The 72,089-nt window shown below is 45.9% G+C and overlaps 1 protein-coding gene and 1 pseudogene across 2 annotated transcripts; one reads left to right on the top strand and one right to left on the bottom strand.

Moving 5' to 3' along the window:
* Positions 1-37,322: 37,322 nt before the first annotated feature.
* LOC125556292 (putative sarcosine oxidase) lies at positions 37,323-38,816 on the top strand (annotated as a pseudogene). Its single transcript, XR_015603366.1, has 2 exons — positions 37,323-37,899; positions 37,970-38,816. The product of XR_015603366.1 is annotated as a putative sarcosine oxidase (transcript).
* A 1,037-nt stretch (positions 38,817-39,853) lies between these two features.
* On the bottom strand, positions 39,854-42,149 carry LOC147972046 (protein FAR1-RELATED SEQUENCE 5-like). The gene is made up of 2 exons (XM_087522917.1): positions 39,959-42,149; positions 39,854-39,887 (listed from the first exon to the last, which is right to left on the bottom strand). Exons 1-2 carry the CDS (start codon positions 41,578-41,580, stop codon positions 39,854-39,856), a joined length of 1,656 nt encoding a protein of 551 aa, XP_087379043.1. The 5' UTR covers positions 41,581-42,149.
* Positions 42,150-72,089: the final 29,940 nt, after the last annotated feature.

The raw sequence follows: 72,089 nt of genomic DNA, 5'->3' as shown, positions 1-72,089 counted from the left end.
TATTTTTGGGACTAACCTATTAACCGGAGGCCCAACCCGGAATTGCTATTTTTTGCCTTTTTTAGGGTTTCGAAGAAAAGGAATATCAAATGGAGTCCAAACGGAATGAAACCTTCGGGAACGTGATTTTCTCAACGAACAAGACCCGAGAGACTTGGACCCTACGTCAAGAAATAAAATAGGAGGCCACGAGGTAGGGGGGCACGCCCACCCCCACCAGGCGCGCCCTCCACCCTCGTGGGCCCCCTGTTGCTCCACCGACGTACTCCTTCCTCCTATATATATCCTCGTACCCCCAAACGATCAGAACATAAGCCAAAACCCTAATTCCACCGTCGTAACTTTCTGTATCCACGAGATCCCATCTTGGGGCCTGTTCCGGAGCTCCGCCGGAGGGGGCATCGATCATGGAGGGCTTCTACATCAACACCATAGCCCCTCCGATGAAGTGTGAGTAGTTCACCTCAGACCTACGGGTCCATAGTTAGTAGCTAGATGGCTTCTTCTCTCTTTTTGGATCTCAATACAATGTTCTCCCCCTCTCTTGTGGAGATCTATTCGATGTAATCTTCTTTTTGCGTGTGTTTGTTGAGACCGATGAATTGTGGGTTTATGATCAAGTCTATCTATGAATAATATTTGAATCTTCTCTGAATTCTTTTATGTATGATTGGTTATCTTTGAAAATCTCTTCGAATTATCTGTTTGGTTTGGCCTACTAGATTGATCTTTCTTGCAATTGGAGAAGTGCTTAGCTTTGGGTTCAATTTTTCGGTGTCCTTTCCCGGTGACAGTAAGGGCAGCAAGGCACGTGATGCCTATATACATGATCATACCTAGATATTCTCATAACTATGCTCAATTCTGTCAATTGCTCAACAGTAATTTGTTCACCCATCGTAGAATACTTATGCTCTTGAGAGAAGCCACTGGTGAAATCTATGGCCCCCGGGTCTATCTTCATCATATTAATCTCCTACTACTTAGTTATATCCTTTGCTATTTACTTTGCCTTTATTTTACTTTGCATCTTTTATCATAAAAATACCAAAAATATTATCGTATCATATCTATCAGATCTCACTCTCGTAAGTGGCCCTATAGGGTTTGACAACCCCTATTTGCGTTGGTTGCGAGGATTTATTTGTTTTGTGCAGGTGCGAGGGACTCGCGCGTAGCCTCCTACTAGAATGATACCTTGGTTCTCAAAACTGAGGGAAATACTTACGCTACTTTGCTGCATCATCCCTTCCTCTTCGGGGAAAACCAACGCAGTGCTCAAGAGGTACCAGCGCTCCACGACCTCGCCGAAGTCAACCAAGTAGCCGCAATAAATCCTTGGAACGACATGGTGATAACCTTCAACGCTACCATCGAACCACGGGTCTGATCAGTCTGAGCACCAGCCGCTTTAGTTCTAAACCCAATTATGGACGGCTTTCGGCTCACTAAAGTGCTCATGGACGGTGGCAGCGGATTGAACCTCATCTATGAGGACACGCTCGACAAAATGCAAATGGACAAGAGCCGCATCGAGCAGAGCAATACAACCTTTCGAGGCATTATCCCTAGTCGAGAACCGCGATGTTCGGGAAAAATTAAACTTGATGTAGTATTTGGCACGCCTAAGAACTACATGTCCTAAGAGTTAATCTTCCAGGTGGCACCTTTCAACAGGGGATATCACTCCCTGTTGGGGCGAGATGCAGTCACACGCTTTCAAGCCATACCTCATTACGGGTACATGAAGCTCAAAATGCCCGAGCCCAATGGAGTTATCACTATCACCAGTGATCCAAACATAGCACTCCGCGCCAAAAACAAAACCGCATCCCTGGCCCTTGAGGCACTATCCGAGCCCTTGCGGCCGAGGAGCTCACCGCTCTGCGTTTCACAGTGGATAGAGACGATGTAATCCTCGATAAAAGGCCTAAGTCCACTTCTTTCAAGCCAGCAGACGAAATAGTCAAATTCCAAGTCCACCCGATGGACCCTAATAAAACAGCAGCCATTGGAGCACAGCTGGATCCGACGATCGACGCCGCTCTAAGAGCATTCCTGCGCGATAATTGAGGCATCTTTACCTGGCACCCTTTGGATATGCCAGGAATCCCACGCAGGCTGGTCGAACACAACCTCAACATAATAAAGGGGTTCAAGCCAGTTAAGCAAACGCTACGGCGATTTTCCGAACCCAAGCAACAAGCTTTGATGGATGGGCTAGCCAAACTACTTGAAGCCAGGTTTATTCAAGAGATAAAACACCCGGATTGGCTAGCAAACCTGGTCATGGTGCCAAAGAAGGACTAATCCTGGCGCCTTTGTGTCGATTTCAAATACCTTAATAAAGCTTTGCCCTAAGGACCCCTTCCCACTGCCCCGCGTTGACCAAATCATTGATGCAACTATAGGACACGATTCACTGTGTTTCCTTGATGCATACTTCGGATACCATCTGATTAAGATGAAGGAATCCGATCAGGCCGCAACGGCATTCATTACTCCGTATGGGCCTTTCTGCTTCAACACTATGCCTTTCGGACTCAAAAACGCCGGCGCCACTTATCAACGCATGATTCAAACATGCCTGGAAAAACAAATTGGCAAGGTGGTGGAGGCATATGTGGATGATGTGGTCATCAAAAACAAACATGCCGAATCATTGGTAGACGACTTACGCCTTACATTCGACAACCTCCGAACATATGACATACGGCTCAATCCGGAAAAATGCGTTTTCGGCGTTCCGGCCGGAAAACTACTCGGGTTCATTGTTTCCAATAGAGGAATCGAAGCAAATCCGGCCAAAATCCAGGCCCTGTCACAATTGGAAACACCAACAGACCTAAAGCAGGTCCAAAAACAAGTTGGGTGTGTGGCATCCTTGAGTCGCTTTATCTCCAGATTGGGAGAGAAGGCGCTGCCGCTATATCACCTGCTCCAACGCACCGACCACTTAGAGTGGACGGACGCAACAATAGCCAGGTTGGAGGAAACCAAAACTTTGTTGGCAAACAACCCAATCCTTGCCGCACCCAACGTCGGCGAACCTATTCTACTGTATATATCTGCAACTCACCAGGTGGTGAGCGCTGTGCTCGTTGTTGAACGAGAAGAAGAGGGACATAAATTCCCACTCCAAAAACCAGTATACTATGTATCGGCGGTTCTCACACCATGCAAATCCCGATACCCGCACTACCAAAAGATAGCATATGCGGTTTTCATGGCATCTCGGAAGCTGCGGCACTACTTTCAAGAGTGCTCGATCACGGTGGCCTCCGAGGTACCCCTCAATGACATCATAAAAAATCGAGACGCCACCGGCCGCATTGCAAAATGGGCTATCGAGCTCTTGCCATTTTAAATAACATACAAGCCACGACGAGCTATTAAATCTCAGGTGTTGGCCGACTTTGTCGCCGAGTGAACAGAAGCTGAACTCCCTAAAGAGTACGACACATACTCCAACTGGGTGATGTATTTCGACGGCTCTAAAATGTTGGCCGGACTGGGGGCTGGTGTCATCCTAACATCCCCCATAGGAGACATAGTCTGTTACGTATTACAAATCATGTGTACATACTCCAATAACGCAGCCAAATACGAGGCACTACTGCATGGCCTCAGGATGGCTGTTTCTATGGGCATACAGCGCCTTGAGGTGCGCGGGGACTCGAACCTTGCAATATCCCAAATAAATAGAGAATTTGATGCAAAATATCCAAAGATGGCGGCCTACTGCAACGTTGTACACAAAATATCAGCTCGGTTTGAGGGGCTCGAGTTTCATCATGTGGCCCGAGACAGGAATCAAGCAGCGGACATCCTTGCTCGAATGGGCGCTAAACGCGACCCCGTCCCGCCTAACACCTTCGTGGAAAGGTTTTTCAAGCCATCCGTGGTATGGCAGGACGAGAGCGGAAATACTAGTCCGGCGCCGACCACACCCTCAGATGCCGAACACGATTCAGATATCATCGGGGGCTCGGGAACCGAACCAATGCCTTCCGCCCACGCAATCATGGCGGTGATCGCCCCATGGACTGAACCCTTCTTAGCCTACCTCAATAGGCAGAAGCTCCCCGATGACCAGAACGAGGCCCGTCGCATAGTTCGACGCTCCAAAGCCTACAAAGTCCATGAAGTAGAACTCTACAAGAAAAGTACTACCGGAGTCCTTCAAAGATGTATCTCCGAAGAAGAGGGACGACAGCTCTTAGCCGAAATACATGTTGGTCTTGGCGGCCATCACGCCGCAGCTCGGGCCCTTGTAAGTAAGGCCTTCCGTACAGGTTTCTTTTGGCCCATGACCTGAGCAGATGCACAGGACCTCATACAACATTGTGTCAGATGCCAGCTTTTTGCCAACCAAAGCCATATGCCGCCCACTGCCCTACGAACAATCCCCATTACCTGGCCTTTTGCGGTCTAGGGGCTGGACATGGTCGGACCCTTAAAGGGGGAAGCCATAAGAAAAAAAATACTTGCTGGTTATGGTAGATAAATTCACTAAATGAATAGAAGCCAAACCAGTTAAAACGGCTGAAGCCGGATCGGTGATAGACTTTATATCCGGTGTCGTAAACCTCTATGGTGTCCCACACATCATTCTTACTAACAGCGGCTCTAACTTTACAGCCGACGAGGTGAAAACTTGGTGTGCTAACCTGGGCATTAAGCTCGATTACGCCTCCATATATCACCCCCAAACAAATGGTCAAGTTGAACAGGCCAATGGCCTGATAATGAGCGGCATCAAACCCAGACTAGAGCGATCCCTAAAGGAGTCGAACAAACACTGGGTCGAGGAGCTTGACTCCGTACTCTGGGGGCTGCGGACCACGCCCAATCGACGACCGGATACACACTGTTCTTCATGGTATACAGCACAGAGGTTGTCTTACCCTACGATATTAATGATGACTCACCTCGAGTGCGCATGTATGAGGAGAGAGAGGCCGAGCTCAATCGGCAGGACGACTTAGATGGCCTGGAGGAGGAGTATGACGTCGTAAGAGCCCGTTCCGCATTCTACCAACAACAAGCTCAAAGATACCAAAGCAGAGAAGTGCGGTCAAAGACTTATAATGTTGGTGAACTCGTTCTACGCCTACCAGAGAAGAAAAAGGACAAGCTCAAGCCCAAATGAGAGGGTCCCTTCATTATAGATGAAGTTCTCACTGGAGGAGCCTACCGCCTTCGCAATGCATCGGGTAATCGCTTAGAGCCGAACCCATGGAATGCTACTCGACTCCGAAGATTCTACGCCTGAGCCCGGACACATACCTTTGTTCGTTCCCTCTTTTCTCCTTTTTTACTTTTCCTCTTTTTTCATTTTTTTCTTTACGATTTCTAGCGTGTGTTCGGGTAAGCCGCACACTTGAGGGGTACACATCCTTAAATGTACACACCCCATCATAACTGGGGGCTTCTCTCAATAGAAGCTTATTATTTTGAGCGTAAAGCTCACTATATATATGTTGTTTTCTCATATACTTCCTGTCTTCGCCATTATATGCACCTCTATGACTTATGTTTTTGCCAAGCTGGGTTACCTGGCTCCTGTGCTTATGCCCTACGTTCCCGCTTGTCGGCTAGGGCATAAAGGGAGAACCTCTGCGATTGTTACAACCGGGTCATCCGGACATGTACCTCAGACGGGTGAAGCCGAAAGCTAGCGTTCTTAAGGAAATAATTGGTCAGCGGGCAAACGACGAACTACCTTTGTGGCAATATAAACTACCAAAATGCAAAGACTCTGGCGGTTCTTTCGCACCACGGCTTAAGGCATGTTGACCCAGGGAGAGGAACCTTTAACGGAATTATTCTCTTTGGAAGACGTTTCTTACGTTAAAAAGTAATATAACATAGCTCCCCGAATACAGTTTGTCTGTTCACGCACTATGATCGGATTGCCTGGTTTTCAAACATACTTGTTGTTTCCCACAGGTATAGTATTTGGAAAGACTCCAACCCTTGGGTTTCGGAGGTTGAAGCGGAAGGTCTGCTATGACAATCTTTTACAATTCGGCCTGAGATAAATTTGATGATAAAAGTATGGCTACATGAAATAACATGCCTGCTCTTTATCTATGCCATCTATCAGGCTGTCTAGTTTACAATCCTGCTGTGAGAATTTGGCGGCTATCTTTACTTTATCATACACCAAGCTAACCGGAATTTCTTGTCCGTCTGGTCCCCGAGGTCCGACCCGGGCCATATGATTCGGATCAAGTCCCGTATACCGTGTTTCCACCATGGCCCAGGCCTCTCATGCACCTTCTCGACATGTTGATGCCTTCCACAGCTCAAAACAAAGACGAGCTCCCTTGAATAACTCCGCGAGCTCCCCCATCATTCCTGGAGGAGAATCGGCTGGCCATAAAGCCTTATCCATGTTCCTCATTGCTTTATGAGCTTGCTCGTGCACTTTGGATAGCTCTTGCAGCAAGTCGCCTTGAAATCCGGACACTTCTCCTTCGGGTCGCCCAGTTAACAAACCTAGAGGAACAAATCTCGTAAAAAAATTCCATCAGAGGATCTTATGAAAAATGGGGTTTGATACGTCTCCAACGTATCTATAATTTTTGATTGCTCCATGCTATATTATCTTATGTTTTGGACATTATTGGGCTTTATTATCCACATTTATATTATTTTTGGGACTAACCTATTGACCCAGAGCCCAGTGCCAGTTCCTGTTTTTCCCTTGTTTCAGTGTTCCGAAGAAAAGGAATATCAAACGGAGTCGAAACGGAATGAAACATTCTGGAGAAGTTATTTTTGGAAGGAAAGCAACCCGGGAGACTTGGAGTCCACGTCAAGAAAGCAACGAGGAAGCCACGAGGTAGGGGCACGTCCACCCCCTAGGGCGCGCCCTCCACCCTCGTGGGCCCCTCGTGGCTCGCCTGACGTATTTCTTCCGCCTATATATATATATCCATATACCCTAAAACGATCGGGGAGCACAATAGATCGGGAGTTCCGCCGCCAGAAGTCTCTGTAGCCACCGAAAACCAATCTAGACCCGTTCCGGCACCCTGTCGGAGGGGGCAATCCCTCTCCGGTGGTCATCTTCATCATCCCGGTGCTCTCCATGATGAAGAGGGAGTAGTTCTCCCTCGGGGCTGAGGGTATGTACCAGTAGCTATGTGTTTGATCTCTCTCTCTCTCTTGTTCTTGATTTGGCACGATCTTGATGTATCGCGAGCTTTTCTATTATAGTTGGATCTTATGTTTCTCCCCCCCTCTACTCTCTTGTAATGGATTGAGTTTCCCCTTTGAAGTTATCTTATCGGATTGAGTCTTTAAAGATTTGAGAACACTTGATGTATGTCTTGCCGTGCGTATCTGTGGTGACAATGGGATATCACGTGATTCACTTGATGTATGTTTTGGTGATCAACTTGCGGGTTCCGCCCATGAACCTATGCATAGGGTTTGGCACACGTATTCATCATGATTCTCCGGTAGAAACTTTGGGGCACTCTTTGAGGTTCTATGTGCTGGTTGAATAGATGAATCTGAGATTGTGTGATGCATATCGTATAATCATACCCACGAATACTTGTGGTGACATTGGAGTATCTAGGTGACATTAGGGTTTTGGTTGATTTGTGTCTTAAGGTGTTATTCTAGTATGAACTCTAGGGCTGTTTGTGACACTTATAGGAATAGCCCAACGGATTGATTGGAAAGAATAACTTTGAGGTGGTTTCGTACCCTACCATAATCTCTTCGTTTATTCTCCGCTATTAGTGACTTTGGAGTGACTCTTTGTTGCATGTTGAGGAATAGTTATATGATCCAATTATGTTATTATTGTTGAGAGGACTTGCACTAGTGAAAGTATGAACCCTAGGCCTTGTTTCCTAGCATTGCAATACCGTTTAGGCTCACTTTTATCATTAGTTACCTTGCTGTTTTTATATTTTCAGATTACAAAAACCATTATCTACTATCCATATTGCACGTGTATCACCATCTCTTCGCCGAACTAGTGCACCTATACAATTTACCATGGTATTGGGTGTGTTGGGGACACAAGAGACTCTTTGTTATTTGGTTGCAGGGTTGCTTGAGAGAGACCATCTTCATCCTACGCCTCCTACGGATTGATAAACCTTAGGTCATCCAATTGAGGGAAATTTGCTACTGTCCTACAAACCTCTGCACTTGGAGGCCGAACAACGTCTACAAGAAGAAGGTTGTGTAGTAGACATCAAGCTCTTTTCTGGCGCCATTGCCGGGGAGGCTAGGTAAGCGGCACTAACACCACGTCAACTAAGCTCTTTTCTGGCGCCGTTACCGGGGAGGTTAGCGCTTGAAGGTATATCTTCAGATCTTGCAATCGAATCTTTTTGTTTCTTGTTTTAGCACTAGTTTAGTTTATAAAAGAAAACTACAAAAAAATATGGAATTGAGTTTGCCTCATACGCTTCATCTTTTTAATATCTTTCGTGAGTATGATGGAAAGGAAAAGTGTGCCAAAGTGTTAGAAGTAGAATGCATTAAAATGTTTGGCACTAAATATTTGAATGATGAGCATGATTGCAATGTTGTTAGTATGAATTCCTTGAATATCCATGATGCTAATGATATGCAAAGCCACAAGCTTGGGGAAGCTATATTTGATGAAGATGATATTTTTTGTCCCCCAAGTTTTGATGAGCAAATTTATTATGAAGAAGGCATGCCTCCTATTTATGATGATTATATTGATGAAAGTGGATTTGGAGAGGTCACGACTTTATTTTGTGATGAATCCACCATTCCGGAAGAGGTTCCAATTGATTATGAGAACAAAGTTGCTATCTATGATGATTATTGTGATGACTTGTATTCCATAAAGAATAATGATATCCATGAAACTTGTCATCATTATTTTAGTTTTCAATTGGATTATGCCTCACATGATAATTATTTTGTTGAGTTTGCTCCCACTATTATTCATGGGAAGAATTTTGCTTGTGTTGAGAGTAATAAAATTTCTATGCTTGTAGATCATGAAAAGAATGCTTTAGGTGCTGGTTATATTGTTGAATTAATTCATGATGCTGCTGAAAATTATTATGAGGGAGGAATATATGCCTGTAGGAGTTGCAATAATATCAGGTTTCCTCTCTATGTGCTTAAAATCTTGAAGTTATGCTTGTTTTACCTTCCTATGCAAGTTGATTCTTGTTCCCACAAGTTGTTTGCTCACAAAATCCCTATGCATAGGAAGTGGGTTAGACTTAAATGTTTTAGTCATATTCTTCATGATGCTCTCTTTATGTCTCAATCCTTATCTTTTATGTGAGCATCATTGAAATCATCATGCCTAGCTAGGGGCGTTAAACGATAGCGCTTGTTGGGAGGCAACCCAATTTTATTTTTGTTCCTTGCTTTTTGCTCCTGTTTAGAAATAAATAATTCATCTAGCCTATGTTTAGATGTGGTTTTATACTTTTAATTAGTGTTTGTGCCAAGTAGAACCATTGGGAAGACTTGGGGAAAGTCTTTGCGATCATGCTGTAAAAAACAGAAGCTTTAGCGCTCACGAGACTTGCTGCCATTTTTTATTGGAGAGTGCTATTTAGTTAATTATTTTTGCAGATGATTAATATATAAATTCCTCAGGTCCACCAATTTATTCGAAACCTACAGATTACTACAGACTGTTCTGTTTTTGACATATTCTGTTTTCATTGTGTTGTTTGATTATTTTGATGAATCTATGAGTAGTATCGGAGGGTATGAACCATAGAGAAGTTGGAATACAGTAGATATTACACCAATATGAATTTATAATGAGTTCATTACAGTACCTTATGATGGTGATTTTCTTTCTTATACTAACGGAGCTTACGAGTTTTCTGTTAAGTTTTGTGTTGTGAAGTTTTCAAGTTTTGGGTTAAGTTTTGATGGACTATGGAATAAGGAGTGGCAAGAGCCTAAGCTTGGGGATGCCCAAGGCACCCCAAGGTAATATTCAAGACAACCAAGAGTCTAAGCTTGGGGATGCCCCGGAAGGCATCCCCTCTTTCGTCTTCGTTCATCGGTAACTTTACTTGGAGCTATATTTTTATTCACCACATGATATGTGTTTTGCTTCGAGCGTCATTTTATTTTATTTAGTTTTGCTTGCTGTTTGAATAAAATACCAAGATCTGAAATTCTTAAATGTTAGAGAGTCTTCACATAGTTGCATAATTATTCCACCACTCATTGATCTTCACTTATATCTTTCAGAGTAGTTTGTCGTTGCTCTAGTGCTTCACTTATATCCTTTTAGAGCACGGTGGTGGTTTTATTTTAGAAATAATTGATCTCTCATGCTTCACTTATATTGTTTTGAGAGTCCTTTAGAACAGCATGGTGGTTTGCTTTGGTTATGAAACTAGTCCTAATATGATGGACATCCAAGATGGATATAATAAAAACTTTCATATAAAGTGCATTGAATACTATGAGAAGTTTGATACTTGATGATTGTTTTGAGATATGAAGATGGTGATATTAGAGTCATGCTAGTTGAGTAGTTGTGAATTTGAGAAATACTTGTGTTGAAGTTTGTGATTCCCGTAGCATGCACGTATGGTGAACCGTTATGTGATGAAGTCGGAGCATGATTTATTTATTGATTGTCTTCCTTATGAGTGGCGGTCGAGGACGAGCGATGGTCTTTTCCTACCAATCTATCCCCCTAGGAGCATGCGCGTAGTACTTTGTTTCGATAACTAATAAATTTTTGCAATAAGTATGTGAGTTCTTTATGACTAATGTTGAGTCCATGGAGTATACACACTTTTCTTCCTTCCACAATTGCTAGCCTCTCTAATACCGCGCACCTTTCGCCGGTATCATACACCCACCATATACCTTCCTCAAAATAGCCACCATACCTACCTATTATGGCACTTCCATAGCCATTCTGAGATATATTGGCATGCAACTTTCCACCGTTCCGTTTATTATGACACACTCCATCATTGTCATATTGCTTAGCATGATCATGTAGTTGACATCGTATTTGTGGCAAAGCCACCATTCATAATTCTTTCATACATGTCACTCTTGATTCATTGCATATCCCGGTACACCGCCGGAGGCATTCATGTAGAGTCATATTTTGTTCTAAGTATCGATTTGTAATTGTTGAGTTGTAAGAAAATAAAAGTGTGATGATCATCATTATTAGAGCATTGTCCCAGTGAGGAAAGGATGATGGAGACTATGATTCCCCCACAAGTCGGGATGAGACTCCGGACGAAAAAAAGAAGAAAGAAAAGAGGCCATTAAAAAAAGAGAAAAGGCCCAAAAAATGAGAGAAAAAGAGAGAAGGGACAATGTTACTATCCTTTTACCACACTTGTGCTTCAAAGTAGCACCATGATATTCATGATAGAGAGTCTCCTATGTTATCACTTTCATATACTAGCGGGAATTTTTCATTATAGAACTTGGCTTGTATATTCCAATTATGGACTTCCTCAAAATGCCCTAGGTCTTCATGAACAAGCAAGTCGGATGCACACCCACTTAGTTTCTTTTGTTGAGCTTTCATATACTTATAGCTCTAGTGCATCCGTTGCATGGCAATCCCTACTCACTCACATTGATATCTATTGATGGGCATCTCCATAGCCTGTTGATACGCCTATTTGATGCGAGACTATCTTCTTCCTTTTTGTCTTATCCTCAACCACCATTCTATTCCACTTATAGTGCTATATCCATGGCTCACGCTCATGTATTGCGTGAAGATTGAAAAAGTTTGAGAATGTCAAAAGTATGAAACAATTGCTTGGCTTGTCATCGGGGTTGTGCATTATTTAAATACTTTGTGTGATGAAGATAGAGCATAGCCAGACTATATGATTTTGTAGGGATAACTTTCTTTGGCCATGTTATTTTGAGAAGACATGATTGCTTTGTTAGTATGCTTGAAGTATTATTATTTTTATGGTAATATTAAACTTTTATCTTGAATCTTTTGGATCTGAATATTCATACCACAATTAAGAAGAATTACATTGAAATTATGCCGAGTAGCACTCCGCATCAACAATTCTGTTTTTATTATTTACCTACTCGAGGACGAGCAGGAATTAAGCTTGGGGATGCTGATACGTCTCCAACGTATCTATAATTTTTGATTGCTCCATGCTATATTATCTTCTGTTTTGGACATTATTGGGCTTTATTATCCACATTTATATTATTTTTGGGACTAACCTATTGACCCAGAGCCCAGTGTCAGTTCCTGTTTTTCCCTTGTTTCAGTATTTCGAAGAAAAGGAATGTCAAACAGAGTCGAAACGGAATGAAACCTTCTGGAGAAGTTATTTTTGGAAGGAAAACAACCCGGGAGACTTGGAGTCCACGTCAAGAAAGCAACAAGGAAGCCACGAGGTAGGGGGGGCGCGCCCACCCCCCTAGGGCGCGCCCTCCACCCTCGTGGGCCCCTCGTGGCTCCCCTGACGTATTTCTTCCGCCTATATATATATCCATATACCCTAAAACGACCGGGGAGCACAATAGATTGGAAGTTCCGCCGCCAGAAGCCTCTGTAGCCACCAAAAACCGATCTAGACCCATTCTGGCACCCTGCCGAAGGGGGCAATCCCTCTCCGGTGGCCATCTTCATCATCCCAGTGCCCTCCATGACGAGGAGGGAGTAGTTCTCCCTCGGGGCTGAGGGTATGTACCAGTAGCTATGTGTTTGATCTCTCTCTCTCTCTCTCGTGTTCTTGATTTGGCACGATCTTGATGTATCGCGAGCTTTGCTATTATAGTTGAATCTTATGTTTCTTCTCCCCCTCTACTCTCTTGTAATGGATTGAGTTTCCCCTTCGAAGTTATCTTATCGGATTGAGTCTTTAAATATTTGAGAACACTTGATGTATGTCTTGTCGTGCGTATCTGTGGTGACAATGGGATATCACGTGATTCACTTGATGTATGTTTTGGTGATCAACTTGCGGGTTCCTCCCATGAACCTATGCATAGGGGTTGGCACACGTTTTCGTCATGATTCTCTAGTAGAAACTTTGGGGCACTCTTTGAGGTTCTATGTGTTGGTTGAATAGATGAATCTGAGATTGTGTTATGCATATCGTATAATCATACCCATGGATACTTGAGGTGACATTGGAGTTTCTAGGTGACATTAGGGTTTTGGTTGATTTGTGTCTTAAGGTGTTATTCTAGTACGAACTCTAGGGATGTTTGTGACACTTATAGGAATAGCCCAATGGATTGATTGGAAAGAATAACTTTGAGGTGGTTTCGTACCCTACCATAATCTCTTCGTTCGTTCTCCGCTATTAGTGACTTTGTACTGACTCTTTCTTGCATGATGAGGGATAGTTATATGATCCAATTATGTTATTATTGTTGAGAGGACTTGCACTAGTGAAAGTATGAACCCTAGGCCTTGTTTCCTAGCATTGCAATACCGTTTACGCTCACTTTTATCATTAGTTACCTTGCTGTTTTTATATTTTCAGATTACAAAAACCATTATCTACTATACATATTGCACTTGTATCACCATCTCTTCGCCGAACTAGTGCACCTATACAATTTACCATTGTATTGGGTGTGTTGGGGACACAAGAGACTCTTTATTATTTGGTTGCAGGGTTGCTTGAGAGAGATGATACATCTCCATCGTATCTATAATTTTTTATTGTTCCATGCCAATATTATTCAACTTTCATATACTTTTTGGCAACTTTTTATATTATTTTTGGGACTAACATATTGATCCAGTGCCCAGTGCCAGTTCCTGTCTGTTGCATATTTTTGGTTTCGCAGAATATCCATATCAAACGGAGTACAAACGGGATAAAAACGGACGGAGCTTTTTTTGGAAAATATGGAAAATTCGGAAGGAAAATCAACGCGAACCAGTGCCCGAGGTGGTCACGAGGCAGGGGGGCGCCCCCCCCCTTAGGGCGCGCCCCTACCCTCGTGAGCCCACCGTAAGGCGGTTGATGCTCTTCTTTTTCCGCAAGAAAGCTAATATTCAGAAATAAAATCACGGCGAAGGTTTCAGGCCAATCGGAGTTACGGATCTCCATATATATACGAAACGGTGAAACAGAGCCAGGAGAGAACGCAGAAACAGAGAGAGACAGAGAGACAGATCCAATCTCGGAGGGGCTCTCGCCCCTCCCGTGCCATGGAGGCCATGGACCAGAGGGGAAACCCTTCTCCCATCTAGGGAGGAGGTCAAGGAAGAAGAAGAAGGAGGAGGGCTCTCTCCCCCTCGCTTCCGGTGGCACCGGAGTACCACCGGGGGCCATCATCATCACCGCGATCTACACCAACACCTCTGCCATCTTCACCAACATCGCCATCACCTTCCCCCCTCTATCTACAGCAGTCCACTCTCCCGCAACCCGTTGTACCCTCTACTTGAACATGGTGCTTTATGCTTCATATTATTATCCAATGATGTGTTGCCATCCTATGATGTCTGGGTAGATTTTCGTTGTCCTATCGGTAGTTGATGAATTGCTATGATTGACTTAATTTGCTTGTGGTTATGTTGCTGTACTTTGGTGCCCATCATATGAGCGCGCGCGTGGATCACACCATAGGGTTAGTTGTATGTTGATAGGACTATGTATTGGAGGGCAAGAGTGACAGAAGCTTCAACCTAGCATAGAAATTGATGCATACGGGATTGAAGGGGGACCAATATATCTTAATGCTATGGTTGGGTTTTACCTTAATGAACATTAGTAGTTGCGGATGCTTGCTAATAGTTCTAATCATAAGTGCATAGAATTCCAAGTCAGGGATGACATGCTAGCAGTGGCCTCTCCCACATAATACTTGCTATCGGTCTAGTAAAGTAGTCAATTGCTTAAGGGAAAATTTCGCAACTCCTACCACCACTTTTCCACACTCGCTATATTTACTTTAGTTGCTTCTTTACCTTAACAGCCCCTAGTTTTATTTCCATGCTCTTTATTATCTTGCAAACCTATCCAACAACACCTACAAAGTACTTCTAGTTTCATACTTGTTCTAGGTAAAGCGAACGTCAAGCGTGCGTAGAGTTGTATCAGTGGTCGATAGAACTTGAGGGAATATTTGTTCTACCTTTAGCTCCTCGTTGGGTTCGACACTCTTACTTATCGAAAACTGTTGTGATCCCCTATACTTGTGGGTTATCAAGACCTTTTTCTGGCGTCTTTGCCGGGGAGCAATAGTGTGGGGTGAATATTCTCGTGTGTGCTTGTTTGCTTTATCACTAAGTAATTTTTATTTTCTGTTCTTAGTTGTTTTCTATCTTTAGTTATGGGTAGGAAACGCAAAATACCAAAAAAATTAGTTGTAACTACTAAACCAATGGTTGAAGAACCACTCAAAATCTATCACACTATTGAAGCTTATTACTTGGATCATCTTCGATCCCTATGTGCTCGTGCTGAAACCCCAACTAGCTTAGTTGAGGGCAAATCTTTAGATGAGCATGCTTGTTATGTGCGGCACCGAATATCTGAAAAAGGGAAAACTTTACTGGATCAAATTCATCATTTGCAATGCTATGCTTGGAATTTATGTGAAATTTATGATTTTACTTGTTGCTCTGAAAACCCTAAGAAACACCTTCCCTACCAATGATAGTTTATTGATAATGGAATCTTATCTTCATATGCTAAGGGTGTTTATAATTACTATGATGTCCAACAAATTGAAGAATTTGTTGCTTTTAAGGGTGCTTTTGAAATTGCTTCTTTGATTGAAAAGTATGATGCTACTCTTTACAAATCTGAAAAATTTGCCATATTTAAATATTGCTATGATAATTATGCTTCTAATGCTTATGTTAAACCATATATTGAGAACTACTCCGCTGTACAAGAAGAGAATAATATTTTGCAAGAGTCTTGGAAGAAGAAATTGATGAAACTGTGAGCTCATTGGATGAAAAAGATGAGGAGGAGAGCGGAGAACAAAAGGAGGAAGAGCGGATTAGCTACCCGTGCCCACCTTCTAATGAGAGTAACTCTTCAACTCATACATTGTCTAATTTCCCTTCGTACTTACCGAAGGATGATTGCTATGATGATTGTTATGATCCCATTGATTCTTTTGAAATATCCCTTTTTGATGATGCTTGCTATGCTTGAGGCCAATATGCCAATATGAATTATGCTTATGAAGATGAACTTGCTATAGTTCCTTATGTTAAACATGAAATTGTTCCTATTGCACCCACGCATGATAGTCCTATTATCTTTTTGAATTCTCCCGACTACACTATATCGGAGAAGTTTGCACTTATTAAGGATTATATTGATGGGTTGCCTTTTACCGTTGCACATGATGATTTTGATGAATATAATATGCATGTGCTTGCTGCTCCTACTTGCAATTATTATGATAGAGGAACTATATCTCCACCTCTCTATGTTTCCAATATGATAAAATTGCAAGAAACTGTTTATACTATGCATTGGCCTTTACTTTGTGTGCATGAATTGTTCTTTTATGACATGCCGATGCATAGGAAGAGAGTTAGACTTCGTAATTACATGATATATGTTACTTTGTGCTCACTACTAAATTACAAATCATTGTTAATTAAAATTGGCTTTGATATACCTTGGGATCCGGGTGGATCCATTACTTGAGCACTATATGCCTAGCTTAATGGCTTTAAAGAAAGCGCTGCCAGGGAGACAACCCGGAAGTTTTAGAGAGTCATTTATTTCTGTCGTGTGCTTTTATAAAGTTTAGAAATAAAAATAATGTGCCAAGGTTTGCCTTTAGGATGTTTACATTTGCTTGATGGTTTGTACGGTGCAGGACAAAAACTTTGGCTGTAGTGCGCGATTTTACATTTTTAGCTGGAACGTCAAATGGTTCTGATTCTTTTTGCACTGTCTTCCTATACAAATTGTTTATTTTTCCTAATTTTGGTATAATTTTGCAAGTATCAGAAGTATGGTGAATGTTCAGCTTATTACAGACTGTTCTGTTTTTGACAGATTCTGTTTTTGATGCATAGTTTGCTTGTTTTGATGAAACTATCAATTTATATTAGTGGATTAAGCCATGAAAAAGTTATACTACAGTAGACATAATGCAAAAACAAAATATGAATTGGTTTGCAACAGTACTTAGAGTAGTGATTCGCTTTATTATACTAACAGATCTTACCGAGTTTTGTGTTGGAGTTTTGTGTGGATGAAGTGTTCGTTGAGAAGGTGTCGATGTGAGAAGAAGGAAGAGAGGCAAGAGCTCAAGCTTGGGGATGCCCGAGGCACCCCAAGTAAATATTCAAGGAGACTCAAGCGTCTAAGCTTGGGGATGCTGGGGAGGCATCCCCTCTTTCTTCAACAAATATCGGTATGTTTTCAGATTCGTTTCGTTCATGCGATATGTGCAAGTCTTGGAGCGTCTTTTGAATTTAGGTTTTTATTTTCTTTTTATGCACCATGCTGGTATGAGATAGTCCTTGGTTGATTTATATAATTCTCTTTGCACTTCACTTATATTTTTTGAGTATGGCTTTATAGAATGCTTCATGTGCTTCACTTATTTCATTTAAAGTTTGGATTGCCTGTTTCTCTTTACATAGACAACCGCCATTTGTAGAATGCTCTTTTGCTTCAATTATATTTGTTAGAGCGTGGGCATATCTTTTGTAGAAAGAATTAAACTCTCTTGCTTCACTTATATCTGTTTAGAGAGATGACAGGAATTCGTCATTCACATGGTTAGTCATAAAATCCTACATAAAACTTGTAGATCACTGAATATGATATGTTTGATTCCTTGCAATAGTTTTGCGATATAAAGGTGGTGATATTAGAGTCATGCTAGTTGAGTAATTGTGAAATTGAGAAATACTTGTGTTGAGGTTTGCAAGTCCCGTATCATGCATGTATGGAGAACCGTTATGTAACGAAGTCGGAGCATGAGGTGTTTATTGATTGTCTTCCTTATGAGTGGCGGTCGGGGACGAGCGATGGTCTTTTCCTACCAATCTATCCCCCTAGGAGCATGTGCGTAGTACTTTGTTTCGATGACTAATAGATTTTTGCAATAAGTATGTGAGTTATTTATGACTAATGGTGAGTCCATGGATTATACGCACTCTCACCCTTCCATCATTGCTAGCCTTTCTAGTACCGCGCAACTTTCGCCGGTACCATAAACCCACCATATACCTTCCTCAAAACAGCCACAATACCTACCTATTATGGCATTTCCATAGCCATTCCGAGATATATTGCCATGTAACTTCCATCATCATCATATACATGACTTGAGCATTTATTGTCATATTGCTTTGCATGATCGTAAGATAGCTAGCATGATGTTTTCATGGCTTGTCCGTTTTTTGATGTCATTGCTACGCTAGATCATTGCACATCCCGGTACACCGCCGAAGGCATTCATATAGAGTCATATCTTCGTTCTAGATATCGAGTTGTAATATTGAGTTGTAAGTAAATAAAAGTGTGATGATCATCATTATTAGAGCATTGCCCCCCCTCCCCAAAAAAAGAGAGGCCAAAGGAGCCTAACTAAAAAAAGGGGGGCCAGAGAAGCCCGCAAAAAAAAGAAAAAAGGGGGCAATCTTACTATCCTTTTACCACACTTGTGCTTCAAAGTAGCACCATGTTCTTCATATAGAGAGTCTCTTGAGTTATCACTTTCATATACTAGTGGGAATTTTCATTATAGAACTTGGCTTGTATATTCCAACGATGGGCTTCCTCAAATGCCCTAGGTCTTCATGAGCAAGCAAGTTGGATGCACACCCACTTAGTTTTAGTTTGAGCTTTCATATACTTATAGCTCTAGTGCATCCGTTGCATGGCAATCCCTACTCACTCACATTGATATCTATTGATGGGCATCTCCATAGCCCGTTGATATGCCTAGTTGATGTGAGACTATCTTCTCCTTTTTGTCTTCTCCACAACCACCATTCTATTCCACCTATAGTGCTATGTCCATGGCTCGCGCTCATGTATTTCGTGATAGTTGAAAAGGTTTGAGAACGTCAAAAGTATGAAACAATTGCTTGGCTTGTCATCGGGGTTGTGCATGATGTGAATGCTTTGTGTGGTGAAGATGGAGCATAGCCAGACTATATGATTTTGTAGGGATGAGCTTTCTTTGGCTATGTTATTTCAATAAGACATAATTGCTTGGTTGGTATGCTTGAAATATTATTGTCTTTATGTCAAAGGATAGATTATTGCTTTGAATCACTCGTGTCTTAATATTCATGCCACGATTAGACATATGATCAAGATTATGCTAGGTAGCATTCCACATCAAAAATTATCTTTTTTATCATTTACCTACTCGAGGACGAGCGGGAATTAAGCTTGGGGATGCTGATACGTCTCCGTCGTATCTATAATTTTTGATTGTTCCATGCCAATATTATTCAACTTTCATATACTTTTTGGCAATTTTTTATATTATTTTTGGGACTAACATATTGATCCAGTGCCCAGTGCCAGTTCCTGTCTGTTGCATGTTTTTGGTTTCGCAGAATATCCATATCAAACGGAGTCCAAACGGGATAAAAACGGACGGAGCTTATTTTTGGAAAATATGGAAAATTCGGAAGGAAAATCAACGCGAACCAGTGCCCGAGGTGGTCACGAGGCAGGGGGCCCCCTAGGGCGCGCCCCTACCCTTGTGAGCCCACCGTAAGGCAGTTGACGCTCTTGTTTTGCCGCAAGAAAGCTAATATTCGGAAAAAATCACAGCGAAGGTTTCAGGCCAATAGGAGTTATAGATCTCCATATATATACGAAACGGTGAAACAGAGCCAGGAGAGAACGCAGAAACAGAGAGAGACAGAGAGACAGATCCAATCTCGGAGGGGCTCTCGCCCCTCCCGTGCCATGGAGGCCATGGACCAGAGGGGAAACCCTTCTCCCATCTAGGGACGAGGTCAAGGAAGAAGAAGAAGGAGGAGGGGGCTCTCTCCCCCTCGCTTCCGGTGGCACCGGAGTACCACCGGGGGCCATCATCATCACCGCAATCTACACCAACACCTCCGCCATCTTCACCAACATCTCCATCACCTTCCCCCCTCTATCTACAGCAGTCCACTCCCCCACAACCCGCTGTACCCTCTACTTGAACATGGTGCTTTATGCTTCATATTATTATCCAATGATGTGTTGCCATCCTATGATGTCTCGGTAGATTTTCGTTGTCCTATCGGTAGTTGATGAATTGCTATGATTGATTTAATTTGCTTGTGGTTATGTTGTTGTCCTTTGGTGCCCATCATATGAGCACGCGCGTGGATCACACCATAGGGTTAGTTGTATGTTGATAGGACCATGTATTGGAGGGCAAGAGTGACAGAAGCTTCAACCTAGCATAGAAATTGATGCATACGGGATTGAAGGGGACCAATATATCTTAATGCTATTGTTGGGTTTTACCTTAATGAACATTAGTAGTTGCGGATGCTTGCTAATAGTTCCAATCATAAGTGCATAGAATTCCAAGTCAGGGATGACATGCTAGCAGTGGCCTCTCCGACATAATACTTGCTATCGGTCTAGTAAAGTAGTCAATTGCTTAAGGGACAATTTCGCAACTCCTACCACCACTTTTACACACTCGCTATATTTACTTTAGTTGCTTCTTTACCTTAACAACCCCTAGTTTTATTTTCGTGCTCTTTATTATCTTGCAAACCTATCCAACAACACCTACAAAGTACTTCTAGTTTCATACTTGTTCTAGGTAAAGCGAACGTCAAGCGTGCGTAGAGTTGTATCGGTGGTCGATAGAACTTGAGGGAATATTTGTTCTACCTTTAGCTCCTCGTTGGGTTCGACACTCTTACTTATCGAAAATAGTTGCGATCCCCTATACTTGTGGGTTATCAAGAGACCATCTTCATCCTACGCCTCCTACGGATTGATAAACCTTAGGTCATCCACTTGAGGGAAATTTGCTACTGTCCTACAAACCTCTGCACTTGGAGGCCCAACAACGTCTACAAGAAGAAGGTTGTGTAGTAGACATCAGGGTTCAGGGACATACTAAATATGTTGCCTTTCAGCTTGCTGTTCTCCTTCAAGGCATCTGACTGTTGGGATCTTATTTCCTTTAGCTCTTCGGCTTGCTTGATGTTGGCATCTTGTAGTTTGTTCTTCTCATTAATGGTCCATGTTAATACACGTTGACCAGTGGCTTCTTGCCCTTTGGCATGTTGTTTGTCCGCCTGAGCAGCCTTCAGCATCTCCTCCAATTGATCTGTCGATCCCGCAGCTGTAAATAAAACAATGCATATTTAAAAATCATTGTTGGCGCAGCATCGTAGTTTCCGGACACTATTGACCTTACCATCCGGCGCCTTCTTAGATTTCTTCAAATTTTCCAGTTCGGCGGTGGCAACAGTTAGCTTGGTACAGCATTCTTCAAGCTCCTTGGATAGCATGTTATTTTTCTCCGTGAGTACCTGATAATACAACGACCCTTAAATCAGTTGGGACAACTACTTCAAGGTCTCGAGGGCTACTGGCATATGATCATGGAATCTACACAAAAGTTCTTACCCGCATATCCTTTGGAAGCCGGTGAGTGGCTCCGGCAAGTCCATCCCGAGCAGCTCGGATATATGCATCCGCAGAGCTGAGGGCATTAAACGCCTCTTCAGTAAAACTTGGGTCACGCATGGCCTCCGCGCCGATGATTCATCGCGCTCTCCACTTCGAAATTGGTGACGGATACATTATCTGAATCCTCTTGGAGATGACAATCCGACATTTTTCCCGTATCAACCCTAGTCCTTATGGTAGGGTCCAAGGCCGGATTCGTCGATGCACGGTCGGCAAGGTCCCCGGATATAGTCTGGCGTATGCTCTTCCTGAAAAATGGCCCAACGGAAAGCGTCACAGTTCGGTCTATCCATCGAGTGCATGTTAAAAACTGTACCTCTTTGGTGAGGGCAAGGGCTCGGTAGCATCGTCGTGTGCCCTTCTTTTCAAAGCCTCACCCCGCTTGGGTGTCGCCTTCTTGGAGGATGCCCTTGATACAGCTCGGCGAGACGAGCGCCGCCCCTTCGGAGCATGAGATAGTGCGGTAGGTGAGGTGCGACGGGAAAACTCTTTTGGAGAAGACGTCTCCTGGGTACTTACATGGGAGGAGGGGAGAAGGCCGGGGTAATCGGCTATAATGGCCACTTCCGTGCCGTCGTAGCTTGCCTGATAAAAAAAACTCCCTCCTTAAGCTCTATAAATATGTCCGGATCTTCTTCATATCCGGGATCCAGGTCCCGAATATGGTCCTCTGGCTGCAGAGCGGGGCTGCAGATCCCCTCGACGACCTTTCTCCATTCCTATTAAAAGTAGTCGGATTAAATTCGACTAGCATAACTCTGGAAAAAGGTTGAGTAAGGCCGATCATCAAAAACTCACCCAGTCGATGGGGTTATACATGGAAAAACCTTCCCGACACTTCAAGCGAGTGAAGTCTTCCTTCTCCCCTTTGAAAAGATCAGCTAAGATGGTAGCCAGGGCGGCACCCTTGCGTAAACAACGGGATGCATCGTCCTCCCCATTGTAATGCCACATTGGAAAACCCCTAGATTGGAGCGGCTGAATGCATCGCGTTATTGAAATTGCCATTACCTCGATTATAGACAGCTCGAAGTTGGCAAGTACTATTATCTTGCTTGCCAACCTCTCGACCTCCGCGCTGTCTTCTTCCTCGAGGCTTCAGGGACGCCAGCTGGCACGCTTCTTTAAGGGAGCGCTGGAGAATTTGGGAAGGCCATGTCGGATTAGGTCCGGCAGAACTGCGTATTCAATATAACACCATTCCAAGGGCCACTCTCCGGATGCCTTCTTTGGAGTGCCGAACAGGTATCCTGTTCCGGCTATGCGCCATACTTTGGCACCGCCCACCTCGAATATAGATCCCTTTTGGGAGCGGGGGACGAGGTAGAAAAATTTCCGCCATAGCTCGAAATGAGCCTCACAGCCTGGGAACAGCGCGCAAAGAGCCAAAAAAACCCGCGATATGCAGGATGGAGTGATGTCTACTACACAACCTTCTTCTTGTAGACGTTGTTGGGCCTCCAAGTGCAGAGGTTTGTAGGACAGTAGCAAATTTCCCTCAAGTGGATGACCTAAGGTTTATCAATCCGTAGGAGGCGTAGGATGAAGATGGTCTCTCTCAAGCAACCCTGCAACCAAATAACAAAGAGTCTCTTGTGTCCCCAACACACCCAATACAATGGTAAATTGTATAGGTGCACTAGTTCGGCGAAGAGATGGTGATACAAGTGGTATATGGATAGTAGATAATAGTTTTTGTAATCTGAAATTATAAAAACAGCAAGGTAAATAATGATAAAAGTGAGCGTAAACGGTATTGCAATGTGTGGAAATAAGGCCTAGGGTTCATACTTTCACTAGTGCAAGTCCTCTCAACAATAATAACATAATTGGATCACATAACTATCCCTCAACATGCAACAAAGAGTCACTCCAAAGTCACTAATAGCGGAGAACGAACGAAGAGATTATGGTAGGGTACGAAACCACCTCAAAGTTATTCTTTCCAATCAATCCGTTGGGCTATTCCTATAAGTGTCACAAACAGCCCTAGAGTTCATACTAGAATAACACCTTAAGACACAAATCAACCAAAACCCTAATGTCACCTAGATACTCCAATGTCACCTCAAGTATCCGTGGGTATGATTACACGATATGCATCACACAATCTCAGATTCATCTATTCAACCAACACATAGGACCTCAAAGAGTGCCCCAAAGTTTCTACCGGAGAATCACGATGAAAACGTGTGCCAACCCCTATGCATAGGTTCATGGACGGAACCCGCAAGTTGATCACCAAAACATACATCAAGCGAATCACGTGATATCCCATTGTCACCACAGATACGCACGGCAAGACATACATCAAGTGTTCTCAAATCTTTAAAGACTCAATCTGATAAGATAACTTCAAAGGGGAAACTCAATCCATTACAAGAGAGTAGAGGGGGGAGAAAACATCATAGGATCCAAATATAATAGCAAAGCTCGCAATACATCAAGATCGTATCACCTCAAGAACACGAGAGAGAGAGATCAAACACATAGCTACTGGTACATACCCTCAGCCCCGAGGGAGAACTACTCCCTCCTCGTCATGGAGAGCACCGGGATGATGAAGATGGCCACCGGATAAGGATTGCCCCCTCCGGCATGGTGCCGGCACGGGTCTAGATTGGCTTTCGGTGGCTACGGAGGCTTCTGGCGGCGGAACTCCCGATCTATTGTGCTCTCGGATGTTTTTAGGGTATATGGAGATATATACGCGGAAGAAGTACGTCAGGGGGGCCACGAGGGGCCCACGAGGGTGGAGGGCGCGCCCAGGGGGGTGGGCGCGCCCCCCTACCTCGTGGCCTCCTTGAAGCTTCCCTTACGTGCACTTCAAGTCTTCTGGCTTCTTTCCTTCCAAATATGGGTTCCGTGAAGTTTCAGGTCAATTGGACTCCGTTTGGTTTTCCTTTTCTTCGAAACCCTAAAACAAGGTAAAAAACAGAAACTGGCACTGGGCTCTGGGTTAATAGGTCAGTCCCAAAAAATGATATAAAAGTGTATAATAAAGCCCATAAACATCCAAAACAGTAGATAATATAGCATGGAGCAATAAAAAATTATAGATACGTTGGAGACGTATCAGCATCCCCAAGCTTAATTCCTGCTCGTCCTCAAGTAGGTAAATGATAAAAACAGAAAATTTGATGCGGAGTGCTACTTGGCATAATTTCAATGTAATTCTTCTTAATTGTGGCATGAATATTCAGATCCGAAAGATTCAAGACAAAAGTTCATATTGACATAAAAATAATAATACTTCAAGCATACTAACTAAGCAATTATGTCTTCTCAAAATAAAATGGCCAAAGAAAGTTCATCCCTACAAAATCATATAATTTAGTCATGCTCCATTTTCGTCACACAAGAATGCTCTCATCATGCACAACCCTGATGACAAGCCAAGCAATTGTTTCATACTTTAGTAATCTCAAACTCATAAACCTTCACGCAATACATGAGCGCGAGCCATGGACATAGCACTATGGGTGGAATATAATATAATGAGGGGGGTTATGTGGGGAAGACAAAAGGAGAAAGTCTCACATCAACGAGGCTAATCAATGGGCTATGGAGATGCCCACCGATTAATGTTAATGCAAGGAGTAGGGATTGCCATGCAACGGATGCACTAGAGCTATAAATGTATGAAAGCTCAACAAAAGAAACTAAGTGGGTGTGCATCCAACTTGCTTGTTCACGAAGACCTAGGGCACTTGAGGAGGCCAATTATTGGAATATACAAGCCAAGTTCTATAATGAAAATTTCCCACTAGTATATGAAAGTGAAAAAACAAAAGACTCTCTATCATGAAGATTATGGTGCTACTTTGAAGCACAAGTGTGGCAAAGGATAGTAGCATTGTCCCTTCTCTCTTTTTCTCTCATTTTCATTTTTTTGGGCCTTCTCTTTTTTATGGTCTTTCTCTTTTTTGGGGGCCTTCTCCTTTTTTTATGGCCTTTCTCTTTTTCTTTTATTCCTCACTTGGGACAATGCTCTAGAAAATGATGATCATCACACTTCTATTTATTTACAACTCAATGATTACAACACGATACTAGAACAAGATATGACTCTATATGAATGCCTCCAGCGGTGTGCCGGGATTGCGATGAATCAAGTGTGACATGTATAAAAAATTATGAACGGTGGCTTTGCCACAAATACGACGTCAACTACATGATCATGCAAAGAAATATGACAATGATGAATGTGTCATGATAAACTGAATGGTGGAAAGTTGCATGGCAATGTATCTCGGAATGGCTATGGAAATGCCATAATAGGTAGGTATGGTGGCTGTTTTGAGGAAGATATAAGGAAGTTTATGTGTGACAGAGCGTATCATATCACAGGATTTGGATGCACCAGCGAAGTTTGCACCAACTCTCAATGTGAGAAAGGGCAATGCACGGTACCAAGAGGCTAGCAATGATGGAAGGGTGAGAGTGCGTATAATCCATGGACTCAACATTAGTCATAAAGAACTCACATACTTATTGCAAAAATCTACAAGTCATCAAAAACCTCGACACTACACGCATGCTCCTAGGGGGATAGATTGGTAGGAAAAGACCATCGCTCGTCCCCGACCGCCACTCATAAGGAAGACAGTCAAATAACACCTCATGTTTCAAATTTGTTACATAACGTTTACCATACGTGCATGCTACGGGACTTGCAAACTTCAACACAAGTATTCCTCAAATTCACAACTACTCAACTATCACGGCTTTGATATTATTACCTCCATATCTCAAAACAATCATCAAGCATCAAACTTCTCTTAGTATTCAATACTCTATATGAAAGTTTTTACTATTCTTGGATGCCTAACATATTAGGATTATTTAAGCAAATTACCATGCTATTTAAGACTCTCAAAATAATATAAGTGAAGCATGAGAGTTCATCTATTTCTACAAAATAAAACCACCACCGTGCTCTAAAAGGATATAAGTGAAGCACTAGCGCAAATGACAAACTACTCCGAAAGATATAAGTGAAGATCAATGAGTAGTCGAATAATTATGCAACTATGTGAAGACTCTCTAACATTTAATAATTTCAGATCTTGGTATTCTATTCAAACAGCAAGCAAAGCAAAATAAAATGACATTCTAAGAATGAAAAACATCATGTGAAGAAGCAAAAACTTAGGATCAACCGATACTAACCGATAGTTGTTGAAGAAGAAAGGTGGGATGCCAACCGGGGCATCCCCAAGCTTAGACGCTTGAGACTTCTTGAGATATTATCTTGGGGTGCCTTGGGCATCCCCATTCTTGAGCTTTTGTGTCTGCTTAATTCCTCTCATATCACGGTCTCCCTAAATCTCAAAAGCTTCATCCACACAAAACTCAACAAGGACTCGTGAGATAAGTTAGTATAAACCATTGCCAAAACCTTATCATACTCTACTGTAGAAAATCACTAAAATTATTATTTAACATTTAATACTAAATGCCTCTGCATATTTAATAGTCCTATCCTCAAATAGAATCATTAAAGAAGCAAACATATGCAAACAATGCAAACATAACAGCAATCTGCCTAAACAGGATAGTCTGTAAAGAGTGCAGAAACATCTAGACTTCCCTAGCTCCAAAAATTATGAAAGAAAATTCCCACTGTAGTAAATTTACCATAGATTAATATGCAAAAGGTTTCAACATTTTATCACATTCTTACTTTTCTAGGTAATTATTGCAACAGCGGTAAACTTTCTGTTTTCAAATAGCAACATGTGGACTTCTAAAATAGGCATAGTAAAGGCTATCAATGCCACTTTTATTGAAATAAAAGATGCAGAACATTGTTATAAATAACAGCAAGCAAATTCTAACAAAATAAATTGACGCTCCAAGCAAAACACATATCATGTGGTGAATAAAAATATAGCTCCAAGTAAAGTTACCGCTGAACGAAGACGGAAGAGGGGATGCCTTCGGGGGCATCCCCAAGATTAGGCTCTTGTCTATCCTTGAATATTACCTTGGGGTGCCTTGATCATCCCCAATCTTAGGCTCTTGCCACTCCTTATTCCATAGTCCATCGAATCTTTACCAAAAACTTGAAAACATCACAACACAAAACTTAAAGTAGAAAACTCGTAAGCTCCGTTAGTATAAGAAAATAAAACACCACTTCAAGATACTGTAATGAACTCATTCTTTATTTATATTGGTGTTAAAACTACTGTATTATAACTTCTCTATGGTTTATAAACTCTTTTACTAGCCATAGATTCATTAAAATAAGCAAACAACACATGAAAAACAGAATCTGTCAAAAAACAGAACAATCTGTAGTAATCTGGATCAAACGTATACTTATGAAAATCATAAAATTCTCAAATAAATTGCTGGACCTGAGGAATTTATATATTAATCATCTGCAAAAAGAATTAACTAAATATCACTCTCCAAATAAAAATGGCAGCAATTCTCGTGAGCGCTAAAGTTTCTGTTTTTTACAGCATGATCATAAAGACTTCCCCCAAGTCTTCCCAACGGTTCTACTCGGCACAAACACTAATTAAAAGCATTAAACCACATCTAAAAAGAGGCTAGATGAATTATTTATTACTAAACAGGAACAAAAATCAAGGAACAAAAATAAAGTTGGGTTGCCTCCCAACAAGCGCTATCGTTTAATGCCCCTAGCTAGGCATGATGATTTCAATGATGCTCACATAAAAGATAAGAATTGAAACATAAAGAGAGCATCATGAAGAATATGACTAGAAAATTTAAGTCTAACCCACTTCCTATGCATATGGATTTTGTGAGCAAACAACTTGTGGGAACAAGAATCAACTAGCATAGGAAAGCAAAACAAGCATAACTTCAAAACTTTAAGCACATAGAGAGGAAACTTGATATTATTGCAATTCCTACAAGCATAAGTTCCTCTCTCATAATAATTTTCAGTAGTATCATGAATTAATTCAACAATATAACCACCACATAAAGCATTCTTTTCATGATCTACAAGCATAGTATTTGTATTACTCTCCACATAAGCAAATTTCTTCTCATGAATAGTAGTGGGAGCAAACTCAACAAAATAATTATCATATGAAGCATAATCCAATTGAAAACTAAAATCATGATGACAAGTTTCATGGTTATCATTATTCTTAATAGCATACAAGTCATCACAATAATCGTCATAGGTAGCAACTTTGTTCTCATAATCAATTGGAACCTCTTCCGAAATAGTGGATTCATCACAAAATAAAGTCATGACCTCTCCAAATCCACTTTCATAAATATAATCATCATAAATAGGAGGCATGCTTTCATCATAATAAATTTTCTCATCAAAACTTTGGGGACAAAAAATATCATCTTCATCAAACATAGCTTCCCCAAGCTTGTGGCTTTGCATATCATTAGCATCATGGATATTCAAGGAATTCATACTAACAACATTGCAATCATGCTCATCATTCAATTATTTAGTGCCAAACATTTTATAGATTTCTTCTTCTAGCACTTGAGCACAATTATCCTTTCCATCATACTCACGGAAGATATTAAAAAGGTGAAGCGTATGAGACAAACTCAACTCCATTTTTTATAGTTTTCTTTTATAAACTAAACTAGTGATAAAACAAGAAACTAAAAGACTTGATTGCAAGATCTAAAGATATACCTTCAAGCACTCACCTCCCCGGCAACGGCGCCATAAAAGAGCTTGACGGCTACTACACAACCTTCTTCTTGTAGATGTTGTTGGGCCTCCAAGTGCAGAGGTTTGTAGGACAGTAGCAAATTTCCCTCAAGTGGGTGACCTAAGGTTTATCAATCCGTAGGAGGCGTAGGATGAAGATGGTCTCTCTCAAGCAACCCTGCAACCAAATAACAAAGAGTCTCTTGTGTCCCCAACACACCCAATACAATGGTAAATTATATAGGTGCACTAGTTCGGCGAAGAGATGGTGATACAAGTGGTATATGGATAGTAGATAATAGTTTTTGTAATCTGAAATTATAAAAACAGAAAGGTAACTAATGATAAAAGTGAGCATAAATGGTATTGCAATGTGTGGAAATAAGGCCTAGGGTTCATACTTTCACTAGTGCAAGTCCTCTCAACAATAATAACATAATTGGATCACATAACTATCCCTCAACATGCAACAAAGAGTCACTCCAAAGTCACTAATAGCGGAGAATGAACGAAGAGATTATGGTAGGGTACGAAACCACCTCAAAGTTATTCTTTCCAATCAATCCGTTGGGCTATTCCTATAAGTGTCACAAACAGCCCTAGAGTTCTTACTAGAATAACACCTTAAGACACAAATCAACCAAAACCCTAATGTCACCTAGATACTCCAATGTCACCTCAAGTATCCGTGGGTATGATTATACGATATGCATCACACAATCTCAGATTCATCAATTCAACCAACACATAGGACCTCAAAGAGTGCCCCAAAGTTTCTACTGGAGAATCACGACGAAAACATGTGCCAACCCCTATGCATAGGTTCATGGGCGGAACCCGCAAGTTGATCACCAAAACATACATCAAGTGAATCACATGATATCCCATTGTCACCACAGATACGCACGGCAAGACATACATCAAGTGTTCTCAAATCTTTAAAGACTCAATCCGATAAGATAACTTCAAAGGGGAGACTCAATCCATTACAAGAGAGTAGAGGGGGGAGAAAACATCATAGGATCCAAATATAATAGCAAAGCTCGCGATACATCAAGATCGTATCACCTCAAGAACACGAGAGAGAGAGAGAGAGAGAGATCAAACACATAGCTACTGGTACATACCCTCAGCCCCGAGGGAGAACTACTCCCTCCTCGTCATGGAGAGCACCGGGATGATGAAGATGGCCACCGGAGAAGGATTGCCCCGTCCGGCAGGGTGCCGGAACGGGTCTAGATTGGCTTTCGGTGGCTACGGAGGCTTCTGGCGGCGGAACTCCCGATCTATTGTGCCCTCGGATGTTTTTAGGGTATATGGAGATATATAGGCGGAAGAAGTACGTCAGTGGGGCCACGAGGCGCCCACGAGGGTGGAGGGCGCGCCCCCTACCTCGTGGCCTCCTTGAAGCTTCCCTTACGTGCACTTCAAGTCTTCTGGGCTTCTTTCCTTCCAAAAATGGGTTCCGTGAAGTTTCAGGTCAATTGGACTCCATTTGGTTTTCCTTTTCTTCGAAACCCTAAAACAAGGTAAAAACAGAAACTGGCACTGGGCTCTGGGTTAATAGGTCAGTCCCAAAAAATGATATAAAAGTGTATAATAAAGCCCATAAACATCCAAAACAGTAGATAATATAGCATGGAGCAATCAAAAATTATAGATACGTTGGAGACGTATCATGGAGCCTGGTGTTAAATTGTGCAGTTGGAGGCCGTAATACTCCAAGAGACCTCTGAGGAAGGGGTGGATGGGAAATCCTACGCCCCTCAAAAGGAAGGAAACAAAGCACACTCGCTCCTCTTTTGAAGGATTGGGGAAATTCTCCGCCAGGGCTTCGCCATTGTGGGAGGTTAATCCCGCCCGAACGGAGACAAGATCCGTGGGAGGAAGAAATCCCTGCGTCTGAAGTTTATTCAGATGGGCGCAGGATACTGAACAGCTTTCGCAGTCACCTTTTTGAAGGCCGTGGGGCGTGAGGAAGAACCAGGAGCACTGGCCATGTTTGCACAGTTTCATGTGGCGAGTTCTAAGGGTTTCCGCGTGGTGTGGAATGGCATCTGAGATCTAATCTCCTTAAATAGACGCCTTCCTTACGCAGTCGAGGGGTCATTTGTAAAAAAACACCTAGGTCATTCGCATTCATTTGACACGTGGAAGCCGAGGCGGCAGCTGCAAAGAATCGATAGAATATGATATTTAATGTGGAGCCGAATTATTGTCAAACCGAAGTATGATGGAGAACCCGCCTTGCAAAGCTGAAGACATGAAGCCGGATACTACATCGTCATTGAAGGCAAGTTCGGGGGCTACTGAGGGAGTCCTAGATAAGGGGGTCCTCGGGCGTCCGGGCTATGTGACATGGTCCGGACTAATGGGCCATGCAGAGACCAGATAGAAGGCTTTCCCCCGTGTCCGGATGGGACTCTCCGTGGCGTGGATAGCAAGCTTGGCGGACGGAAGTGTAGTTTCCTTTCTCTGTAAACCGACTCTGTACAACCCTAGCCCCCTCTGGTGTCTATAGAAACCGGAGGGTTTGGTCCGTAGAGGCAATCCCAATCATAGAGGCTAGACATCTAGGGTTTAGCCATTATGATCTCGAGGTAGATCAACTCTTGTAACCCCTATACTCATCAAAGTCAATCAAGCAGGAAGCAGGGTATTACCTCCATTAAGAGGGCACGGACCTGGGTACACATCATGTTCCCCGCCTCCTGTTACCTTCGATCTTCATATGCATAGTTCGGGACCCCCTACCCGAGATCCGCCAGTTTTTACACTGACACCTGGCATGCATGCCCGCCAAACATCTTGCATGCTCTTTGTCCTTCTGCATCATAGAAAGCGCGTAGGGACGAGAAAATAAGAGTTGTCTGGCATGCATGCCCGCCAAACATCTTGCATACTCTATGTCCTTGTGCATCATAGAAAGTGCGTAGGGACGAGGGAACATGAGCTGCCTGGTATGCATGCCCGCCAAACATCTTGCATGCTCTCTGTCCTTGTGCATCATAGAAAGCGCATATGGACGAGGGAACAAGTCGAGCTGCATGGCATGCATGCCCGCCAAAGATCTTGCATGCTCTCTATCTTTGTCACGGATGAGCTGGAAAGAAAGCAAGCAAGCGAATCTTTGCAACTAATGCCGCCACTAGTTCATAACGCAACAGGGTTTGATCGCGATGATTTTAAAGAGAATGTCCTTGCACTTATGGATGTCACCGAGGCCACGAACGTTCCATGAGAAGATAGAGAAACGAGGTTGATTCATAACATAAACTTCATTTCACCACCAGCCAGAGAGCATAAATAACAACAATGAAATACAAGGGAAAGAAGGGGCGCATCGAGCGAAAATGACCAATGGAGGCCGCACCCCAGGTCGGACGTTATCCAGGCCGTGCGAATGCTTTGGGGATCCGTGCGTGGCCTGTATTCCCGGTTCTTGTCCCCTGTAGAGACCGACCGCGCTGCGTGTATTCGGGTTGCAGCACCAGGAATCAATCTTGTCTAGGTACTTTTACTTTTAGGGTACTAGTAGTAGCACAGATGATATAACCTGACCATCAAATCCCCCCCACTTTGCTTCTACTTTGCGAGGGAAAAGTGCGTCTGGAGCCCCCTACGGATCGGTATATGTCCGCATTGGATGACACAACACGCATGGACAATGCGGTCTAGAACCCTAGCCGCCGCTAGGAGAGTTCAGTCTTTCAGCGTTGTTCTCCGGCGACTCCCCTCCGCCGGCGACCTCGGTTGTCGGTGGTGAGGGGGTCGCCAGATCCAAGCATGTGGATTGTTTTTACTCTCTCGTAGTCTAGGTTTTTAGGTTGTTCATCGTCTTGGCTTCGGCGATGACGATGAAAACGCTGAATAAAGATTCTTCGGATCCTTCCCTGACAAGGCCATTGTTCCTATGGTTGGGGATGGATTTGGAAACCAGTCTGTTCAAGTAAGGATGGCGTGGCGGCGGCCGGCATCCTCGTGGTGGACCTGTGTCCTCGAGCTCCGTCGTTGCGACAGTGTTTGCTCCAGCGTCGGTGTGGAGTTTGGGAGGTAGTCCAGGAGTGGATGCAGATTTGTGGTCTGCATCGACGACATTTGAAAGACGGAACGTGTGCTGGGTTCGTGGTTCGTGGATGGCAGGTATGGTTTCCTCCTTCGGCGTCTTAGTCGTGGTGGGGTGTCAGATCTGGAGTTCGATGGCGTGTCCGGGGTGTTGCCCCGGTCTGATTCATTCAACGACAAGGGCTTCACTGTTGGTGAGTCACCTTCGAGGTCCACAAATCTGCATATCAGCGATGGAGCCGCGTCGAGGTCGGGTGAGGAGGTGATCCGTCATTCTTTTCTTCGACGGCTGCTATGGTGGTGCCGAAGACAGGTGACGAGCGTTGGTGTTAAGCTTAGAGATGTTGTGTTATTTTTTCAGTTTTATCATGTTGGTCCTTACGTGACTTGTATTTTGATCTTTATGATATGAATGAGACACATATTACCATGAAAAAAAGCAGTCTGGACCTATGCGGATGATTTATTGGTCTGCGCTGGAGATGCCCTTAGGCCTTGTACAATGGGAGGTGCATAGGGAAGATGCTTAGAGAAATAAATCAAGCTTTCCTTAAGCACCGGTGCTTATTTGTACAGGAGAGACGCTTAACTAAGCGTCTCTCCTGTAGAAATAGGCACCGGTGCTTCAGAAAAACCCCATTTATTTTTCCAAGCATCTCTCTAAGCACCTTCTATTGTACAAGGCCTTAGAAAGAAAATTAACCGGGGAGCGACTTACAACAGATAGTCGGAGACTTTGCCGCCATCGTCGAGTGGCGACGCCCCCAATCTCCCCCCTGGCGAAGTGGTAAGAGCATCTCCAGCCGCGCCCCCAATAGGCCCCCCAAGGCCGTTTTTAGCGCCGGCGCCGAAAAATCGGCCCAGTCGCGCCCCCACGAGCCTGTTTTTCGCCGGATTGGGCCGAAATTGGCGTCGGCACACCCAACCCAAACCCGGCGCGCTGGGGGCTCCCGGGGACGCCGGCGCGAACGTTTTGGCGCGAAAGAGTGGCGGGACCGGCGCGTCAGCGAGACGAAGGCTGGTCGTCCTCATCGTCTCGGTTTTTCCGCGGGGAATCAATGTCAAGGCTGCCGCCGGTCAGCTTGTCATTGATTCACGGGCGGCGAAGTGCGGTGTCGCCGCCCCACCTTCCACCACGCGTTCGCACGCGGCCGCCCCCGAGCCGCTATAAAAGGCGAACCTGGCCGCGCCGGTGAGGCACCCATCTCCCCCTCCGCGCCGCCGCACTTCCTCCCCTCTCTCTCTCCGCCGTTCGAGCCCCTCTCTCTCCCCTCCGGCAACCATGAGCGCGAGGTACCCCGGCGACGCGGCGGAGGCCAACGATTTCGGCCGCTGCTCGCTGCATGAGTGGGAGGCCTACCTCCTCCACGAGGCCAACTACCCTGCGCCGCCCGACGTACGTGCTCCGTCGCGGTGGAGGCTCAGCGCCGGCGGGGTCCCTGTCCCCCCTCAGCCCTTCCCCGAGACGCCTGCCTATTTCCACGCCGAGATCGAGCGTGCGCGGGCATCGCTGACGGCTGAGGAGCGGGCGCTCTCGGAGTACGCCACCGGCAACCACGCGGCATGGGCCGCGTACTTCAGATGCCGGCAGGAGGAGCGGCTCGTCTCGACCAATAACGCGTCGACGCCGCGCGTCCGCAACAACAGTGAGGGCCGCCGCCTGTGGTGGGGCGTCCTGGGCCGCACGCTCAGCGGCGTCCTCGCGTACCTCGAGGGCGGCAACGACCCGCCGTTCGAGTACCCGACCGCTCGGGGTGGCGGCGCGTGGCTGCCGAGGAGGATGATGGGATGGTCATCCTCCTCTTCCTCCCGATCCTCCTCTCACTCCTCCGGTGCGCCGGCGTTGGTCAGCGTCAAGCCAGAGCTGTCCAAGACGCCGCTCGGTAGGCGCACCCGCGACGCCGGCCTCGTCATCAACGACGGCGGCCGTGTCTCCTCCTCCTCGGCCCCTCCTCGCCTGGTCAAGCTGAAGAGGGAGCCAGGGCTGGCGACGGTGAAGCCGGAGCCGGGGCTCGCCGCCGTGAAGCCGGAGCGTGCTCTCGCCGAGGAGGCCGACGAAGAAGAGGCTGCCTTGAAGTGGGCGCACGAGGACTACGCACGCAAGGAGCTGGACAGCCAGCGCCGCGCCCTGGAGGAGATTGCCGAACGCCGCCGCCGTGAAGCAGCGCGCCGGGGCGAGGGGTCGAGCAGCGGCGCCGGCCGTGTCAAGGAGGAGAAGCAGGAGGACGACGTCGGCGACGACTATGCCCTGCTCAACGCCTACTTCGGCCCGTAGTTTAGGGTTTTTTTAGTCCATTTTATTCGTGTAAAAAACGTCTAAATCTCACCGAAATATGTCGTGTTTGTTGAAATTTGGCCGAACTGTGGGGACGTCTGGGGCCCGACCTGTGGGCGACGGCTGGGGACGTCCACACCGAAAAAACGCCGGCTCACCCCCAAGCGGCGATTTTCGACGCGTCTTTGGGGGCGCAACGGCTGGAGATGCTCTAAGTTGTCAAATGACCCGTGCCAGCAGGTCTGCAGGGGAAGCGGATTTTTACTAATTGGTTGTGCGCGCAACGTGAATCTCAGCCGTCAGTGCACATGGGGATTCGGGCCACCAGTTGAAAAGCTAGGTCACATGCACGTACAGCTCTGTGTATTCTCTACTTTTGCTCTTTAACTTTCTCTCTCGTATTGACTTAGATTCCCTTGGGGCCGGTGCTGAAATGATGGGTCAAATGCATGCCTGAGTCTACACAGCTAGCGCAGAGCCCGCGGCTGCCTAAAAAATGCACTATAAGCAAACATATCACCATATCTTTTACATTTTTTTGTGAAAAAATAAATTCGCTTATTTATTTGACTTTTTCATAGTGAGCTCTTCGAAACAAGCACAATATCGACATATTTAAATTTAGGGATTGGATATGTATATATCAAGCAATATTGACATACAGCCATAAAGTTTATTGAATTATACCAAAAAGTTCTTCCGAATTTTCATACAAAGTGCCAACTAGGTAAATGTAATATTTCGTAAAAAAAATAGCAATTGGCAAAAATTACCATCATATGCAACCATGAAGTTTATTGAATTATACCACAAAGTTCTTCAGAATTTTCATACAAAGTGCCAGCTAGGTAAATGTAATATTTCATAAACGAATAGCAATTGGCAAAAATCACCGTCATATGCAACCATAAAGTTTATTGAATTATACCACAAAGTTCTTGAGAATTTTCATACAAAGTGCCAGCTAGGTAATTGTAATATTTCGTAAAAAAATTATCAATTGGAAAAATTACCACCACATACAACAATAAAGTTTATTGAATTATACCACAAAGTTCTTCAGAATTTCCATACAAAGTGCCAGCTAGGTAATTGTAATAGTTCGTAAAGTTTACTCTTGGTAAAAGTAGAGTTATGTTTACAAAGACGTTCTCCGGGTGTTCAGTTTTTGTTAAAGTGGGATTGATACATTCAAAATGTCCGTGTATACTTCTGTCCAAAAGTTGCAATAAACTGCATGCATGGAAGTCCATTGCAGCAATAGCAAAATAAGATAGAATAATTAGCTCGTCCCGGTGGTGGTGTATGCTATAGACTGGAGAGTAGGCTTTAGGTACGATGTGGAGGCATGGAATAATATGATGTGATTGTATTGGTACTGTATATTGGTTGGAAAAAAGGCAGTGGTGATTTCCAGTCCTGGGACCTAGTGGGCCAGCCGGCTCGGATCCCTAGCAGTTTGTGCGAGCGAGATTCAGTTACGCGCACAACTAGTTACGAAAGGCCTTATTCGGTCTGCAGGTGGTTCCCTCAGACCGCGGCGCGTGGACGGGAGCGATTCGTACCGTTTGATGACTCTGGTTGGAGGGCCACGATGCTTCCAATTATCTACAGTACTATAAACCATTCCTTCCATAAAACCCTACCCACCTACCGTAAAGCCAGCCGCTCGCCGCCGCTCCCTCGGCTCAGCGCCTCGTACCCTCCTCCCATCTCCCCGATCAGCAACCATGGCTGCTCCTCCTGCCGACCGCTCGTCCGATTTCGACGTGATCGTGGTGGGCGCGGGCCTCATGGGCAGCTGCGCGGCGCACGCGGCGCGCGCGTGCTCCTGCTCGAGCGCTTCGACCTCCTCCACCACCGCGGCTCGTCGCACGGCGAGTCCCGCGCCATCCGCGACACCTACCCGCAGCCGCACTACCCGCCCATGGTCCGCCTCGCGCGCCGCCTCTGGGACGACGCCCAGCGGGACGCCGGGTACGCCGTGCTCACGCCCACCCCGCACCTCGACCTGGGGCCCCGGGACGATCCCAACTTCCGGGCCGTCGTCGCCAGCGGCGCCACCGAGCTCGCCCCGACGGGGACCGCGCCGCGGCCGGCGTGGGCGGAGGCGTTCAGGGTGCCGGAGGGGTGGGCGGCGGCGAGCAGCGAGCTGGGCGGGGTGATCAAGGCGACCAAGGCCGTGGCCATGTTCCAGGCGCTCGCCGCCAAGATGGGCGCCGTCGTGAGGGACAGGACGGAGGTGATCGACGTCGCAAAGCAAGGTACAGTAGTTTATTTCCACACGACAGATCAAAGTAATCAAAGTAACAAAACTTGAAATCTTTTGACCAGGAGAAGGAACGAAGATCGTGGTGAAGACATCAAGCGGCGAGAAGTTCCATGGCGCCAAGTGCATCATCACGGTGGGCGCATGGACGAGCAAGCTGGTAAAGTCCGTCACCGGCTTCGACCTGCCCGTGCAGCCGCTCCACACACTCCTCTGCTACTGGAAGCTGAAGCCCGGGCACAAGCGCGAGCTCACGACGGAGGCCGGCTTCCCAACATTCTCGAGCTACGGTGACCCGTGCATCTACAGCACGCCGTCGATGGAGTACCCGGGCCTGATCAAGATCGCCATGCACGGGGGGCCGCCGTGTGACCCGGACAGCAGGGACTGGACCATCGGCACCGGCGAGGGCGTGGGTGGGCTGGCGGATCCCGTAGCACGGTGGATCGACGAGGTGATGCCGGGCCACGTCGACACTGCCGGCGGGCCGGTGCTCCGGCAGGCGTGCATGTACTCCATGACGCCCGACGAGGACTTCGTGATCGACTTCCTGGGCGGGGAGGAGTTTGGGAGGGACGTGGTGGTTGGCGCCGGTTTCTCCGGTCACGGGTTCAAGATGGGCCCCGCCATCGGGAGGATCCTCGCTGAGTTGGCGTTGGACGGTGAGTCGACTACGGCGGCGGAGGCCGGCGTGGAGCTCACACACTTCAGGATCGGACGGTTCGACGGCGACCCGATGGGGAACGCTACAAGTTCATAGGATGAAAATTATTTGGTGGTGTTGTCGTCCAAGTGGTGACCACCGCAATTGCCATACCAACAATCTGTGCAGCGGTACTGCTGAACTATGTGCAACTTTCATGTGTTTTTTGTTTCTCGCCAAATGAAATAGAAGTAGTATATTTATGTGAACTTTCGATCAGTTGCATGTACGTTGCTGATGCAGACTTGTCATGTCTCCCATTCATGCATGCCAAAATCGCCAGCTGGGCAGAGATACGCGAGGAAGGAGAGGACTGTGCATGTGCATATAGCTTCAACCCAAACTACTCCATCCGTTTCTAAATATAAGACCGTTTAGAGATTCCAATACGGCCTACATATGAAGCAAAAAGAATAAACCTACGCTCTAAAATATGTCTATATATATATGTATGTAGTCCATATTAAAATTTTTAAAAAAACTTATATTTAAGAACGGTTGGAGTAATTTGTTGTGTCTAGCGCGTGAGAGCTTCGATCTGGCCGGCAGGACCTTATATAAAGATCGTTGCATGTGCAACTGGATGTGCTAGCTACGATCGATGGCTGTAGATACAGGACTGAGATCCAGTGCCTCGCCAGAGTCAAGTCACGGCGTGCCTCGCCCCCCTTATCCATCGTCCAAATCAATCGGACGGCTAGCTCCGTTTCACAGCCAAACGACACATACACGCAGATGGACTGACAGAGAGACAGCTTCGCAAGCTCTGTTCCCGTCCACCGGATAAACGACGCCGGCAATCCCCTTCGCCCCCACGCCTTCACCTCCCCGCCCCGTTCCGCTCAGACGAGCTCCTCGTCCCCACTGCGACGGCGCCCCATCTCAGCTCCGATGACCACCTCAACGGGAAAGGGAGGGAGCTCCTCAGCGCGGTGCGGGAAAGGGGGATGAGGCGCTCCAGCTGCTCCTCCAGGGGACTCGTCCTCCAGGTTGAACTCCGGCGGCGTCCACGGGAGGAATCGGCCTCGACGGCCGCCCACCTTCGGCTGCTTCGTCCTAAATACTATCTAACAAGCTTGTACACGTTAGAACAGATTTTCATCATAAACACCACCAAGGGGAGTCATCAAGAGCTGCGTGTAACTGACAACCGTGTTGCTCTCTTGAAGCTCCACATTTGCTATTTTATCGCTATCATCCTTCTCTACTCTCACTTTAGGCTGTCCACCATCATCCTTCTCCACTCTCACTTGAGGCTGTCCATCATCATTTTTCTTTTGCTGCTGCCATGAAAGTTTCAGTATTTAGTTTAGCAACGAGTGGCAACAATATATCATGTATAGTTTGGAACATACCTTTGCTCCCTTTTTTTGACGAGGCAACTTTAGTTGGCTTGCGCTTCCCCTTGAGTAACTTATCAAGCCAGCCTTTCTTTCTCCTCAATTTTTTTGATGCAACCTCTTTTTTCTTGAGCTTTGCAGCACTAAGAAACTCACTTGTTAGTTGCACATTTGGGTCAACATTTTCTTGGTCATCACATGGCTTTTTCATAGCATTCATAGTTGCATCAAGTTTCTCATCTAGTTGTGGACCAATGCAATTAAGTGCATTTTCTAATATCAAACGACATTCTAGAGAGTTGCCTACTTTATGTGCCATAGTGTGAAACTTGTGAGACACACCCTTGTACCAAAGTTGGGCTTCAAACTTTGGATTCTCTACCACATTCCTTCGTTGTCTATCTTGTATGCTTCCATTGCGTGCTTCTCTAGTCCATCTCTTTAATACATAATGTGTTGGTAATGTCTTTATATTCATCAAGTCAAGAACTTTGAGACCATGTCCACACAATATTCCTGTCCTATTGAACATTCCACAACTACATGAAGCAGTTTTGGTCAAAGGATCACCAATCACTATGTGCTCCTCCTCAAAATGTAAATCACCATGCAAACTCCCAATAGCAACCCCAAATTTGTTATTTTCATCCAAGACTCTAGTGCATGCAGCCATGGATCTCTCATATTCACCTTGAAAAGATTCAAAGATAATTGGAGTGTATTCTTTGCTTGCTAGCACCAACATAGGTGTGTGCATCTTGATTCTTGGCAACTTCTTCCTTTGTTCAAATTCAGATTGCAATTCCTTTGTTCTTTTTACCTCCACTGTTCTCTCAAAATGCATCAAGAACCGAACAATATGAAAATCTGATTTCAAATGGTTTTTCAATGAATTGTTGAAGCTCTCACTAAGTTGTGTACTTCTCACTCCCAAACTGAACACATCTCTCATATAACATTCAGCCCACTTTTCTTTCAACTTGTAGATGCTATCTAACCAAGTTTGCTTGTGCACTTTATTTCTCATATTGTCAAATGCTTCTTGAAATTCTACTTTGTCCTCATAGCCATACATGCATTCACTAAAATTTGTGATAATATGAGACTCTTCCTCTTCTTCATCATCTTCATGTTCACCGTCCTCTCCATCTTTCTCTTTCCCTCCTTCATCTTTTTCTTCACCCTTCAATGGACATAAATGCTTAACAGCATTCTGCATTATATGAAAGGTGCACAATCCATGATATGATTCCGTGAAGACATTATCTATAGCTTTCCCCATGGCCGCATCTTGATCCGTATAAATAGTTCTAGGTTGGCTCCCATTATGTGCAGCTTGAAAAGTCTCAAAAAACCATTTAAATGACTCAAATGTTTCATCAAATAGCAATGCCGCGCCAAAAATGGTGGTTTCTCTAAACTGGTTGAGCCCAAGAAAAACACCAAATGGCCTATATTCTTTGTTTGTGCCAAAAGTTGTATCAAATGTGACAACGTCACCAAAGTGTGCATAGTCAAGAAGCATTTTAGCATCAGCCCAAAATATGTTGGCTATATCTTCCTCACAATCCATCTGCAAAGCATATTGGAAAGATGGGTTCTCGATCATTTTGTCATGAAAATACTTCAACATACTACCAGCCTGACCATAAGCCAACTCTCTTTGTCGCTTGGTTCACAAATAATTCTTTTGATCACGACAAGTGTAGCCCAGGTTAAATGGTCCACCAACTTGGCGATAAGCAAACTCATGTGCAGCTTGGGGCATTATTCATGAATCCTCGGTAGCTTATATTTCAAAAGCTTGTAGTTCGGAAATCTTCCTTTGTGATGCCATCAAGTGACATGTTTGTGGCAATTGAAGGCAATGATTGTGTTCCAACACAATATCTGTGACTTTGTAATTTCTTTGCACTCGGTCCAATGATATAATCATGCGAGCTTTGCAATTTGTCCTTGTTTCAGCTCGAACACGTTTTGGCTCATGATCTATTGTTATCCCTTCCTTTCGTATACCCTCATTTGAGAAAACAAATGTGCATGAAGTCACTTGACCATCCATCTTACTTACATACTTGTTTCTCTTCCTCACATCAAACCCAACACGACCACCATATGCAACCCAAAACACCCAAGCTTCATCTGCATTTCTGAACCTCATACCAATGCAACTTGAGGTATTTCCTTGTCAATTTCTCCCATTGCACGACAATTGCAAATGCACAACACTCAAATCTTGTCAAATTGCACAGCACATCACCCCAATCAGTAATAATTCTGTCAAATAGGAAAGTACACATCAGTGCATCACTCATTTGCACAGAACACATCACAAAAATTCATCTATTTCAAAGAAAGCTACCTGCTGGAGTTGGCCTGGAGCTTGATGGCCACTGCTACATGACCAAATCTGCCACCATGTCAGCGGCTACTGTCGTGGATCTAAGACTGACAGTAGAATGGGGGTAGGTATGAGGAGGCAAGATCCTAGCTATGGAGTAGTTGTACGCACGAGTTTTATGAGTTCAGGCCCTTCTCGGAGGAAGTAACAGCCCTACGTCTCGGTGCCCTGAGGCGGTCGACTGGATTATACGTGTGTGTGTGTGTGTGTGTGTGTTTACAAAAGTGCAAACCCTTGTCCCAGAGGAGGGAGGTGGCTTATATAGAGTGCGCCAGGACCCCAGCTCCCCTCCGTTACACAGAGTTCAATGATCATAAAGGAAAGGCGTTACAGGTAACGTCTACAGTAAATGTCATAAATGCTCATAATGCTATGGTTTAAGTCTTAACCGTTGCAGAGTGGAGGGTTCCTCATCTTCTGGTGGTCGAGTGTCTTCAAGGTGGTCGAGTGTCTTCAAGGAAGTCGAGTGAGCACATCTTCATGGTCGAGTGGATGATATTTTCTCTTCGACTGCTTCTGATTCTTTGTAAAGATGTCCTCGGGGAGGGTATGCTGGACAGGTCCATGACCCTACCCTAGGTACATAGCTTCATCAGCTACCAGCAGCACAGACGAAGGGGCACAACGGCTAGACAGAGGGGATTCTAGGAGGGGTCGGGGGGAGCGGAGGGAGTTGGCGCATGGAGCGGTCGGAGCCCGTCGGAGGTGGCGAGGCGGAGGAGTCTGGAGTGGCGGCGGAGGAAGCTGTCGATGGCATTGTCTTCGATGGCCGCCGCCGGAGCTTGGTCCACTCCCTTTCCCACGGCGGCGGCGGCGGGAGAGCGGTGCCCGGTACCCAGCTCGCGCAAATTTCCTCTGCTGGGAGAGCTCGCGAAGCTGTCCCGCGCAATTTCCCCTGCTCCCCCAAACAGAGCTCACGAAGCTGTCTTTCTGTCAGTCTATCTGCGTGTATGTGTCGTTTGGCTGTGAAACAGAGCTAGCCGTCTGATTGATTTGGACGATGGATACAGAGGGCGAGGCACGCCGTAACTTGGCTCTGGCGAGGCACTGGATCTCGGTCCGTAGATACACTCCCGTGAGAGTTAGAGTCGTACATTTACTCGCGGACGGCTCAGCTGATATTTCCAGGGGCATTGGAGAGCTTTTAATTTGGGAACTGAGGTGTCACCCAGCCTTCACCCCTCTTCCCTTGGTCCAGCCCAACTGAGGTGTCGTGTCATCATGCGTGAATCTTCTTATATGAGAAAACAAAAAAAGCCAGTGCGAATGAATTGATCACGCTCTGCTTGTCCTATTACGTGCCGGGTAGCAAAGCCGTGGCTGGAACTTTGGACTTGTCACATTTTCTTAGCTTAGCTAGGCGGGTGCACGGCATTGTCAGTTTGTCACAGCTGGTCGATCGGCTTCTGCTCCCACCGTCCATTTCTCCGACCAGCGGTCCCTCGTTGTCCTTTTACTGTAGCTGCGGGTACCGGCCTATCCCATGAGAGCTCTCGATCGATGTGGATTCTATCGAGTGACCTGTCTCTGCATTTGCACCACGGGATAGTGTCAAGGCACTCCTATTCATGCATGCTTATGGTCATGTCCTTTTCTAGGAGATTGTTCTAGCTTCTTTTTTTTTAGAACAAGGAGATTGCTCTGGCTGGACTTGTGCAGGGTAGGCATGTGTGGACAGCATTCACTTGACCTGGACTAGGCCCATGCATGGGCCCAGTGGAAATCGATCTCTGCACGCCAAAATCAACAAATTCGAGCCTTCACCACTAGAGACTAGGCTCACTTTGTTGCCCATTAGTAGGAAATAATCGTATTAGACCCCTCTTTTAGCACAAACATTAACATAGTATAGATAACTTTGTTCACGTTGATTTATATATATATAAAAATACGAATTCAAAATGTTCACGGATTTTGAACAAAAGTTCATGAAATTTTCAAAAAGTTCAACAGATTTGAAAAAAGGTATTCAAATTTGGAATAAGTTTATCGATGTTGAAAAAAGTTTATCAAATTTGAAAAGAGTTCATCGATTTTTGAAAAAAGTTCATCAAATTTGAAAAAAAAGTTCACAAATCTAAAAAAAGTTCATCGATTTCAAAAAAAGTTCATCGATTTAAAGGAAAGTTCACGTATTTTCAAACAATTCATCGAACTAGGAATAAGAAAAAAATATAAAACAAAAAACAAAAAAATGTAAAAGGGAAAAGGGAAAAGAAAGAATAAAAGAAAGCAAAAGTTCAATCTTAAAAGATCCCGCGTGACGGCGTGGTGGTTACACCTGTGGTACTTGGTGAGGGAGGACGTGGGTTCGAATCACCATTAATGTGCCTTTTGTTGATTAAAACTAAGAAGAAGGAAAACACTATTGGGCCCGCCCAGCACTTCAGGTGCCCGTTTGCGAACGGGCGCTTAAGCGCGAAATAGGACCTGCCATCTTTTTGCCCATGTGGAGACCCAAACCTTTGCTTCGCTTTCTATGTTGGCAAGAAGGATCATCAGTGGGGTGCTCCTGTGGTGGATGACTCTTGCATTCCTCTTGTTCCATATTGCCCACGAGGTGAGCAGTGTGAGCGAGGCCATGGCCTTTCTACTTGGGACGGAAGCGTCGGACATGCCAATCCACCAATCTGTGATGGAGCGCTCCAGGTGCCAGGCAGCGATGTCCAAGTATTCAAGCTGCAACCAATCTTTGAGCATCCCCTAGAGCCGAAGGGAGAACCGACATTTGAAGAAAAGATGATCAACAAATTCTTGCTCATGTTTGCATAGAGGGCATATGAACAGTGCCTTTTGTTGATTAAAACTAAGAAGAAGGAAAACACTATTGGGCCCGCCCAGCACTTCAGGTGCCCGTTTGCGAACGGGCGCTTAAGCGCGAAATAGGACCTGCCATCTTTTTGCCCATGTGGAGACCCAAACCTTTGCTTCGCTTTCTATGTTGGCAAGAAGGATCATCAGTGGGGTGCTCCTGTGGTGGATGACTCTTGCATTCCTCTTGTTCCATATTGCCCACGAGGTGAGCAGTGTGAGCGAGGCCATGGCCTTTCTACTTGGGACGGAAGCGTCGGACATGCCAATCCACCAATCTGTGATGGAGCGCTCCAGGTGCCAGGCAGCGATGTCCAAGTATTCAAGCTGCAACCAATCTTTGAGCATCCCCTAGAGCCGAAGGGAGAACCGACATTTGAAGAAAAGATGATCAACAAATTCTTGCTCATGTTTGCATAGAGGGCATATGAAACAGTTTCGCCATCCCCTTTTGGCCAACCTATCCACCGTCCTTATCCTATTTTGCATGGCCAACCATGTGGAGAACTTGACCTTCGATGGGGCCAAGCCTTCCAAACTGTGTGCATCCTTGGGGAGCTTATGGTACCCAAGAATTGTACCTTAGGCAGACTCCGCCGAGTAGTGGCCACTCAGGGTATGTTTTCACACAATGTCATCCTCCACATTTGATATTTATTCAAGATGAAGAAAGAGATGATCTCCTTAAGCCTCCGAACCATTTGATATTTATCTATTTTTACAAAAGGAGGGTAACCTCCGGAGTTCATTGGTTGCATCCAGATATCATAAGCTCCCGTACTTTCGCATGGCGTAGTAAGGACCACATACATACCCATATTGTGCTCGGAAGATAACCTGCAAAAATTGTGAATATTTGTTTTATTAAAAATACAATTATTTTCTATGATTTGATAGAGAACAGAGAAACAGGTAGTTTACATCTACATCATCTATTAGAGCACTGTTTTTAGGCCTTCGTGATGTAAAAAGCCGGTTATGTATAGATCTACATCGTCTTTTGGAGATATTTTAAGCAGAAGAGAAACTACAAATGGAATTGACTTAGATGAAAAACTAGAATGCTTGCGCGCACACACTCATGCCCGCACACACTCATGCCCCCACACACTTGTTGGTTAAATCCAAAGTAAAACCAAGCAATAAGAGAAATTCATCATGATACTTGTAATTAAAAAAAATACGGTAATGGCCTGTAATACATGTCACTACATCATGCTAGCAAAAAAAAGAACTATGATAAAGAAATAACATCATATATTAAGGGTCAATTATTTGATAGGCGCCTATTTTTTGGTCAAGTCAAATCACTCTGCAGCCACATCAAGATCTAAAGGCCTAGTTACCTATTGGGGAACGTAGTAATTTCAAAAAAATTCTACGCACACGCAAGATCATGGTGATGCATAGCAATGAGAGGGGAGAGGCTTGTCTACATACCCTTGTAGACCGTTCGCGGAAGCGTTATATCAACGCGGTTGATGTAGTCATACGTCTTCACGATCCGACCGATCCAAGTACCGAAAACACGGCACCTCCGAGTTCTGCACACGTTTGGCTCGGTGACGTCCTCGCCTTCTCGATCCAGCAAGAGGGGCGAAGTGGTAGATGAGTTCCGGTAGCACGACGGCGAGGTGACGGTGTTGGTGAAGAACAATCTTCGCAGGGCTTCGCCTAAGCACTACGAAAACTAGGACACAGGATAAACTAGAGGGGACGGGGTTGCCGGCACACGGCTTGGTGTTTCTTTATGTGTCTTGGGTGCTAGCCCTACCCCTCTATTTATATGTTGAGCCTTGGGGTCGAAACTTGGAGTAAAAGCCTCCACAAAGTCGGTTTCACCCGAAAGGCAAGAGTGCTTCTCGGACTCCAGGGCCAGACGCTAGGGCTCCCGGCGTCTGGACCCAGACGCCAGGGACCCTGGCGTCTGGCCCCTGGACTCCGCAAAACTTCCGTTTGCGCTTTTCAAAAACCTTGTGGGCTTTCCCCTTTGGCCCAAATAAAGTGTTCTCGTACCCAAACATTTCGAAAAACATCCGGAACCCCTTCCGATGAATTCCGGAACCCTTCCGGTGACCAAACACTATTATCCCATATATCAAACTTTATCTTCGGACCATTCCGGAGTTTCTCGTCATGTCCGTGATCTCATCCCGGACTCCAAACAACATTCGGTCACCAACATACATAACCCATATAGTACTATATCGTCAACGAACGTTAAGCGTGCGGACCCTACGGGTTCGAGAACTATGTAGACATGACCGAGACACCTCTCTGGTCAATAACCAATAGCGGGACCTGGATGCCCATATTGGCTCCTACATATTCTACGAAGATCTTTATCGGTCAGACCGCATAACAACATATGTTGTTCCCTTTGTCATCGGTATGTTACGTGCCCGAGATTCGATCGTCGGTATCTCAATACCTAGTTCAATCTCATTACCGGCAAGTCTCTTTACTCGCTCCGTAATATATCATCCCGCAACTAACTCATTAGTTGCAATGCTTGCAAGGCTTATAGTGATGTGCATTACCGAGTGGGCCTAGAGACACCTCTCCGATAATCGGAGTGACAAATCCTAATCTCAAAATACGCCAACCCAACAAGTACCTTTGGAGACACCTGTAGAGCACCTTTATAATCACCCAGTTACGTTGTGACGTTTGGTGGCACACAAAGTTTTCCTCCGGTAAACGGGAGTTGCATAATCTCATAGTCATAGGAACATGTATAAGTCATGAAGAAAGCAATAGCAACAAACTAAACGATCAAGTGCTAAGCTAACGGAATGGGTCAAGTCATTCACATCATTCTCCTAATGATGTGATCCCGTCAATCAAATGACAACTCATGTCTATGGTTAGGAAACTTAACCATCTTTGATCAACAAGCTAGTCAAGTAGAGGCATACTAGTGACACTCTGTTTGTCTATGTATTCACACATGTATTATGTTTCCGGTTAATACAATTCGAGCATGAATAATAAACATTTATCATGAAATAAGGAAATAAATAATAACTTTATTATTGCCTCTAGGGCATATTTCCTTCAGTATCCCACTTGCACTAGAGTCAATAATCTAGATTACACAGTAATGATTCTAACACCCATGGAGCCTTTGTCGGCGTTCTGGGAACGGGGGTCCCCAGACTTGCCTGCCCGCGGCCTGCGGCGTGGCTCAAGTGGGGGCCCAGCACGGTTCATCTTCATCAGCTCAAGCTCAAGACCCTTGCGAGGGGCCAAGCCTCGGGGCGGACGACCGGAAAGCTTCCTCGGAGGCAGCCTCATCAGGCAGGCTCGCGAGGAGGCGGAGAGATCAAGGCAGGGGTACCTCGCGAGGAGCCCGTGACGCAAGCCATGACGATCGAGACCAGGCGGGCGCCAGCCTACGCAGTGTCCTTGTTTCCCCTTTGTTGCAAAGGGGGCAAGCACAGGCCAAGGCATCGGGCAAAGGTTACCATTCCGGTGCAACGAGACCAAGACCAGCAGAGCGGCAGGACGGAGGTCACCGTGGAGCCCAAGACGGTGTCATCACCAGTACTTTTGACAGCCAAAGACAACCTTTGGTCAGGATAACTTGTACTAGATGTTCCCCTTCAAAATGGCCAATTGTTGGCGCCCTTCCCGCTCATTATTTTGGGAAGAGGCCCAGGGCCTCTATAAATAGAGCTAGCCACCACAGAGTAGAACAATATAGAAGGATCTAGAGAGCGATCTAGGAGGGAGACGGCTAGAGATCTGATAGAACCCCAGCAGAGAGAGAGAGAGAGGCGACTGAACTCACCCTAGCAGTTCATCGCACCAGCTCAAGAACACCTCTCACGAGGCTGTTCTTCCCTTGTACTGTTCATCATCAGCCCCTGAGGCAATCCACCACACCACACACTGGAGTAGGGTATTACACCACAACGGTGGCCCGAACCAGTATAAACCTCGTGTCCCTTGTGTTGTTCGTTGTTTCCAGCTTAGATCATGCAAGGAGATTGGACGTAGATCGGTAGGGGAGAGATCTCCGCGCGCACCCCAGTGTTCGAACCTCAAGGGTCTGCCGGAACCCAAAATCCGACATTTGGCGCGCCAGGTAGGGGTGCGCCGGAATCTTTCTTCCGCTGTTCGCGTGTGATCTTCCGTCGTGTCCATGGCTGATGCTCGTCGGGCTCGCGCCGAGCACCGGGCTGCTCTCGCCACCCGCGTCGCCCAGACGGCGCCCATCGGCGGACGCCCTCGTCGTTCCCTGTCGCCTGCCACCAACGCCGCCACCGGCCCGGCGGGGAACGAGCAGCAGGCCTCGTCCCAACATCCTTCGGTACGGCAGGAAGGCCGCACCGCCATACCATCGCTAACTCCAGCCGCTTGCTACCTCTTGAGCTTGCGTTGGATTTCCCCGAAGAGGAAGGGATGATGCAGCAGAGTAGCGTAAGTATTTCCCTTAGTTTTTGAGAACCAAGGTATCAATCCAGTAGGAGGCCACGCTCAAGTCCCTCGTACCTGCACAAAACGATAGCTACTCGCAACCAACGCAATTAGGGGTTGTCAATCCCTTCACGGTCACTTACGAGAGTGAGATTTGATAGATATAATATTTTTGGTATTTTTGGTATAGAGATGCAAAGTAAAAGGTAAAGGCAAAGTAAAAAAAGCAAAGCAAGATTAAAGTGATGGAGATTGATATGATGAGAATAGACCCGGGGGCCATAGGTTTCACTAGTGGCTTCTCTCAAGAGCATAAGTATTCTACGGTGGGTGAACAAATTACTGTTGAGCAATTGACAGAATTGAGCATAGTTATGAGAATATCTAGGCATGATCATGTATATAGGCATCACGTCCGTGACAAGTAGACCGAAACGATTCTGCATCTACTACTATTACTCCACTCATCGACCGCTATCCAGCATGCATCTAGAGTATTAAGTTAAAAACAGAGTAACGCTTTAAGCAAGATGACATGATGTAGAGAGATAAATTCATGCAATATGAAATAAACCCCATCTTGTTATCCTCGATGGCAACGATGCAATACGTGCCTTGCTACCCCTTCTATCACTGGGAAAGGACACCGCAAGATTGAACCCAAAGCTAAGCACTTCTCCCATGGCAAGAACTACCAATCTAGTTGGCCAAACCAAATGGATAATTCAAAGAGACTTGCAAAGATAACCAATTATACATAAAAGAATTCAGAGAAGATTCAAATATTATTCATAGATAGACTTGATCATAAACCCACAATTCATCGGTCTCAACAAACACACCGCAAAAAGAAGAAGATTACATCGAATAGATCTCCACAAGAGAGGGGGAGAACTTTGTATTGAGATCCAAAAAGAGAGAAGAAGCCATCTAGCTACTAACTATGGACCCGAAGGTCTGAGGTAAACTACTCACACTTCATCGGAGAGGCTATGGTGATGTAGAAGCCCTCCGTGATGACGACCCTCTCCGGCGGAGCTCCGGAACAGGCCCCAAGATGGGATCTCGTGGATACAGAAAGTTGCAGCGGTGGAATTAGGTTTTTGGTTCCTGTTCTGATCGTTTGGGGGTACGTAGGTATATATAGGAGGAAGGAGTACGTCGGTGGAGCACCGAGGGGCCCATGAGGCAGGGGGCGCGCCCTAGGGGGTGGGCGCGCCCCCCACCCTCGTGAGCGCCTCTTTGACTCCTTGGAGTAGGGTCCAAGTCTCCTGGATCACGTTCGGTGAGAAAGTCATGTTCCCGAAGGTTTTATTCCGTTTGGACTCCGTTTGGTATTCTGTTTCTCCGAAATACTGAAATAGGCAAAAAAGGCAATTCTGGGCTGGGCCTCCGGTTAATAGGTTAGTCCCAAAAATAATATAAAAGTGGAAAATAAAGCCCAATATACTCCAAAACAGTAGATAATATAGCATGGAGCAATCAAAAATTATAGATACGTTGGAGACGTATCAGGCATCCCCAAGCTTAATTCCTGCTCGTCCTCGAGTAGGTAAATGATAAAAAGAGAATTTTTGATGCGGAATGCTACTTGGCATAATTTCAATGCAAATCTTCTTAATTGTGATATGAATATTCATATTCGAAAGATTCAAGACAAAAGTTTATATTGACATAAAAAATAATACTTCAAGCATACTACAAAGCAATTATGTCTTCTCAAAATATCATGGCCAAAGAAAGTTATCCCTACAAAATCATATAGTCTGGCTATGCTCTATCTTCACCACACAAAGTATTTAAGTCATGCACAACCCCGATGAAAAGCCAAGCAATTGTTTCATACTCTAACTTTTTCAAAACTTTTTCAATCTTCATGCAATACATGAGCGTGAGCCATGGATATAGCACTATAGGTGGAATAGAATGGTGGTTGTGCAGAAGACAAAAAGAGGGGAAGATAGTCTCACATCAACTAGGTGTATCAATGGGCTATGGAGATGCCCATCAATAGATATCAATGTGAGTGAGTAGGGATTTCCATGCAACGGATGCACTAGAGCTATAAGTATATGAAAGCTCAAAAAGAAACTAATTGGGTGTGCATCCAACTTGCTTGCTCATGAAGACCTAGGGCAATTTGAGGAAGCCCATCATTGGAATATACAAGCCAAGTTCTATAATGAAAGATTCCCACTAGTATATGAAAGTGATAACATGAGAGACTCTCTACTATGAAGATCATGGTGCTACTTTGAAGCACAAGTGTGGTAAAAGGATAGTAACATTGTCCCTTCTATCTTTTTCTCTCATTTTTTTGGGACTTTTCTCTTTTTTTATGGCCTCTTTTCTTTCTCTTTTTATTTGGGCTTCTTTGGCCTCTTTTATTTATTTTTTGTCCGGAGTCTCATCCCGACTTATGGGGGAATCATAGTCTCCATCATTCTTTCCTCACTTGGGACAATGCTCTAAAAATGATGATCATCACACTTTTATTTTTCTTACAACTCAACAATTACAACTCGATACTTAGAACAAAATATGACTCTATATGAATGCCTCCGGCGGTGTACCGGGATATGCAATATGACAACGATTAATGTGTCATGATAAACGGAACGGTGGAAAGTTGCATGGCAATATATCTCGGAATGTCTATGGAAATGCCATAATAGGTAGGTATGGTGGCTTTTTTGAGGAAGGTATATGGTGGGTCTATGATACCGGCGAAAGGTGTGCGGTATTAGAGAGGCTAGCAAAGGTGGAAGGGTGAGAGTGCGTATAATCCATGGACTCAACATTGGTCATAAAGAACTCATATACTTATTGCAAAAATCTAGAAGTTATCAAAGAAAAGTATTACGCGCATGCTCCTAGGGGGATAGATTTGTAGGAAAAGACCATCACTCGTCCCCGACCGCCACTCATAAGGAAGACAATCAATAAATAAATCATGCTCCGACTTCATCACATAACGGTTCACCATACGTTCATGCTACGGGAATCACAAACTTTAACACAAGTATTCTTTAAATTCACAACTACTCAACTAGCATGACTCTAATATTATCACCTCCATATCTCAAAACAATTATCATGCTTCAATCTTTTCTTAGTATTCAACACACTCAAAAGAAAGTTTGACAAATCTTGAATACCAAACATATTATTATTAAGCAAATTACCATGCTATTAAGAGACTCTCAAAATAATTTAAGTGAAGCATGAGAGATCAATAGTTTCTTTAAAACAAATCCACCACCGTGCTCTTAAAAGATCTAAGTGAAGCACATAGAGCAAAATTATAACACTCAAAAGATATAAGTGAAGCACATAGAGCAAAACTACATAGCTCAAGAAGATATAAGTGAAGCACATAGAGTATTCTATCAAATTTTAATTCATGTATGGCTCTCTCAAAAGGTGTGTACAGCAAGGATGATTGTGGCATACTAAAACACAAATACACAAATAATATAAGACGCTCCAAGCAAAACACATATCATGTTGGTGAATAAAAATATAGCTCCAAGTAAATTACTGATGGAAGTGGACGAAAGAGGGGATGCCTTCCGGGGCATCCCCAAGCTTTGACTTTTTGGTGTCCTTGGATTATCTTGGGGGTTCCATGTGCATACCAATCTTAGGCTCTTGCCACTCCTTGTTCCATAATCCATCAAAATAATTCACCCAAAACTTGAAAACTTCACAACACAAAACTCAATAGAAATCTCGTGAGCTCCTTAGAGAAAGAAAACAAAAGACCACTTCAAGGTACTGTAATGAACTAATTATTTATTTATATTGGTGTTAAACCTACTGTATTCCAACTTCTCTATGGATTATAAACTATTTTACTAGCCGTAGATTCATCAAAATAAGCAAACAACACACGAAAAACAGAATCTGTCAAAAACAGAACAGTCTGTAGTAATCTGTAACTAAAGCAAACTTCTGGAACCCCAAAAATTCTAAAATAAATTTCTGTACGTGAGGAATTAATCTATTAATCATCTTCAAAAAGAATTAATTAAATAGCACTCTTCAAATAAAAATGACAGCAGTTCTCGTGAGCGCTAAAGTTTCTGTTTTTTACAGCAAGTTCAACAAGACTTTCCCCAAGTCTTCCCAACGGTTCTACTTGGCACAAACACTAATTAAACACAAAAAAACACAACCATAACATAGGATAAATAAATTATTTATTAAATAACAGCAAGGATAAATATTGGGTTATCTCCCAACAAGCGCTTTTCTTTAAGGCCTTATAGCTAGGCATAATATTTCAATGATGCTCACATGAAAGACAGGAATTGAAGCACAAAGAGAGCATCATAAAACACGTGACAAACACATCTAAGTCTAACATACTTCCTATGCATAGGCATCTTATAGGCAAACAAATTATCAAGGCAAGCAACTAGCATATGCAAGGAAGCGGAAAGAAACAATAGCAATCTCAACATAACGAGAGGTAATTTAGTAACATGAAAATTTCTACCACCATATTTTCCTCTCTCATAATAATTATATGTAGGATCATAATCAAATTCAACAAAATAGCTATCACATAAAATATTTTCAACACGATCCATATGCATGCAAATTTGACACTCTTCCAAAATAGTGGGATTAACATTAACTAAAGTCATGACCTTTTCAGACCCACTTTTATCAAAAAAATCATAAGATTGAACATTCTCCAAATATGTGGGATCTAAAGTTGACACTCTTCCAAACCCACTTTTGCAAACACTATTATCAATCTCATATTCATCATGGGGCTTAAATAAATTTTCAATATCATAAGAAGAATCACCCCAATCATGGTCATTGCAACAAGTAGAGGACATAGCAAAACTAGCATCCCCAAGCTTAGGGTTTTGCATATTATTAGCACAATTGACATCAAGAGAGTTTATAGTAAAATCATTGCAATCATGCTTTTTATTCAAAGATCTATCATGAATTACTCCATAAAGTACTTCATCACAATTTTCAGATTCACGAATTTCAAGCAAAACTTCATAAAGATAATCTAGTGCACAAAACTTACTAGCAATTGGTTCATCATAATTGGATCTCTTAAAAAGATTAGCAAGCGGATGAGGATCCATAGATCTTAGGTTCTCTGTTTAGTAATAAATAAAAAACTATTCCAACCATACGAGCAAACAAAAAGGCAAGCGAGAAAAAGGCAAGCGGAGAAAGAGAAGGAGAAGGAGAAGGAGATTGGGAAAGAGATGGCGAATAAAACGGCAAGGGTGAAGTGGGGGAGAGGAAAATGAGAGGCAAATGGCAAATAATGTAATGCGAGAGATAGGGATTGTGATGGGTACTTGCTATGTTGACTTTTTGCGTAGACTCCCCGGCAATGGCGCCAGAAATTCTTCTTGCTACCTCTTGAGCTTGCGTTGGATTTACCCGAAGAGGAAGGGATGATGCAGCAGAGTAGTGTACGTATTTCCCTCAGTTTTTGAGAACCAAGGTATCAATCCAGTAGGAGGCCACGCTCAAGTCCCTCGTACCTGCACAAAACGATAGCTACTCACAACCAACGCGATTAGGGGTTGGCAATCCCTTCAGGGTCACTTACAAGAGTGAGATCTGATAGATATAATATTTTTGGTATAGAGATGCAAAGTAAAAAAGTAAAGGCAAAGTAAAAAAGCAAAGCAAGATTAAAGTGATGGAGATTGATATGATGAGAATAGACCCGAGGGCCATAGGTTTCACTAGTGGCTTCTCTCAAGAGCATAAGTATTCTATGGTGGGTGAACAAATTACTGTTGAGCAATTGACAGAATTGAGCATAGTTATGAGAATATCTCGGCATGATCATGTATATAGGCATCACGTCCGTGATAAGTAGACCGAAACGATTCTGCATCTACTACTATTACTCCACTCATCGACCGCTATCCAGCATGCATCTAGAGTATTAAGTTAAAAACAGAGTAACGCTTTAAGCAAGATGACATGATGTAGAGAGATAAATTCATGCAATATGAAATAAACCCCATCTTGTTATCCTCGATGGCAACGATGCAATACGTGCCTTGCTGCCCCTTCTGTCACTGGGAAAGGACACCGCAAGATTGAACCCAAATCTAAGCACTTCTCCCATGGCAAGAACTACCAATCTAGTTGGCCAAACCAAACGGATAATTCAAAGAGACTTGCAAAGATAACCAATCATACATAAAAGACTTCAGAGAATATTCAAATATTATTCATAGATAGACTTGATCATAAACCCAAAATTCATCGGTCTCAACAAACACACCGCAAAAAGAAGAAGATTACATCGAATAGATCTCCACAAGAGAGGGGGAGAACTTTGTATTGAGATCCAAAAAGAGAGAAGAAGCCATCTAGCTACTAACTATGGACCCGAAGGTCTGAGGTAAACTACTCACACTTCATCGGAGAGGCTATGGTGATGTAGAAGCCCTCCATGATGACGGCCCTCTCCGGTGGAGCTCCGGAACAGGCCCCAAGATGGGATCTCGTGGATACAGAAAGTTGCGGCGATGGAATTAGGTTTTTGGCTCCTGTTCTAATCATTTGGGGGTATGTAGGTATATATAGGAGGAAGGAGTACGTCGGTGGAGCACCGAGGGGCCCACGAGGCAAGGGGCGTGCCCTAGGAGGGTGGGCGCACCCCCCCCACCCTCGTGACCGCCTCTTTGACTCCTTGGAGTAGGGTCCAAGTCTCCTGGATCACGTTCAGTGAGAAAATCACGTTCCCGAAGGTTCTATTCCGTTTGGACTCCGTTTGATATTCTGTTTCTCCGAAATACTGAAATAGGAAAAAAACAGCAATTCTGGGCTGGGCCTCCGGTTAATAGGTTAGTCCCAAAAATAATATAAAAGTGGAAAATAAAGCCCAATATAGTCCAAAACAGTAGATAATATAGCATGGAGGAATCAAAAATTATAGATACGTTGGAGACGTATCACCGCTTCGCCGTCCCATGCCCGTCGCGCCCCCACGGACGTGCACGCCGCGCTGCTCCTGGCAAGAGAGCTCCTGCACTACCGCCCCGTCGACGACCTCTACGAGGATTGGCTCGCCTGCATCACCGAGCTCGTAAGCGCCGCAGGGGGCTCCCCCTTGTCGTCCTTCTCGCTGCCTCGCCCTCCATTCCGTGTAGGAGGCGAGGATCAGGAGGTGCCTCCACCACCTCCTCCCCAAGAAGGCACCGTGGCTCCAAGGCGCACAGCCCCAGGGCGAGATGTTGGGTTTCATAGTAATTTCAAAAAAAATCCTACGCAGACGCAAGATCATGGTGATGCATAGCAACGAGAGGGGAGAGTGTGATCTACGTACCCTTGTAGATCGACAACGGAAGCGTTAACTTGGTTGATGTAGTCGTACGTCTCCACGGCCCGACCGATCAAGCACCGAAACTACGGCACCTCCGAGTTCTAGCACACGTTCAGCTCGATGACGATCCCCGGACTCTGATCCAGCAAAGTGTCGGGGAAGAGTTCCGTCAGCACGACGGCGTGGTGACGATCTTGATGTACTACCGTCGCAGGGCTTCGCCTAAGCACCGCTACAATATTATCGAGGACTATAGTAGAAGGGGGCACCGCACACGGCTAAGAATATGATCACGTGGATCAACTTGTTTCTCCAGGGGTGCCCCGTGCCTCCGTATATAAAGGCTCAAAGGGGGGGCTGGCCGGCCAAGAGGGGGCGCGCCAGGAGGAGTCCTACTCCTTTCGGGAGTAGGACTCCCCCCTTTCCTAGTTGGAATAGGATTCGCGGAGGGGGGAAAAGAGGAGAGAGAGGAGGAAGGGGGCCGGCCCCCTCTCCTTGTCCTATTCGGACCAAAGGGGGGGAGGGGCGCGCGGCCCATCTCTGGCCACCTCTCCTCTCTTCCACTAAGGCCCATATACCTCCCGGGGGATTCCGGTAACCTCCCGGTACTCCGGTAAAATCCCGATTTCACCCGGAACACTTCCGATATCCAAACATAGGCTTCCAATATATCAATCTTTATGTCTCGACCATTTCGAGACTCCTCGTCATGTCCGTGATCACATCCGGGACTCCGAACAACCTTCGGTACATCAAAATGCATAAACTCATAATATAACTGTCATCGTAACCTTAAGCGTGCGGACCCTACGGGTTCGAGAACAATGTAGACATGACCGAGACATGTCTCCGGTCAATAACCAATAGCAGAACCTGGATGCTCATATTGGCTCCTACATATTCTACGAAGATCTTTTATCGGTCAGACTGCATAACAACATACGTTGTTCCCTTTGTCATCGGTATGTTACTTGCCCGAGATTCGATCGTCGGTATCCAATACCTAGTTCAATCTCGTTACCGGCAAGTCTCTTTACTCGTTCCGTAATACATCATCCCGCTACTAACTCATTAGTTGCAATGCTTGCAAGGCTTAAGTGATGTGCATTACCGAGAGGGCCCAGAGATACCTCTCCGACAATCGGAGTGACAAATCCTAATCTCGAAATACGCCAACCCAACATGTACCTTTGGAGACACCTGTAGAGCTCCTTTATAATCATCCAGTTACGTTGTGACGTTTGGTAGCACACAAAGTGTTCCTCCGGCAAACGGGAGTTGCATAATCTCATAGTCATAGGAACATGTATAAGTCATGAAGAAAGCAATAGCAACATACTAAACGATCGGGTGCTAAGCTAATGGAATGGGTCATGTCAATCAGATCATTCAACTAATGATGTGATCCCGTTAATAAAATGACAACTCTTTGTCCATGGTTAGGAAACATAACCATCTTTGATTAACGAGCTAGTCAAGTAGAGGCATACTAGTGACACTCTGTTTGTCTATGTATTCACACATGTATTATGTTTCCGGTTTATACAATTCTAGCATGAATAATAAAAATTTATCATGATATAAGGAAATAAATAATAACTTTATTATTGCCTCTAGGGCATATTTCCTTCAGTCTCCCACTTGCACTAGAGTCAATAATCTAGATTATACTGTAATGATTCTAACACCCATGGAGCCTTGGTGCTGATCATGTTTTGCTCGTGGAAGAGGCTTAGTCAACGGGTCTGCTACATTCAGATCCGTATGTATCTTGCAAATCTCTATGTCTCCCACCTAGACTAGATCCCGGATGGAATTGAAGCGTCTCTTGATGTGCTTGGTTCTCTTGTGAAATCTGGATTCCTTCGCCAAGGCAATAGCACCAGTATTGTCACAAAAGATTTTCATTGGACCCGATGCACTAGGTATGACACCTAGATCGGATATGAACTCCTTCATCCTGACTCCTTCGTTTGCTGCTTCCGAAGCAGCTATGTATTCTGCTTCACATGTAGATCCCGCCACGACGCTTTGTTTAGAACTGCACCAACTGACAGCTCCACCATTTAATGTAAACACGTATCCGGTTTGTGATTTAGAATCGTCCGGATCAGTGTCAAAGCTTGCATCAACGTAACCGTTTACGATGAGCTCTTTGTCACCTCCATATACGAGAAACATATCCTTAGTCCTTTTAAGGTACTTCAGGATGTTCTTGACCGCTGTCCAATGATACACTCCTGGATTACTTTCGTACCTCCCTGCTAGACTTATAGCAAGGCACACATCAGGTCTGGTACACAGCATTGCATACATGATAGAGCCTATGGCTGAAGCATAGGGAACATCTTTCATTTTCTATCTATCTTCTGCAGTGGTCGGGCATTGAGTCTGACTCAATTTCACACCTTGTAACACAGGCAAGAACCCTTTCTTTGCTTGATCCATTTTGAACTTCTTCAAAACTTTGTCAAGGTATGTGCTTTGTGAAAGTCTAATTAAGCGTCTTGATCTATCTCTATAGATCTTAATGCGTAATATGTAAGCAGCTTTACCGAGGTCTTTCATTGAAAAACTCTTATTCAAGTATCCCTTTATGCTATCCAGAAATTCTATATCATTTCCAATCAGTAATATGTCATCCACATATAATATCAGAAATGCTACAGAGCTCCCACTCACTTTGTTGTAAATACAGGCTTCTCCGAAAGTCTGCATAAAACCAAATGCTTTGATCACACTATCAAAGCGTTTATTCCAACTCCGAGAGGCTTGCACCAGTCCATAAATGGATCGCTGGAGCTTGCACACTTTGTTAGCTCCCTTTGGATCGACAAAACCCTCTGGTTGCATCATATACAACTCTTCTTCCAGAAATCCATTCAGGAATGCAGTTTTGACATCCATCTGCCAAATTTCATAATCATAAAATGCGGCAATTGCTAACATGATTCGGATAGACTTAAGCATCGCTACGGGTGAGAAGGTCTCATCGTAGTCAATCCCTTGAACTTGCCGAAACCCTTTTGCGACAAGTCGAGCTTTGTAGACAGTAATATTACCGTCGGCGTCAGTCTTCTTCTTGTAGATCCATTTATTCTCAATTGCTTGCCGATCATTGGGCAAGTCAACCAAAGTCCACGCTTTGTTCTCATACATGGATCCCATCTCAGATTTCATGGCTTCAAGCCATTTTGCGGAATCTGGGCTCACCATCGCTTCTTCATAGTTCGTAGGTTCATCATGATCTAGTAGCATGACTTCCAGAACAGGATTACCGTACCACTCTGGCGCGGACCTCACTCTGGTTGATCTACGAGGTTCAGTAGTATCTTGTTCTGAAGTTTCATGATCATTATCGTTAGCTTCCTCACTAATTGGTGTAGGTGTCACAGAAACAGTTTTCTGTGATGCACTACTTTCCAATAAGGGAGCAGGTACAGTTACCTCGTCAAGTTGTACTTTCCTCCCACTCACTTCTTTCGAGAGAAACTCCCTCTCCAGAAAGTTTCCGAACTTAGCAACAAAAGTCTTGCCTTCGGATCTGTGATAGAAGGTGTATCCAATAGTCTCCTTTGGATATCCTATGAAGACACATTTCTCCGATTTGGGTTCGAGCTTATCAGGTTGAAGCTTTTTCACATAAGCATCGCAGCCCCAAACTTTTAGAAACGACAACTTTGGTTTCTTGCCAAACCATAGTTCATAAGGCGTCGTCTCAACGGATTTTGATGGTGCCCTATTTAACGTGAATGCGGCCGTCTCCAAAGCATAACCCCAAAACGACAGCGGTAAATCAGTAAGAGACATCATAGATCGCACCATATCTAGTAAAGTACGATTACGACGTTCGGACACACCATTACGCTGTGGTGTTCCGGGTGGCGTGAGTTGCGAAACTATTCCGCATTGTTTCAAATATACACCAAACTCATAACTCAAATATTCTCCTCCACGATCAGATCGTAGAAACTTTATTTTCTTGTTACGATGATTTTCAACTTCACTCTGAAATTCTTTGAACTTTTCAAACGTTTCAGACTTATGTTTCATTAAGTAGATATACCCATATCTGCTTAAGTCATCTGTGAAGGTGAGAAAATAACGATATCCACCACGAGCCTCAATATTCATCGGACCACATACATCTGTATGTATGATTTCCAACAAATCTGTTGCTCTCTCCATAGTACCGGAGAACAACGTTTTAGTCATCTTGCCCATGAGGCACGGTTCGCAAGTACCAAGTGATTCATAATCAAGTGGTTCCAAAAGTCCATCAGTATGGAGTTTCTTCATGCGCTTTACACTGATATGACCTAAACGGCAGTGCCACAAATAAGTTGCACTATCATTATCAACTCTGCATCTTTTGGCTTCAACATTATGAATATGTGTGTCACTACTATCGAGATTCAATAAGAATAGACCATTCTTCAAGGGTGCATGACCATAAAATATATTACTCATATAAATAGAACAACCATTATTCTCTGATTTAAATGAATAACCGTCTCGCATCAAACAAGATCCAGATATAATGTTCATGCTTAACGCTGGCACCAAATAACAATTATTTAGGTCTAATATTAATCCCGAAGGTAGATGTAGAGGTAGCGCGCCGACTGCGATCACATCGACTTTGGAACCGTTTCCCACGCGCATCGTCACCTCGTCCTTAGCCAATCTTCACTTAATCCGTAGTCCCTGTTTCGAGTTGCAAATATTAGCAACAGAACCAGTATCAAATACCCAGGTGCTACTGCGAGCATTAGTAAGGTACACATCAATAACATTTATATCACATATACCTTTGTTCACCTTGCCATCCTTCTTATCCGCCAAATACTTGGGGCAGTTCCGCTTCTAGTGACCAGTCTGCTTGCAGTAAAAGCACTCAGTTTCAGGCTTAGGTCCAGACTTGGGTTTCTTCTCTCGAGCAGCAACTTACTTGCTGTTCTTCTTGAAGTTCCCCTTCTTCTTCCCTTTGCCCTTTTTCTTGAAACTAGTGGTCTTGTTGACCATCAACACTTGATGCTCTTTCTTGATTTCTACCTCCGCAGCTTTCAGCATTGTGAAGAGCTCGGGAATAGTCTTATTCATCCCTTGCATATTATAGTTCATCACGAAGCTCTTTTAGCTTGGTGGAAGTGATTGGAGAATTCTGTCAATGACGCTATCATCCGGAAGATTAACTCCCAGTTGAATCAAGTGATTACAATACCCAGACATCTTGAGTATATGCTCATTGACAGAACTGTTCTCCTCCATCTTGCAGCTATAGAACTTTGGAGACTTCATATCTCTCAATCCGGGCATTTTCTTGAAATATTAACTTTAACTCCTGGAACATCTCATATGCCCCATGACGTTCAAAACGTCGTTGAAGTCCCGGTTCTAAGCCGTAAAGCATGGCACATTGAACTATCGAGTAGTCATCAGCTTTGCTCTGCCAGACGTTCATAACATCTGGTGTTGCTCCAACAGCAGGCCTGGCACCCAGCGGTGCTTCCAGGACGTAATTCTTCTGTGAAGCAATGAGGATAATCCTCAAGTTACAGACCCAGTCTGTGTAATTGCTACCATCATCTTTCAACTTTGCTTTCTCAAGGAACGCATTAAAATTCAACGGAACAACAACACGGGCCATCTATCTACAATCAAACATACATAAGCAAGATACTATCAGGTACTAAGTTCATGATAAATTTAGGTTCAATTAATCATATTACTTAAGGAACTCCCACTTAGATAGACATCCCTCTAATCCTCTAAGTGATTACGTGATCCAAGTCAACTAAACCATGTCCGATCATCACGTGAGATGGAGTAGTTTCATTGGTGAACATTACTATGTTGATCATATCTACTATATGATTCACGCTCGACCTTTCGATCTCCGTGTTCCGAGGCCATATCTGTATATGCTTGGCTCGTCAAGTATAACCTGAGTATTCTGCGTGTGCAACTATTTTGCACCCGTTGTATTTGAACGTAGAGCCTATCACACCCGATCATCACGTGGTGTCTCAGCACGAAGAACTTTCGCAATGGTGCATACTTAGGGAGAACACTTCTTGATAATTAGTGAGAGATCATCTTATAATGCTACCGTCAATCAAAGCAAGATAAGATGCATAAAAGATAAACATCACATGCAATCAATATAAGTGATATGATATGGCCATCATCATCTTGTGCTTGTGATCTCCATCCTCGAAGCACCATCGTGATCACCATCATCACTGGCGCAACACCTTGATCTCCATCGTAGCATCGTTGTCGTCTCGCCAATCTCATGCTTCCACGACTATCGCTACCGCTTAGTGATAAAGTAAAGCATTACAACGCGATTGCATTGCATACAATAAAGCGACAACCATATGGCTCCTGCCAGTTGCCGATAACTCGGTTACAAAACATGATCATCTCATACAATAAAATTTAGCATCATGTCTTGACCATATCACATCACAACATGCCCTGCAAAAACAAGTTAGACGTCCTCTACTTTGTTGTTGCAAGTTTTACGTGGCTGCTACGGGCTTAAGCAAGAACCAATGATAGTTTGTCAAGTTGGTGCTGTTTTAACCTTCGCAAGGACCGGGCATAGCCACACTCGGTTCAACTAAAGTTGGAGAAACTGTCACCCGCTAGCCACCTTTGTGCAAAGCACGTCGGGAGAACCGGTCTCGCGTAAGCGTACGCGTAATGTCGGTCCGGGCCACTTCGTCCAACAATACCGCTGAACCAAAGTATGACATGCTGGTAAGCAGTATGACTTATATCGCCCACAACTCACTTGTGTTCTACTCGTGCATATAACATCAACACATATAACCTAGGCTCGGATGCCACTGTTGGGTTTCGTAGTAATTTCAAAAAATTTCCTACGCACACGCAAGATCATGGTGATGCATAGCAACGAGAGGGGGAGAGTGTGATCTACGTACCCTTGTAGATCGACAATGGAAGCGTTAACTTGGTTGATGTAGTCGTATGTCTCCACGGCCCGACCGATCAAGCACCGAAACTACGGCACCTCCGAGTTCTAGCACACGTTCAGCTCGATGACGATCCCCGGACTCTGATCCAGCAAAGTGTCGGGGAAGAGTTCCGTCAGCACGACGGCGTGGTGATGGTCTTGATGTACTACCGTCGCAGGGCTTCGCCTAAGCACCGCTACAATATTATCGAGGACTATAGTAGAAGGGGGCACCGCACACGGCTAAGAATATGATCACGTGGATCAACTTGTGTCTCTAGGGGTGCCCCGTGCCTCCGTATATAAAGGCTCAAAGGGGGGGGGGACTGGCCGGCCAAGAGGTGGCGCGCCAGGAGGAGTCCTACTCCTTCCGGGAGTAGGACTCCCCCCTTTCCTAGATGGAATAGGATTCGCGGAGGGGGGAAAAGAGGAGAGAGAGGAGGAAGGGGGGCCGGCCCCCTCTCCTTGTCCTATTCAGACCAAAGGGGGGAGGGGCGCGCGGTCCATCTCTGGCCACCTCTCCTCTCTTCCACTAAGGCCCACTAAGGCCCATATACCTCCCGGGGGGGGTCCGGTAACCTCCCAGTACTCCGATAAAATCCCGATTTCACCCGGAACACTTCCGATATCCAAACATAGGCTTCCAATATATCAATCTTTATGTCTCGACCATTTCGAGACTCCTTGTCATGTCCGTGATCACATCCGGGACTCTGAACAACCTTCGGTACATCAAAATGCATAAACTCATAATATAACTGTCATCGTAACCTTAAGCGTGCGGACCCTACGGGTTCGAGAACAATGTAGACATGACCGAGACACGTCTCCGGTCAATAACCAATAGCGGAACCTGGATGCTCATATTGGCTCCTACATATTCTATGAAGATCTTTTATCGGTCAGACCGCATAACAACATACGTTGTTCCCTTTGTCATCGATATGTTACTTCCCCGAGATTCGATCGTCGGTATCCAATACCTAGTTCAATCTCGTTACCGGCAAGTCTCTTTACTCGTTCTGTAATACATCATCCCGCAACTAACTCATTAGTTGCAAGGCTTGCAAGGCTTAAGTGATGTGCATTACCGAGAGGGCCCAGAGATACCTCTCCGACAATCGGAGTGACAAATCCTAATCTCGAAATACGCCAACCCAACATGTACCTTTGGAGACACCTGTAGAGCTCCTTTATAATCACCCAGTTACGTTGTGACGTTTGGTAGCACACAAAGTGTTCCTCCGGCAAACGGGAGTTGCATAATCTCATAGTCATAGGAACATGTATAAGTCATGAAGAAAGCAATAGCAACATACTAAACGATCGGGTGCTAAGCTAATGGAATGGGTCATGTCAATCAGATCATTCAACTAATGATGTGATCCCGTTAATAAAATGACAACTCTTTTTCCATGGTTAGGAAACATAACCATCTTTGATTAACGAGCTAGTCAAGTAGAGGCATACTAGTGACACTCTGTTTGTCTATGTATTCACACATGTATTATGTTTCCGGTTAATACAATTCTAGCATGAATAATAAACTTTTATCATGATATAAGGAAATAAATAATAACTTTATTATTGCCTCTAGGGAATATTTCCTTCACGAGACCCTCCGCGTCCGGCGCCTGCGGAGCAAGAAAGGAGCTGCCAAGAGATCCCTCGTCCCCAAGAAGGTGCTCACGCGTTCCCAGCGCCGGCGCGCCAAGATCGCGTCCCTGCACCTCCACGCCAAGACCCCGCGCTGCTCCAAGAGGCGGCGCGCGGTAATCCCCAGGAACAAGCCCAGTACCAGCAAAAGGCACCGGTGGCCACAGCAGGCTGCCGTGCTCTCACCCCCGAGCTACGCGGCGTCGCATGGCCAGGCAAGTTCAAGCCTGACCCGCCCCTCGCTACAATGGCACGGCAGACCCTGCGGAATTCCTACAGCTCTACGAGCTATGCATCGAAGCCGCCAACGGAGACGAAAGGGTCATGGCAAACTGGTTCCCCATGGCGCTCAAGGACGGGGCCCGCACCTGGCTCCTGGCACGATCTCCTCCTGGGACGAGATGCGCACTCGCTTCATCACCAACTTCCAGGGCACTCGCGACCGGCCCCCGGCCATGAGCGATCTGCGCCGCATCAAGTAGCAGCAAGGGGAAACCCTGCAAAAATACATCTAGCGCTTCAACAACGCTCGCCTCAAGATCCCCAAGGTGACTGAAGACGCCAGGCGTACGCGACATCAAAATGAAGGAGGAGCTAGCAATCCATGAAGACCTGTGCACATCCCTGGAGCTGTTCAACTCAGCGACCAAGTGCGCCAGGGCTGAGGAAGGGCGCCTTTCCCTCCTCGAACTCCTGGCTGCCGACCCAGAAGAGAAGAAGCCCAAGGCCAAGGACGTGAAGCGCAAGGGGCTACCGTGCTTGCAGCGGAACCAGACACCAAGCGAGGCAAGGATCAGCCTGAGTCATCCAAGGGCAGCCGGTACTGCATGTACCACGACCTCCACACCCACAACACCAACGAATGTCAAGAGCTCAGGGCCGTAAGAGATGGGTGTGTCGGCCGACGCCCCGAGCGCAACGACAGGGGCTATGGACGAGGAGGAGGAAGAGGTGGCGGACGATGGGAAGACCGTGGCCCTCGCCAAGGGTGGCGTGACCGACCTCGTGAGGATCGCTGGCAGGACCAGCCTCGCGAGGGAGGCTGGAGAGATCAGCCTCGTGAGGATCGCCCGCACGGCAACGCAGGCCTCCCTCCTCTGCCGCCACCGCCAAGGAGGAACGAATACCAACATCAAGACAAGGGAGCTGGGGGCTTCCAGGAGCCGCGCGCGATCGCTTGCATCTTGGGTGACGCGCAGGCCCCAGCCTCACAGCGCATCTTCAAGCAGTTTGCTCACGAGGTGAATGCAGTCCTCCCCAAGCTTGAGGCCACGCGCCCTCTCAGGTGGTCCGCGTGCGCTATCACGTTCAGCTCAGCGGATCAGCTCAAGTGCGCGGCAACGGCCGGGGTCCTCCCGATGCTTTGTTCCACAGTCATCAGCAACGTGCAGGTCACCAGGACCCTCATTGACGGCGGAGCAGGACTCAACGTCCTGTCCGTCGAGACGTTCGACAATCTTCAAGTGCCGTACGATCAGCTTTAGCCAACCAAACCATTCTCAGGAGTCATTGATGGTTCCACTGTTCCAATAGGGCAGGTTCGCCTTCCAGTCACCTTCAGGCAGCGCAACAACTACCGCACCGAGCTCATCGACTTCAACGTCGGCCACATCCGTCTGCCATACAACGCCATCCTCAGGTACCCAGCCCTAGCCAAGTTCATGGCAGTGACTCACCATGGATAGAATGTCCTCAAGATGCCAGGAAGCGGTGGGGTCATCACCGTACCCTGTGAAGAAAGGGGCGCAATGTGTTCACTTGAGCGCGCGTTCCAAGCCGCAGCAATCGAAGACCCGGACCGCAGGAACGGAAGACTTCCCGAGGCGACCCTTACGAAGAAGAAGGTTTCGCATGGACCAAGCCACAAGGAGGCAGGCGCCTCTGGAGGTGTTGCGTCAGGATCTGCGCCCAATCAGGGAGCGCCACCCTCCCTTGCATAGGAAGGCGCGCCCGGCGCCCTCCTCAGGCAGGGCTCGGGGGCACTTTCTTGGAGAGCCACTGACTTTGCCAAGGTTGTGAGGGAGGTGCTCGGGCACCACTTGGAGGGGTGCTTCCAGGCACGTTTCCCTCTAAAAGGTACAAGGCAAGGAAGACCAAACCCATAGGAGTTCATCGCAAGGAGCACCCGGGAGCTACAGGAGTTGAGAATCATGAGCGGCAGCCGCCGCTTACGCACCATGGCCCCACATCCAGGCGAGGATGGTGGGATGCGCGTCTGCGTCGACGCGCCAGGGCTCAACCGAGCCGCATCTCAGGAGCGCCTCTGGCCTTCGCGTGTGGGGCGTTGCAAGGGTCCGCCTCACAGCTACGTTCGCATGCCTTTCGGCCTGCTGGACGAGGTCGCCGCTCATCAGCGCCTGCTGAGGAGCATTCTGGAGGCTCAGGAGGTTAGGCATTGTGCGGTCCTGGTGGAGATGGAGATGGCCCTCGGAGACCCGCCTGTGCCCCCGGAGCCTCCCGAGGCTCCTGGGGCTGGGGGCTCATGAGGGTCGACGCCTTCATCGCACATCGCGCGCTTCTTCAACACCACTCCATCTTCAACGGCACCAGGTGACATCTTTCTAAGTTCCATTTTTAGCTGGGAGTGCCCACAGGGCCGCATCATTCCCAGGTCGCGTGGGTCCGTCCCTGCGGCATGTATCCGTTTTGCTTATACTCTTTACTTACCTTGTTGGGGGCGCCCCTCGGGCTGCATCATCCCCGAGCTGCTCGGGTCTGGCCCAGCGGCGTTTGCTTTTCCTGCGTCTACTTAAAATGAATTTCCTCCTGCGTGCTTAACGTACCCGGCCTAATCGTCTGCTCGATTTATGCCTACCTATGGAGTCGCTCGCTCTGGCACGGCATTTGCACACGGGTCCGTCCCTGCAATGCCGATAAATCTGAGTGGTCGAGCTCTGGCCGCGGCAGCCCCGCAAGGCGCCACCTCACAAGGCCCTCAGTGCCCCAATCACTTCCCCGGAGCGACAAAGGTTGGCCGGCAACCGTAACAACAGGTCTTGTTTCTCTTCATGATTGGTGTGCAGGACCTACTCCAGGAGCAATGCTAGGGACGTCGCGAGATGACTCTCCCTCTCTCCGGCACGAACCGCTTGCATGTTAAAAGGGGGCGCCTGAGCATCGCGACTCATGGGCTCCTACTGGCTCTCCAGCCCTCACCCCCTGGCCTTGACCCACGGCATCACGACCTGTCATACCAGCGGCGGCTGAGCTCGCTCAAGGGCCGGGACCTGAGGACGTAGAGCATTAAGGAAAGTGCGGGGGAGTGGGAAGAAGCTCGCGAGGACCTAACCCAGCAGCGCCTCAGCTGCCACCACTCGGGTCGGGCGCTTCATCGAGGAACTACACCAAACTCAAGAGACAAGTCACGCCCTTACAAGAGTTGGACCAATGCAGCGCAAAACCCTCGCCCAGTGCGGCTCTGTCAAGGCGAGTTACCTTCCTTTCTCTCCCAGCGAGGGCTGCTTGAGCGCTAAAGGGGACCTCCCGAGCATCGCGACTCGGGGGCTCTTACCGGACCTCGGGCCGCTCACCTCCTGGCCTTGACCACGTCATCGCGACCTAGCATATCAGCGACGGCTGAAGCCCGCCTGGGGACTGGGACCTGTCAGCGTAGAGCGCCAAGTCCTCGCGAGGATAAAAAGGGGGAGCCAAGCCAAGACAGGACAAGCACCTCGCATTGATTCATATTGAGATATAATGTTCACAAAAGACATGGCAGGTGCCTTACATACCCCCACGGGGTGTTGCTTCGATTCCTCGCAGGGAACAAGAGTACTAATCATAAGGAACGCTAATCGCCCGCACCGCTGCAAGGGACGCCATCGTCAACAGTGGGCTGCCCAACGCCGGCGCCAACCCCATCCAGATCAGTGGCGTCGGCGGCTGGACGCAGCTGCCCCGCTCCGAGCACCGCGTGAGCTCGGGGGCTCATAGCTGTCGTCACTCATCTCTGGAGTCGCGAGGAGCTCAGGGGAGCCGCTCGATTCCCTAGCTCCTCCGTTGTTGCCTAAGGAGCTGCTGGGGGGCCGATGGGCAGGCTAGGTCCTCGCCAGTTCGTTGCCCCTGCCGCTCTCCCTGGGGCAGCACTCCAGCCGGCGCCCTTTAGCGTCGAAGACCTTGAAGAACATCAGGGAGGCGCCGTCGTATTCAAGATGAATTACGAGGGCACCTACCGTCCGACAGACCCGGGCGATTTTGCCCCAGCCCCGGGTCATGAAGACCTTGCCCGGAGCGACGACCGCGACCTCCGCTCCGGTCGCAAGGGTGCTGCAGTCAGCATGCTGCAGCCATAGCTCCAGAGCCCCGCTCGGCGTCATCTCGAAGGCGAAGGAAGGAGGGAGGCTAATCCAAGAGCTTGGAGGAATGGCGGCGTGGAGCACGAGCTCGCGAGAGGAGCGTTCGACGTGGACTCCAGGAGGAACGACGCGCACCACGTGACTCGCCGGCGTCGACGGCGGCACCGTCGAAGTTGCTCGACGCCTTCTCCCCCAGGACCTACGACGCGGGCGTGCAAGGGTAGTGGAAACCCAGGCGGCGGCCGCTCGTACCAGGGCCTCGGTGCCTCCTGCTGAGCACCCTCATCTCGGTGGTAGAGGACCGGCCGCTTCTTCGGCGGAAGTGGGTCAGGACCCTCTCGAGGGGCCTTTCCCTTCTCTTCTGCAGAAAACCGGCGGATTGGTGCCATTGGCGTAAGGAGGAGCAAGAACGAGGAAGAAGAAGGAAAGGAGCAGCAGGAAGGGATGGACTGAAGGGGCTCGCCCAGCCCCGTACTTATAGCCGGAGGAGGCCAACCGCCGAGCACCACGATCGCAGGTAATCATGACCGGTTTCTCTGCATGCAGGGACTTGTCAAGTCGTGCGGTCGCCGAGGCATCGTGGGGAAGCGTAGTCGCTCACGCCCAATCAATCGCCACGCGGCGCCCAAGGCCACAGGCTGTTAGGTCCCGCGGCGCTTCACGCTTGCCCCTTCGCTTCCTTGCTAGGCCAAGCCCGGGCGCGCCTTGGGCCCGGGGGCTACTGTCGGTGTTCTGGGAACGGGGGTCCCTAGACTTGCCTGCCTGCGGCCTGCGGCGTGGCTCAAGTGGGGGCCCAGCATGGCCCATCTTCATCAGCTCAAGCTCAAGACCCTCGCGAGGGGCCAAGCCTCGCGGGGCGGACGACCGGAAAGCTTCCTCGGAGGCAGCCTCATCAGGCAGGCTCACGAGGAGGTGGAGAGATCAAGGCAGGGGTACCTCGCGAGGAGCCCGTGACGCAAGCCATGACGATCAAGACCAGGCGGGCGCCAACCTGCGCAGTGTCCTTATTTCCCCTTTGGTGCAAAGGGGGCAAGCACAGGCCAAGGCATCGGGCAAAGGTTACCATTCCGGTGCAACGAGACCAAGACCAGCAGAGCGGCAGGACGGAGGTCACCGTGGAGCCCAAGACGGCATCATCACCAGTACTTTTGGCAGCCGAAGACCACCTTTGGTCAGGATAACTTGTACTAGATGTTCCCCTTCAAAATGGCTAATTGTTGGCGCCCTTCCCGCTCATTATTTTGGGAAGAGGCACATGGCCTCTATAAATAGAGCTAGCCACCACGGAGTAGGGAGAGAGAGGGAACAATATAGAAGGATCCAGAGAGCGATCTAGGAGGGAGACGGCTAGAGATCTGGTAGAATCCTAGCAGAGAGAGAGAGGCGACTGAACTCACCCTAGCAGTTCATCGCACCAGCTCAAGAACACCTCTCGCGAGGCTGTTCTTCCCTTGTACTGTTCATCATCAGCCCCTGAGGCAATCCACCACACCACACACTGGAGTAGGGTATTACACCACAACGGTGGCCCGAACCAGTATAAACCTCGTGTCCCTTGTGCTGTTCATTGTTTCCAGCTTAGATCACGCGAGGAGATTGGACATAGATCGGTAGGGGGGAGATCTCCGCGCGCACCCCAGTGTTCGAACCTCAAGGGTCTGCCAGAACCCGAAATCCAACAGCGTTGGTGCTGATCATGTTTTGCTCATGGAAGAGGCTTAGTCAACGGGTCTGTAACATTCAGATCCGTATGTATCTTGCAAATTTCTATGTCTCCCACCTAGACTAAATCCCGGATGGAATTGAAGCATCTCTTGATGTGCTTGGTTCTCTTGTGAAATCTGGATTCCTTTGCCAAGGCAATTGCACCTGTATTGTCACAAAAGATTTTCATTGGACCCGATGCACTAGGTATGACACGTAGATCGGATATGAACTCCTTCATCCAGACTCCTTCATTTGCTGCTTCCGAAGCAGCTATGTACTCCGCTTCACACGTAGATCCCGCCACGATGCTTTGTTTAGAACTGCACCAACTGACAGCTCCACCGTTTAATATAAACATGTATCCGGTTTGCGATTTAGAATCATCCGGATCGGTGTCAAAGCTTGCGTCAACGTAACCATTTACGATGAGCTCTTTGTCATCTCCATAAACGAGAAACATATCCTTAGTCCTTTTCAGGTATTTCAGGATGTTCTTGACCGTTGTCCAGTGATCCACTCCTGGATTACTTTGGTA

This window comes from Triticum urartu, chromosome 5A, assembly GCF_056163025.1.
Source record: "Triticum urartu cultivar PI428250 chromosome 5A, HENAU_Tu73, whole genome shotgun sequence".
Lineage (NCBI taxonomy): Eukaryota > Viridiplantae > Streptophyta > Magnoliopsida > Poales > Poaceae > Triticum > Triticum urartu.
The sequence above is the reverse complement of the archived record's forward strand: the minus strand, read 5'-3'. Positions and strand labels throughout refer to the sequence as shown.

What these genes read in the sequence shown, in the direction of transcription:
- LOC147972046 (XM_087522917.1), bottom strand. Translation starts at nt 41,580, where the DNA reads ATGTTGAAGTATTTTCATGACAAAATGATCGAGAACCCATCTTTCCAA. An exon ending in AAAAAAGGGAGCAAAGGTAT is followed by an intron (nt 39,888 to 39,958) that starts GTTCCAAACTAT and finishes TCATGGCAGCAG; the next exon opens with CAAAAGAAAAATGATGATGG.